The sequence below is a fragment of the Harpia harpyja genome, chromosome W, assembly GCF_026419915.1.
Source record: "Harpia harpyja isolate bHarHar1 chromosome W, bHarHar1 primary haplotype, whole genome shotgun sequence".
Taxonomy (NCBI): Eukaryota; Metazoa; Chordata; class Aves; order Accipitriformes; family Accipitridae; genus Harpia; species Harpia harpyja.
This window is the reverse complement of record NC_068968.1, coordinates 11363639-11435727: the sequence shown is the minus strand read 5'-3', so window position 1 is coordinate 11435727 and position 72089 is coordinate 11363639. Positions and strand designations below refer to the sequence as shown.

The 72089-nt window shown below is 43.6% G+C and overlaps 1 protein-coding gene across 1 annotated transcript; it reads right to left on the bottom strand.

The window, feature by feature from the left end:
* Positions 1 to 21699: 21699 nt before the first annotated feature.
* LOC128136095 (alpha/beta hydrolase domain-containing protein 17B-like) lies at positions 21700 to 51879 on the bottom strand. Its single transcript, XM_052775206.1, has 4 exons — positions 51413 to 51879; position 50996; positions 22885 to 23063; positions 21700 to 21981 (listed from the first exon to the last, which is right to left on the bottom strand). Exons 1-4 carry the CDS (start codon positions 51877 to 51879, stop codon positions 21783 to 21785), a joined length of 846 nt encoding a protein of 281 aa, XP_052631166.1. The 3' UTR covers positions 21700 to 21782.
* Between the last annotated feature and the right edge of the window lie 20210 nt (positions 51880 to 72089).

Below are 72089 nucleotides of genomic sequence, written 5' to 3'. Positions count from 1 at the left end.
GTGTACCCTCTGTTGTTTCTCATTCTTTTTGTTCTCTCCTCTCTTTCTGTGGTCTCTTCTGCCCTTTCTTAAATATGTTTTCACAGATGCGCCACAAACTTTGTTAATTGCCTCGGCTTTGGCCTGTAGCGTATTCATTGCCAAGCCAGCTGGCACAGGGCAGCCCCTTACTTCTTCCCACAGAGGCCACCTCTGCAGCCCACACCCCTGATACCAAAACCTTGCCACATATACCCAGTGTGTTACGCAAGACAGAAATGGTAGCCACACTCTTAAGCGACTGCTGTAAAATGTATAATCACACAGTAGAACTTCTGCTTATGCCTTATACGCCATCTCATAAACTGCTCTTCTGGCAGACCTGAATTGAAAAAGGATTAATGCAGCCTCACTAGGCTTTCAGAGGGTTCAATATCAGAGATTACTGTTGTTTATTAAAATGAAATCAGGCAATAAAGACCAGTGAGTGTAATATACACTTTGGGTTTTTTGAGGATAGGAATTAAAATAAATAAGTCAAAGTGGGAGCCTGGACTTAAATTTACCATTACAGTTAAGTGCTCACTTATTAAAAAATTATACAGTGAAAAATGTTATTAATGATTTTATTTTCATGTCTGTGCCCTAATACTGATTATCATTGTAGAGCTTCTGTTTGCTATTCTCAAATAGGCACTGAGGGTTTTTTGCAAAGAAAAAAGTGGTGGTTTGCCTTAAAGGTGTTTTTTTATGTTTTCAAACAAGGAAAAGGCACAAAAATTGTCATCTCACTACTTAGGAAAACATTCATACTGAAATAGCTGCCTTAAGAACGAACCAGTATTGGAACAATTATCAAATATCTCCTCATTTGGCTCCACAACTCCTTGAGAGTTGTATACCTCTCTTATTACATGAGTTACACCTCATGTCAGCAAAACTCATTGCCATACACTATTCGCAAGCTGGGAATAATCTGCATTTGGCCATATTACAGGAGGGAAGCTATTGAGTTTTGTCAGTGACGCACAGGCATTTTTATTTTATCAACTCACATGATTAAAAAAAAATCAGGAATGCAGCCTGCTTTCTTATTTATAATGAAAACCAAGAAATAATTTAAAGGCCTCTCATTCTACTGCCTCAGAAAACTCATGTCAGATTATGACTGTCAGCGGACACTTTGTCCAACTGACAACTTTGGGTACACCTACAAAAAAAAAAGGTGTGCACGTTAGTACATCCAATACATCAACATGTTATATGGTACAGACAGCAAAAGGATTAAGGCTGTATTAGTATAGTCCATAGCTGGTACAGCTACCAGAGAGCATACTCTCAAGGGACTTTGCCTACTTAACCTAGCTATTTGTATTTGCAGTAGATGCCCACTCACAAGATGTCTTCACTTAGTGTAATCCTGCAAGCTAGATTCATACATTCATTTTACCTCTTAGACATGTTCTATGGGTAAGAACTTAATAGCAGGGAAATTCATGAGCAAGAGGAAAATGATTCTTGTATTAACCAGAATTGATCACCAGCAGCAGCACACTAGATCCTTATGTGCTAAATCAGTGATGATGACTGAGGTAGTTTTGCTATACTGCTGTAAGGCTGGCAGAAATACAGTACCTACACAGCTGGAATAACATTAATGAAGATGCCATCTTTGAAATAGTGCTGCAGGGCAAGACATGGCAGTATATTTTGTGGAAAGGCTATTTATTATCTGTCCCTCTCCATGTTGATGGAACATATAAACCATCTTATTAACCCCCACAATAAAGCTTCAGCTGTCAACTCTCCAGCAGTGGGCCTGGTCTATGACCCCGTCATAATGAAATCAAAGTTTGAAATGGATTAAGTCTTACACTTTTTCTACAACATGGGATCTAGCACATATTTTGGGGGCTTCTCTGGGTGTTGCTGCTAAGAAATTTCCCTTTGTGGCAGACATCATTGGACTTTTTAACTTGTTCTACCTCTACACAGATCTTGTGGAACACCAGCTTGTTGGGGACTTTTCAGTCCAGTTACTGAGCAGTGTTCTGACCGCCAGTAATAACGACGAGGTCATTATGGTGACATGATAAATCACACTGTGCCTGTAAACTGCCAATACATTGACATGATCAGCACTGAAATAAAGGCCGACCAGAACAAGCATGTCTCATTATGCTTCGGGAAGGTGATTGTGAAGCTGCATCTTCTGTCATGGAAGTCTCTGTTATTTTAAGAAACCACACCAAAATGGTAGTAGTGTTACTGTTACCGAAATCCGGAATAAAACTCCTTAACACCAGTGTGACGTTAAGAAGCAGGCACTTTGTTTATTGCAGCTCTGGATGCACGAGGGGATAATTCCACCTAGTGTGCATGCCACAGCTTCAGCACAAACAGGTTATATGGAGTAACTAATTACATATTAATCAGATTAGTATACATATGCATAAAAGTTATTATAACTGATTATCATAGTACTGCCTACATCCGATCATGCACAATGAAGGTTCCATTTGAGTCAAAGGGCTGCTTTTACAACCACCGACCCATTTGAGATTCTGTTGGCTGTCCTTGAAGTCCTTGTTCTTGTCCTTGTTCTTTGATCTTGAAGCTTAACGCAGTTTCAATCACATGTGGTCAGTTTCAACATTGTTCTCATCTAGCGTACAGGAACATTTAGTCATAAGAGCAAAGAACTGCAAAACTTATGAGTAAATACTAGTTAATCACTTGACTACACTTTTGTAATTACCTCTATTAGCTAGTCCCCTGGCTACACTTTTGTCTGTTGTTTCAATGATAATGTTAGTTCTCAAACACAAAATTCAATAGAAAATATATGAGGTTTCTATGGTTATACCTATCATGATTCATTGTACCTAACACAATTCCCTATGGTTACAATTTTAACTTGTAAGTACAAAACTGATTTTTTTCTTTTATTGTAACAGTAGTGAAGAATCATGGGGAGCCATCCTTGTACATTAATTATCACAGACCCCAGGCTGGCAATGGGCCTTCTAGTTTTCAAGGAATTCCTGTGATGTATGGGGTGGGCGTTGGAGGTATATTCCATAATCTCTTTAGAAAGGCTGTTCTGCTTTTGAAAAGGGGCTTGAAAATTGTAAAATCACATGTTAAAAGTGCTGCTCAAGGCATTGCAAGAAATATGTTTGGACATGTTTCCATGGCTGTCCTAGACAAGCTGGAAACACTGGCAAATCAGGAAGGGGCAGGGCTTGCTTGTATTCAAAGAAAAAGTATTAAAAGAAAGAGAGCCATGTCACACCCCTGAGGGAAGGCCTGCCCCAGCCCTTTAAAAGAAAAAGGAAGGGAGGTGCCACATAACAGTCTGACCAGGACAAGAAAACAACAACCCAGGACAAATGGTGCAAAAGAAACAGAAAACCCAGAGAAAGAGGGCCCATTCTGCCACTAGAAAAAGAGATATATTTTAAAAGGGATAGCTTTTGTTCATGGCTGCTCAGAAGAATGTACCGAATCCAAGTTGGATTTCTTTGAAGTGTCTCCAATGCAGAACACCATTGCGAAAAGCCTGTTTATTGAGGTGCCTCCACTTTCTACTATTGCAGTCTGCACCTCTGGACTTTTTCATAGCTGGGAATGGGGAAGATTACATAGGTTTGAACAACACCCTGCTGTATCTTTGCTGAAAGATTGTAAAAACTGACAGGTCCAACCTTGGTGCCAGGGAGCCTGTGGGCTTCATGAATTATCCACTGGCCTCTATTTTCAGCCAGCTGGATGTTATGCTGGGGGACTGACTGATAAACCAGAGCAACAACTGCTACCCTTACTGTGCCTTCATTGAGCTGCTTCTCAATTACACCCATTACAGCCTGTCTACACATTTCTCCATGGGGCTGTTCTACAAAGACACAGCCAGGCAGCAGGAAGCAGTCATGCTGGATGGAATCAGTAATCAGGGGTTCGGACAATGCTCAGCTCTGATGGCCCAGAATAGGAAGAGTAAGCTATTGGCACCCCTCCACAGCAATCTGTTCTTTCAAGGCAAGCTTTTGCTGAACGGTGTGGATGTAAAAATTAACCTGATGCACAGTTTTTCTTGACAGCTTTTGTTTGATGAACTCCCTGGCAGCAGAGGCCTGCAAACTGGTTATTACCTATGCCTCAAAATGAGAAACAAGTGCAGGTAGCACCTGGGGTATGTTTTGGACATGCTGAAGCATTAATTAAGGCAAACACTAAATACCCAGTAGATTGGGTAGGTATGAAAGTGTTCAGCATACCAGAGGGCAGCCATGTCAGCCATCAGAAAAATTTGTTCCTGGGACAACTGCCCAAGCTTGTTGTTATTGGGTTTGTAGATTATGACGCTTTTAGCAGCAATTATGCTAAGAACCCTTTCAACTTTAGTATAAATTTTGTGGCCTTCTATATAGAGGATGAACAAATCCTGGCAAAAACCACTGCAGCTGCTCTGTGGAATAATACATGCAGCTCGTTTAGACGATTGGCAGTCATATGAAAGCCCATTCCCTGCTGATTTAACAGGGAAGAGTTCACCCATGTGTATACTCTGTTCATCTTTGACTTGTTTCCAGACCAAGAATGTACTGATCACTATTCCCTGATTAAAACAGGAAACCTGAGAGCAGAAGTATGCTCTGCAGGGGCCTTCACCACCACTCTTAATATGATTGTGTACAATGAGATTGAAGCAAACTGGAAGAGTCACGTACTCTTCAATGACATCTGAGGATGGACGCCAAACAGCTCCTGTTTTTTTTCAGCTAACCCATTACACCAGAGAAACATTTCTAGGCATTTACCTGAGCAACTGGCTCCCTAGGGCCCATGTTTCTCCAAGACCAGCAAGTGTGATTGTGAATATGCATCCACATAACCAACCTGGAGAGCACTGGTTGTGCTGGTTTTGGCTGGGATAGAGTTAATTTTCTTCATAGTAGCTAGTATGGGGCTATGTTTTGGATTTGTGATCAAAACAGTGTTGATAATACAGGGATGAGATGTTTTAGTTACTGCTGAGCAGTGCTTACACAGAGTCAAGGCCTTTTCTGCTTCTCACCACTACCCAGCCAGAGAGTAGGCTGGGGGTGCACAAAAAGTTGGGAGGAGACACAGCTGGGACAGCTGACCCAACTGACCAAAGGGGTATTCCAGACCATATGATGTCATGCTCAGCAATAAATGCCAGGGAAAAGAAGGAGGGAGGGAGGGAGGAAGGAAGGATGCTTGGAGTTATGGCATTTGTCTTCCCAAGTAACGGTTACATGTGATGAAGCCCTGCTTTCCTGGAAATGGCAAAACACCTGCCTGCTGATGGGCAGTAGTGAATGAATGCCTTATTTTGCTTTGCTTGCATGTGCAGCTTTTGCTTTATCTATATATTGGGTTTATGTGGCAGGGGTTTGGTAGTGGGGAGGGAGGCTGCAGGGGTGGCTCCTGTGAGAAGCTGCTAGAAGCTTCCCCGGCTCCAAGTCGGACCCGCCTCTGGCCAAGGCCAACCCAATCAGCGATGGTGGTAGTGCCTCTGGGATAACATATTTAAGAAGGGAAAACCTGCAGCAGAGAAAGGAGTGGGATGTGAGAGAAACACCTATGCAGATCAGTGAAGAAGGAGGGGGAGGAGGTGCGCTGGAGGAGGTGATAACCCTGCAGGCCGTGGAGGACTCCACGCCGGAGCAGATGGCTGTGTCCGAAGGCAGCTGTGATTCCATGGGAAAGCCCGCGCTGGAGCAGTATGTTCCTGAAGGACTGCACCCCACGGGAGGGACCCACGTTGGAGAAGTTTGTGAAGAACTGCAGCCCATGGGAAGGACTCAAGTTGGAGGACTGTCTCCCATGGGAGGGACCCCACACTGGAGCAGGGGAAGAGTGTGAGGAGTCCTCCCCCTGAGGAGGAAGGAGCGGCAGAGACAATGTGTGATGAACTCACCGCAACCCCCATTCCCCATCCCCTTGCACCACTGGGAGGGAGGAGGTAGAGAAAATCAGGAATAAAGTTAAGCCTGGGAAGGAGGGAGGGGTGGGGGAAGGTGTTTTAAGATTTGCTTTTATTTCTCATTATCCTGCTCTGATTTGATTGGTAACAAATTAAATTGATTTTGTTTTTTTCCCCCAAGTCGAGTCTGTTTTGCCCATGACCATAATTAGTGAGTGATCCCTCCCCGTCTTTGTGTCAGCCCACGAGCTTTTCGTTATATTTTCTCCTCCCCATCCTACCGGGGGGAGGAGTGAGCGAGTGGCCTCATGGTGCTTTGTTGCTGGCTGGGCTTAAACCACAACAACCTATTAAACTGTCTTTATCTCAACCTATGAGTTTTTGCACTTTTACCCTTCCGATTCTCTCCTCCATCTCACTGAGGGGGGAATGAGTGAGCCGCTGTGTGGTGCTTAGCTTCTGCCTGGGGTTAAACCACAACAACCATTTAGCAATTTTCCTGGCAGTTCAGAGCCATGCAGAGCTTTTTGACTCATATGGCTATCCCCCAAACAACATTCTCTTTCCCAAAAGCATTGTGTTGTTTTTAAAGCACAATGCATTGGACATTGCTTTCCAGAGGAAGCAACTGCAGCATCCTCTCTACAGCCTCTAGATGAGACAGGGAACCAAAGGAACCTTACTAGATATAGTAGATATATGAATGTAGATAGGAATTGTTTAATAATTATCTAGCTTATAATGAAATTAAAGAAGTTTCAATAGAGGTAGACATGGCCCAAGGGGATGAGAAGTGATGTTTAACGTTTCCATTGTTGAGGCTGACTGGGACAGGAGATAGTCCCTGATAAGAAGCAGCAGTGACTCCAAGAACCAGCCAAGACCGACCTTGTGATTTGGACAAATGCCAAGGGACAACTGAGTCTGCGCAGGGACAGAAGGTTAAGAGTTCACTGTGAAGAAGACATACAGCCTTCATCTTCACGACCACCAGACGACCACCATAAGGAGGCACTGCGCAAGCGCAGTTGAGAGGAGACTATGGAAATGACTTCCTAGAGCTAATTATAATATGAAGCGGGGATAGGTAATGCCTATGTATAGGCGTATTGCGAAACTCTATGTATATGTAACACTTGACTGTATAAATTTAAAGTGAACTGCCAAATCAGGCGCACACGACTTTGGTGGGACTACCCCCTGTGCTGCCCAGCGCTGAATGAACATACCTACTTTACAATCTCACCGACTGTGGAGTCTGTTTTCCGCACGTCAGTTTGGCGAGCCAGGCAGGAGGCTCTCTGCTCGGCTGCGGGAGCGACTGCGGAGCGGACGCCCCTAGGCGCGCCCCGAGCACTTTCCTCGGAGGAGCCTCCGCTGCCAGCCGCTCACCGCGGGAGCAGACAACAACCTCCTGAAGCCACGGACCAAACGGTATGTTCTACAAGGGGAGCCTGTAAAAGTACAGGCCGGGGCAGCTGCTAAATCGCGCAGAGATGTCTGGCGTGCAGCGTAGTCCCCGTATGGGAGGAGGGTACCCTGTATGGTAACAAGGGGGGATTTGCTGACCGATAGAGCGGCCGCTAGCGATCTTGAGGGTAGATCGAGCAAACCCGGGGTGACTGCTGCATCCCAGTATCGGGAGCCAGGACGGACCTGTCGATGACTGGTATATAAGAGGCAGGAGAAGGGTAAGCGCACCCCCTCGCAATTGTGCTTGGTTTATGGGGTAAGTGGACCCCCTCGCAATTGCGCTTGATATACATTTTTGCAGCTGCTGAAAAGTTATCGCCTGGAGCGATGATTGTATGGTATGAATGTTTGGAAATTTAATGTTAAAGATTTTGTGTGAGAATGTGAAAATGTTATGCTGAGATTTATATGTGAATATATGTTTGTTAATGTGTAAATATCTAAAACTGTGGATTGAATGTTAGAGTAAAAGAGACACAGCTCAGCTGCAGAGCGTGTGTGGAGTTCTGCTCCACAGTTTCGTAACTTCACAAGGGGTACGGCCGGAGACAAACGAAGTGTGACTCCCTGATGATTTGAAACTTGAATTTATATGTTAGCATTGTAATTGTAAGTTTGAGTTTGATTATCTTAATCATTTTGTGGTGTTGGTATAAGAAAGTCCCTGTATGGTGCATCGCATAAATGTGGGTATTAGAATGGTGTCTTTTACATCCAGGAAATGAGTGTATGCCCTCATATGTCCTGGAATGTGTGTGGTGTAAACAGAGGTTGCAAATAGATTGTGGCGGGGATATTGAATGCCCTGAGTGTGGGGTTTGGACTCCTTGGGATAAGAGGGAACGAGCTACGTACACAGTTGGGATTGTTTGTGGTTGGAAAGATAGCCAAAATAGTGAAATTGGTGTGTGAAAAGGAAAATTTAATCCCGGAATTCAGGACATGTGAGAGAAAAACCAGGAGAATTCTATAAAGAGGTGTAAGAAACAATTTGCATGGAATCATATTAAGAGGAGAAGTAATAAAATGGGAAACAATCAAGGGGGAATATTGAGGAAGAGTCCTCTGGGTTGTGTTATTACCCACTGGAAAGATATTGTTGGGGCCGGAGGTACGGAAAATAAAAAGAACCTTATTAAGTATTGCAATCAATGGTGGCCGTTATGTAAGTTAGAAGGTGATGCTAAGTGGCCACTTAATGGGTCAACAGATTATAATACTCTATTACAACTAATGCTGTTTTTAAGGAGAGAAAGAAAATGGGATGAAGTTTCATATGCAGACATGTTTTTCACCCTCCGAAACCACCCGGAGTGGCAAAGGGACTGTGGAATAGTACCCCCACAGGACCCCACGGTGCTCGCAGTTGAGCGAGAAAACAACAAGGAGCTTAGAGGTAAACTGAGACGGTGTTGTTCGGCATGTAGTATTGGACAAAGATGTACAAAGAAAATTCATCAGGTACCAGAACAAGATCTAACTGATTTGTTTAAGCCTCCCCCTCGACCACAGGAACAGGATGCAGACTCGGATAGAACTCCAACACCCCCCCCCGGACAGCCCTGTATCTTCCCGTACTAGGAAGAAAACTACCTTAACAACAGCTTTACAAGCACCTCTCCGAGAGGCGGTGAGGCCGGATGGTGGGACGATGTTAATCAAAGTACCCTTTTCTACTGCTGACCTAGGGGAATGGAAAAAGGTTGCTAAAGATTATAGGAGTGATCCGGTAAGTGTAACTAAACATTTCCAATTTATTGTAAAACAGCATAACCCTGATTGGAAGGATATACAGCTATTATTAGAATATATGACCGAAACAGAGAAACAGCTGATTTTAAAAACAGCAGGGAACCTTGCTGAAGATCATTATAAGATCACAGGAGGGGACGTTAAAGAATATTTCCCTCTCCAAGACCCAAAGTGGGATGTTAATAGATCTGCACATATGGAAAGATTGCAGGGGTATCAGGATTGGATTACAAAAGGAATGGAGAGGGCAATCCCCAAAACTATAAATTGGTCAGCTTTATATGCAGTCAAACAGAGTCCTTCCGAGTCTCCATCCGAATTCCTGGATCGATTGAGGGATGCAATGCGCCGCAACACACCGCTGGATCCTGGGTCAGAGGTAGGAATACAACAATTGGTCTCCCTGTTTTTGGGTCAATCTACAGGGGATATAAGGCGCAAACTTCAAAAATTACACCCTACAGAGGGTAGGAATTTAGAAATATTGTTGGATGAAGCATGGAGAGTATTTAGTAACAGAGAAGAAGGATATAGGCAAGGGCAAAGGAAATTAATGGCTGTTATCCAGGAAGAAAGAGGAAGAGGGCCTAGGCGAGGCTTGCCCCGACTGGGCAAGGATCAATGTGCTTTGTGTAAGAAATTTGGTCATTGGAAAAAGGAATGCCCAAAGAACAAGAAGGAGGATCAGGGGGCTCAAACAGGAAGAACGGTAGCCCATGTGAAGGGAAATTGACGGGAACCTGGGGAATCTACCCTAGCGGATCCACTGGTTATAATTAAGCTAGGGAAAACACAACAAGAAATAGAATTCTTGGTAGATACGGGGGCAACATGCTCGGTTCTGAACCAAGCTTTGATGCCCCTGGGAAATGATTATGTCATGGTGAAAGGAGCAACTGGTCAAAGTGAAAAGGCATATTTTTGTAAACCTTTAGAATATAAATTAGGAAAACAGTGGGGCATTCATAAATTTTTATATATGCCCAACTCCCCAAAGGCACTTTTGGGAAGGGACTTGTTGGAACAATTGGAAGCAAAAATTGTATTCAAAAAAGGGGAAATTACTCTGGAGGTAAAAGATCAGCAATATATTCAAATACTGAGCCTAACCTTAACCAGTCTCCCCCTAGAAGGAAACATTAACGAGGACATCTTAAACCAAGTGTACCCGGGGGTATGGGCTACCGATGCACCTGGAAGAGTGAAAAGTGCCCCCCCTGTTGAAGTTAGGATCAAGGAAGGCCGAAAGCCGGTAAGGATTAAACAATATCCCCTAAAGAAGGAAGACAGAGAAGGAATTCGGCCAGTGATAGAAAAATTTTTGCAGTTGGGATTACTAAAAGAGTGTGAGTCTGAATTCAATACCCCTATACTACCGGTTCAGAAGCCCGATGGGTCATATCGGGTGGTCCAAGACTTACGGGCGGTGAATAAGATAACTGAAGATCTTTACCCGGTAGTGGCGAACTCATATACCCTGTTAACTGTATTAACACCTGAATTAACTTGGTTTACTGTTTTAGATTTAAAGGATGCTTTCTTTTGCCTCCCTCTCCATGAAGCCAGCCAAAAATTATTTGCATTTGAATGGGAAAACCCCAAGAGTGGTCGAAAGACCCAGCTCACTTGGACGGTGTTGCCACAAGGATTTAAGAATAGCCCTACCATTTTTGGCAATCAGCTTGCAAAAGACTTAGAATCCTGGGAAACCCCGTCTGAGGAGGGGAAGCTGTTACAGTATGTGGATGATATCCTGATCGCCACCAAGACAGAGAGAGATTGTATGACGTGGACGGTGAGTCTGTTGAATTTCCTGGGACTTCAAGGGTACCGGGTATCCAAGAAGAAGGCACAGGTAATACAACGCAAAGTGAATTATTTGGGCTATGAAATTAGTGCAGGACAAAGAACTTTGGGACAAGCCCGTAAAGAGGCAATATGCCAAACTCAGAGACCTCAGACAGTAAAAGAGTTGCAGACTTTTCTGGGAATGACAGGGTGGTGCCGATTGTGGATCTATAATTATGGATTGCTTGTTAAACCACTGTATGCGCTAACAACCACTGAGCAGAAACACCTTGAGTGGAACAAGGAGACCGAACGAGCCTTTGAGCTACTGAAAAAGGCTTTAATGTCGGCCCCAGCCTTGGGACTCCCAGATGTAAGTAAGCCGTTTCTTCTTTACTCACACAAGCAGCAGGGCATTGCCCTGGGAATATTAGCACAAAACCTGGGTCCATATCGACGGGCTGTTGCCTACCTCTCTAAGCAGTTAGACACGACTGCAAAAGGTTGGCCTGGATGCCTGCGGGCAGTTGCGGCTGTGATACTAAACATACAGGAAGCCCAAAAGTTTACTCTGGGCCAGAAAATGACTGTTTTAGTGTCTCATACAGTATCAACAGTACTGGAAACAAAGGGTGGACACTGGCTCTCTCCGCAAAGATTCCTGAGATATCAAGCTATATTGGTAGAGCAGGATGACGTGGAGATTGTAGTCACTAACATTGTCAACCCAGCTTCTTTTCTCAGCGGGAACACAGGAGAACCAGTACATCACGACTGGAAACCATCGAAGCAACATATGCAAGTCGCCCAGACCTGAAAGAGAGCCCCATGGAAAACGGAGAAACCTGGTTCACAGACGGAAGCAGTTATGTCCTAAATGGTAATCGACATGCGGGATATGCCATCACCACCAGTCAAGAGGTAATAGAATCAGGGGCTTTGCCCATGAACACCTCCGCACAGAAGGCAGAAATAATTGCTCTGACCCGCGCCCTGGAATTGGCCCAGGGCAAAGTTGTGAACATTTATACGGACTCAAAATATGCCTTTGGAGTTGTACACGCACATGGAGCAATTTGGAAGGAGAGAGGACTATTGAATTCCCAGGGGAAAAATATCAAACACGCAGAAGAAATTCTGAAGTTACTGGAAGCTGTCCAGCTCCCTAAGAAAGTAGCGATTATGCATATTAAGGCACACCAGAAAGTGAGCTCAGATTTGGACAAAGGAAATGAACTGTCGGACAGAGAGGCAAAACAAGTGGCCAGAACAAAGGTAAAAATAGAAGGGGCTTTAATTCCTGATAGACAAATCTCCCTAAAAGGTAAGCCAGAATATACCAAGGAAGATCAGAAACTTATTACAGATTTAGAAGGGTCATATAATGAAGAAGGGTGGGCTCATACCCCACAGGGAAAACTAATCATTCCCTCTTGCTTACTGTGGCATTTGATACGGGAGGAGCATAGAAAAAGACATTGGGGGACAGAGGCTCTGTATAAACATTTAATAAGAGAAATTGTGGCTAGAAATTTATATACCACAGTGAGACAAGTGACTCAACAATGCGATCTTTGCCTTCAGACTAATCCTAAGAATACCCCCAAACTAGAAATGGGTCATATTGGGAAAGGCAATGGGCCTGGACAGCAATGGCAAATTGACTTCACAGAACTTCCAAGAAAAGGGGGGTATCGATATTTACTAGTATTAACTGATACCTTTTCAGGTTGGCCAGAAGCATTCCCAACAAGAACGGCTAAAGCCCGGGAGGTAACTAAAATATTAGTGCAAGAAATAATACCACGTTTCGGGGTTCCAGCAACCATGTCCTCTGACAGAGGACCACATTTTGTCTCAAGAATAGTACAACAAATTAGCCGCCATTTGGGTATAGATTGGCAACTTCATACTCCATATCACCCCCAGACAAGTGGTCAAGTAGAAAAAATGAACCACTTACTTAATCAAACAGCAAATTGTAAAATTGGGACAAGAAGCAAATCTAACATGGCCTCAGTCTCTCCCTTTAGCCCTTTTGCGTATACGAACAAGACCAAGGACAAGGGAAGGACTGAGTCCCTTTGAAATGTTATATGGGAGACCCTATGAAATACAGAAAGGGGTGTCTGTACAAGCTGGGGATGAAATTGTGACCTCTTACATGATAGCATTAAGTAAACAGCTCAATAAAATCAGGAAACATGTAGCTGGGACTCGAGGGAGAGGTTTAGATGGACCTGTACATAATATACAACCTGGGGATTATGTATATGTAAAGTCTCTTACAGAAAAAAACCTGGAACCGCAGTGGGAAAGACCATTCCAAGTACTACTCACCTCCTTTACTGCAATCAGAATCAAGGAACAGAACGCTTGGATTCATCACACCAGAGTGAAAAAGTCACCCAAAACTCCATGGAAAGTCACCACAAAACCCGATGGACACTTAGTTTTTACGCGGTAACATGGGCAACCTTGGTAACAAGGAGCGTAACATGGGATGGGAACACGTTTGTTCAACTCCACGAGAGTATTGCAAAAATAGTAAATCAAACTGATTGCTGGATACGTTCACGTTTTCCTAAGGGTCTCGTACGGGGCTACCCTGTAATTGCTACAGTCTTTTCTAACATCTCTGTGATAGTAGCAGCTTTTAATAACATGTCCCTCACAAGGTACACTGAAATACCCCCTGAGAACCTTCAATGGCAAACAGATTTGAGCGAATTGTGGAATGAAACCCAAAAGGTTCCATGTGTTCAAAGGTGCCATCTGAAAAACACAACTAAGAATTCTGGAGGTAATAACACAGACCCTAAATGTGGATCAGTTAAGTTGTTTGTTGGAAGTTACCCCAATTGTACTGAATATATTAAGTATGGTGGCGCAAACATGTGGAACGCCAATCAAACCCGGGTTGCAAGAACCCGGGGGCATAATTCTATTACACCCAGAGGATGACCCACTCCAGTAGGATTAGGATGGTATTGGATTTGTGGACAGACAGGATATAAAGTACTGCCTCTAGGTTGAACTGACCAATGTGCCGTAGGAACCATAGTTCCTAATATGACTCATTCCATCACTGGGAGTTAGTGAGTTAGAAAAAGCTCTGGTAAATCTTTCTGCCACTATGGAAATTATTAATAATGTCACAATCGATGCTATAAAGGCCCTCCAGGAAGAAACCACTTCCCTAGGAAAAATGGTGCTCCAGAATCGACTAGGTCTAGACATGCTCTTTGCTCAACAAGGGAGCCTGTGCACTGTGATTAATGAACGCTGCTGCACCTATGTTAACCAAAAGAAACGAATAGAAACAGATCTCTCTCAAATTTGGAAAAAAACCCAACTTTTACATTTAATGTCACAAGATGACACTTCATGGGGATTCACTGAGATATGGGAGAAATTAACCTTCTGGTTGCCAAATTTCACATGGTTGAAACAATTGTTTGTCACTGTAAAAATCATCATTCTCTTGTCTGTAGTCCTTTGCATAATGGTTCAATGTGGCATTTGGTGCTGTAAGAATACAGGGAACTCTTACAGTGAATGGAAAAAGAATCAGTTGCGACGAAAACTTGAGTCCAACAAATATTTTGAGAAAATGCTAAATAAGGAAATAATGCATTAAAATACTAGAGTTGGATATAGTAAAAGAATTTACTATTTTCTAGAAAAGGGGGGACTGAGACGGGGAACCAAAGGAACCTTAGTAGATATAGTAGATATATGAATGTAGATAGGAATTGTTTAATAATTATCTAGCTTATAATGAAATTAAAGAAGTTTCAATAGAGGTAGACATGGCCCAAGGGGATGAGAAGTGATGTTTAACGTTTCCATTGTTGAGGCTGACTGGGACAGGAGATAGTCCCTGATAAGAAGCAGCAGTGACTCCAAGAACCAGCCAAGACCGACCTTGTGATTTGGACAAATGCCAAGGGACAACTGAGTCTGCGCAGGGACAGAAGGTTAAGAGTTCACTGTGAAGAAGACATACAGCCTTCATCTTCACGACCACCAGACGACCACCATAAGGAGGCACTGCGCAAGCGCAGTTGAGAGGAGACTATGGAAATGACTTCCTAGAGCTAATTATAATATGAAGCGGGGATAGGTAATGCCTATGTATAGGCGTATTGCGAAACTCTATGTATATGTAACACTTGACTGTATAAATTTAAAGTGAACTGCCAAATCAGGCGCACACGACTTTGGTGGGACTACCCCCTGTGCTGCCCAGCGCTGAATGAACATACCTACTTTACAATCTCACCGATTGTGGAGTCTGTTTTCCGCACGTCATAGATACCACTATGTCTTTTTCCTACGTAATCATAACAAGGGGAGTACCTTTTAAACAGCTTTTAAAACTGTATTTAATGATTTAGTTCAAAACGATCAGATTGTGATGCATTTTATAAAAAATGAATATGGAGCTTTCCCTGTGACCAGGGCTACTCAAAATATTTTTCAAAAGACCCAAATGTGCATTTCTTGTAATGATTTTCATAAATGTATTCTGTAAATAAGACTTACAATGTAACTGAAGGGCTGTGTGTTTGTGTTCTTTAACTACTCCCCCCATACAGAGAACAAAGTTGAAAGTTTTTATGAATATTTATTTTCTAAAGGAAACTTTATAGGGTAAGCCACTGGGCTTTAGGTATCTTTTACTTCTTAGGTGGTGTGTGTGGTGCTTCTCGGTCTTTAATTTTAATTTAACACTTTTAATTTTTCCAGGAGACCCCAGTTTGCTGTAGTAACCATGACAGAAGATAAGACATTCACCTCAGCCATGGCTTTCATAAAAATATTCCAGCCTTTATGTGTTCTCAGGCTAGAAGGGGCACAAGTCTGAAGGATGTCTCAGACTAAATCGAGCAGGCTGGACCTCTTGATAACATTGGCGAGTGGTGAGCAATTGCATTGTGCATCACTTGTTTTGTATATTCCAATTCTTTTATTATAATTATTATTATTATTATTATTATTGTCATCCATTGAAATGACTGGAGCCTAAATCCACTCACCGACTGATGCCCAGTTAGTTCCTGAGCAGCGATCCACCCCCCCCAGGCCAGCTCCCCCCAGTTTATATACTGGGCATGATGTCACTTGGTATGGAATGTTCCTTTGGCCACTTTGGGTCAGCTGCCCTGGCTGTGTCCTGTGCCAACTTCTTGTGCCCCTCCAGCCTTCTTGCTGGCTGGGCATGAGAAGCTGAAAAATCCTTGACTTTAGCCTAAACACTACTTAGCAACAACTGAAAACATCAGTGTTATCAACATTCTTCTCATACTGAATCCAAAACATAACACTATACCAGCTACTAGAAAGAAAATTAACTCTATCCCAGCCAAAACCAGGACAGCATATTTTTTTCCCAGTTTTTCCTACATTATTTACCCACTTTTTCCCCATAACTTCACCCATGCCTGTCAGTGTTTAAGAGGCATTTGGACAATGCCCTTAACAACATGCTTTAACTTTTGGTCAGCCCTGAAGTGGTCAGGCAGTTGGACTAGATGATCATTGTAGGTCCTGAAATAGTCTGTTCCATTCTATTTGATTCTGTTCTATTCTATTCTGTTCTGTTCTATTCTAGCATAATAGGAAGGTAAATTGATGATCTAATCTTGGATAATTTCTCTTTGATGTCTTATCTTCAGTGCTGGAGATTAGAAAACTATTTGCCCTCTGCAAGCAAGAAAAATTTGGAAATGGGACACATTATAAAAATCACAATCCTTTGTATAATGCCTTTTATCAACCACAAAACCCTTTTGAGGTTTTCTAAGTATTTTGAAATAGATTATTAGGTTAAGATACTTTATTAATGCCTCTAGGGAAAAGTTGATGCTGAGATGCTTCTTTAAGACTCCTTCCTCTCTGGCAGAAAAATAAGTTTTTAAGAACTATCCTGTTTCTTAAAGGGTTTTCCTTGACACTTTTTCAGAAATATGCTAAAATGTTGCCTACTTTCACAGAATCAACAAGAGATCGTACCTGAGAAATGCAAGAAGAAAATAATTAAAGGAGGTATGGTGTAGAATTTTTTCACAGGAAAACACTGTTTCTTTCTATGGTTCTTTTACAATTAATTTTTGCTCAACACAAATTGGTTAAAAAGTTCTGTATCTGTGTGTTGGGTTAACCTTGGCCAGCAGCTGGACATCCACCTAGCTGCTCACTCAATCTGCCTCCTCAACAGGACAGGGGGAGAAAATAAGATGGGAAAGCTCATGGGTCGAGATAAAGACAGGGAGATTGGTTACCAATTACTGTTATGGGAAAAACAGACTCAACTTGGGGAATATTAATTTCTTGCCAGTTAAAATAGATTTGGGTAGTAAGAAACAAAGACAAAAATTAAAACAACACTTCCCCCCTCCCCCCTTTCTCAGGCTCAAATTCACTCCTTCACTCCTGACTCCTCTACCCACCCAACCCTCCGAGTGGCACAGGGGGGATGGGGAATGGGGGGCGTTACAGTCAGTACATAACGGTTCCTCTCTGCCGCTCCTTCTGCCTCACATTTTTACCCTGCTCCAGTGTGGGCCCTCTCCACAGGCTGCAGCCCTTCAGGAGAAATCTGCTCCAGCGTGGGCTCTTCCATGGGCTGCAGTCCTGTCAGGAAAACCTGCTCCAGTGTGGGTTCTTCACGGGCTGTAATTACTTCAGGAAATATCCACCTGCTCCTGTGTGGGGTCCTCCATGGGCTGTTGTGTGAATACCTGTTCCGGTGTTTTCTCTTCCACAGGCTTTGGGGGAATATTTGCTCTGCAACTTGGAGCACCTCCTTCTCTGACCTTGATGCTTGCACTGCTGTTTCTCACTTTTTTTTTCTCTCCTCCTCTATGTGTGGCAGTTTTGCCCTTTCTTAAGTATGTTTTACAGAGGCACCACCAACTTCACTGATTGGCTCAGGTTTGGCCTGCAGTGGGTCCGTTGTGGAGCCGGCTGGAACCAGCTGTGTCTGGCACAGGGCAACCCCTAGTCTCTTCTCACAGAGGCCACCCCTGCAGCCCCTCCTGCTACCAAAACCTTGCCATGTACACCCAATACAATCTGTGAAGAGTTCTAAACCTATTTCATGATGAAATTTCAATCTAGGGCTACTTACACTCAATTTTCATGTTAACTTTTTCAAGAATAAAAAGAGTCAGACTTTGTTATCTGAACTATTTAAGTGAAAGAGAAGCAGCCTGTCGCATGGTACATAATAGTTGTCCTAAGTGCAACATATCCATCTTTGAGATGGTTTAGGATATCTTTCAAGCATTTCTCTTTTTAGGATAGCATACCTATGCTCCATTTAGCTTTTCAATCTTCCTTTTGTAGTAGGATACCAATGTGAGCTCTGATGACACTGCCTGTGGTATAAATTTTGGTATTAGAGTCAGTCCCAGCAATAGCACATCAAGCACTGATGGTCTCAGGATTAAGATAGCCAGATGTGGGCTTTTTCTATAGTAGTCTTTTTGTTGTCTTTCTGCTGCTGAAAGATGAAGCATCCATAGTAAGGAGTACTAAATAATGATAATTTTTGTAATTCAACAGTCTCCTCCACTTTTGAGCTGGTGTACAATGATGGTGCACAAATATTCCTACAGCCAACCATTTAAAGAAGGATTTCCATATCATACTTATTCAGGATGCCTCTTCCTCTTCTGCTTCTCAAACAATTTTTTCCTCATTTTCATATTTTTGGCTGATCCAGACAAATACTCACTAACAATGTCTATTGTACACTGAGGAAAATTTGTATCATCTGCAGCACCTGTAATATTCTACAACAGGAGGCAATGACTACATCACTGCACAATGGCATTTAATTAAAAAAGCTCAAAAGTAAAGGCATGCTTTTTTTTTTCACTAAAAAAAATTGAAAAGGGAAGCAGGTTTGAAATCAGTCAGTAACAGTAGCTAATTGACCATGCACTAAATCACTTGGCCACTGCAGGCAGACAGTAAACAGAAGGGAGATGATTGCTGTGACTTTTTTGTTTGTTTTTAAATCTGTAGCTGGGAGTATGAGACAGCACAGGATCAAAACATGACCCAAAAGACCACACCTTTAGAAATTCGCCTCACATTTTACATAAATTAAGTTGCTTTTAAAGCTGATTTGCCAGCTTTCCAAAACTGAAAAGACAGTTTAGTGTCAAATATTTGGCTATTAAAGAAAAAAGGAATAAGTCTACATGGTTCACAAAATGCTCTTTTCTCTGAAATCAGACATTGTCTTATTAATGAATGGTCAATCAACTCTTATTTATCATGAGACAATTGTATTTATAACATAAAACAACAGCCCATTGTCGATTTCACCAAAATGATGGTTTAAGGACAAGTCAACCACCATGTGAAATGTTTTCCTTCTAGTTGAAATAGCTCAGAGTTGCTTTATGTCAATAAAAGATTTGTTGCCATAATATGATACAAAATACAAGGCTATGCATAAAAGCTATTTCAATTCCTTCAGTAAAGTTATCTAAAAAAATCTAGGTGTAGAATATGAATCAGAGCAAACTGGTAATAATTAACCATTCATAAGTGGTCCCTAAGAGAACAGAATCTTTACTCAGCAGTGTAATCTAGCACAGCTGCATCTACTGAAGGCAAAACACTATTAGGCCTTTTTTGTTCTGTCTCAACAAAACACAGAAACAAGAGCAGCAAAATGGCCATGCCACCTTTTTTGTCATTTCAATTACAGGGTGCCATAGCATTCCCCAGCATACAGTTCAGAAATCAGATAGTTCTAGTGGTGACGCTTGATTGTTTGCCTGCAATTTGCAATACTACCAGACAATCTATATCACTTTTCATCGCAATTCCACACTCTTTATTTGTGAATTTCTGAAGAGGGTTCTGGAAACAGATCTAATTCATTAAAAAGGCTCAGGATTTCCATATAAATCAGAGTGGCTGAAAGGTAGTAAGGAACCGAAATCAAATTGTATATAAAGTATGATGTAATAAAGCTGAGTTACATATCCACTGAAGTGTGTTTCCAATTGCAAAATCTTGGATTAAGATGAAAATTACGAGTCTAATATTACTGTGCCTCAATACTAGTCTGAAGTTCAGAACACATTGATCTGTACTTGATCAAAAAGCAAACAAAAAAGCCAGTTGTTTGAGAACAATCTTAAATTCCTCTATATTCAAATAACAAACCAGGAAGCACAAGACAAGAAGTCACTGATGATTTCAATGAAAGATAAACTCGAATTCATTACAGAAGAATGTTTATAATGCAACTCTGCAACAGAAAACCTATATTTTGAACAGCTGACTGCAGAAAGAAGTATGAATTGACACGGGGATAGGAGGGTAATCAGACCAAGAGATACCAATATAGAAATCTTCCAGTAACTAATAACAGTTTGTTACTGCATTAGCTCTTTGATTTCCTAGAGTAAATGAGGAGTTGCTTATTATTTTGATTTACAGTTAACAGTTGCTATTTCTTTTCAGAAAAAAAGAAAGAACAGCAAGTGTGTGGAATTTTGTTTACTGTTAATCAACAGATCTGAACCAAAGTCTTCACAATACTTGATAATACATTTAATTATACAATACTCTCAATCACAAAAATAAGCAGAACAATTAAGCTGCATAAGGCCTTAAAATTACAAGCACAGTGTGCACTGTTGGAATATTACTTTGTTTACAAATTAGGCTACTTATAATTAAGTTTATCTTTCATAGTTTTATTCAAGCAAAATGCATTCAAGGGAAAGGTGTCTTACAAAGTTTATTTTACTATGAGTTAATATAAAAATGTCAACATTATCTTCTCGTCCCCTCCCCGCACTGTCCCGGAGTGACTGGTGAAATTTTCACGCAATACTACAAAAACAAGCTCTTACACTAAACAGCCAAAAGTAAGCCTGAACAGACATCTGCAAACTTGCAAATTGTTTATTGCCAAGTTGGATAAACTTCTAGGTTCTTTCTATTGAAATATTGCATCTCTACAATGCTTAAAAATATGTTGCCCACAAAGTTTTTCTAAGTTCTAAAAGGCTTACTGATTTCAAAGAAGTACTTAGTGGCCTTAGTAGCAATCATGTAAATGATATTTATGTTATAAAAATGATAACTTGTGACATTATTTTGGCAAGACCAGGATCACTGAGAAGATGATTGGGTAAATTTGACTCTCATCTTTCAGGTTAAAAAAAAACCAACCAAAACCCCAAACAACTAATGCAAAACTAAGCACAGAAGACATGAAAAATATGGCAAAAGAAATTTATTTTGAGCCCCTTCCTCTATAACAGGGCATAGGTCATTTCCAGTGACTGTCTATTCTCATTATATATATGACTATTTGCTCAAATGTAGTGGCTATTGCATTTTTACAGGACAACTGTTTAAAAGTCTGTTTTTTACTTTACACCTGTGCAACAGAGTAAGTCACAGTACATTTTGAGATACTTAAAAAAAATATATAAATTTGGTTTTGATATGCTAAAGCATTTGGCAACACTTTTACAGCATTTCATTTTATATAATTAATATTTCATACAGTATTGTGATTTTTTTGTACATCTAAAAAGGAAAAAACCCTCAAAGTAATATGAACTTCCAAGCTTTACTGCATGATCATGTCATTCCGGTTTATAATACTGGCATTAAAGCCTTCATTAATTATGTCGACAAATCATTACCTGTACATTTAATGAAGGCAACCAACATTATTTCAAAGCACAACCTGCAGATTTTGTTATGTATTTATCAAGGTGTGCAATTCTGCAGTGAAATGAAAAAGCATGTAAATATACGAAGAAGATTACAAGTTCACCAGTTCCTGTTACAAGAACTGTTTTAATCTTTCAAGGTACTGTCCATAGAGTTCCACATCATTATGGCCTGCTCCTTCTACCCACAGTGGTTCTACAGGTCTCTGGCAATGCTCAAATAGTGCTAGGCCATGTGAAAAGTCAATTACTTCATCTTCAGTCCCATGGATGATTAACACAGGAGATGTTATTTTAGAGATTTTGTCAATGCTGTAAGAAAAAGATTATATCCATGAACACAGTCAGCTTTATTAAACCTCCTTGAAGGACCAGAGAGTCTTAATTTAATTTTTTGTAATGGTTAAAAGTACACTGCGTAATTAAAAGTACAATGTGTAATTAAAATTGTTTAAATCACTAGAAATTTAGATATTACCACCACCCTGGAAGCCATTAGAGTAGCATATGCAAAACTACACAGAAAGGAAAATCACTAGTGGAAACTACTAGGATTGCATAACAGAGCAATCAGTGTTAAAATGGTATTCATTACCATGTTCACTTTAAAAATCAAAGTTATTGGACTGATAAAAATACTGCTTCAGAGTTTTTCTTCAATAGAAAAAGAGCCTGTCAAAACTGGAAGAATTTTGGCTCTTAACTTTTGATCCTCTATGGGAAACTCCTTGAAGATAGATATTTAAAATGCAAGCAATTCTTCTAGCAAAGTGTGCCAGTTTGTAATAGCCAACTAATGGCATAGTTCTGAAATACATGACAGGACTCTATTTACTTCAGTTAAGATCTATTTATTTTTTCCAGTCTTTGCTACTTATAGAAATACATACAAAAGATTATTTATAGTCACCCAGAGTAACAATTCACTGCAAGAGAACTACTTGTTAGTATTTAGGGGTTATGTATAGGAAAACTAATCACTTTTACGTAGGTGCCCACTGAAATGATGCATGATATGAAAAATCTAAAAGATTTACAAAGTTTTGTAAACTCCCTCAAATGTTTCTCATTTTTTTCATTCACTCTGATTATTCTCCAATTATTGTTTTTAAACTGTTTACAGAAAATTCAGAGTATTTGCCATATTACTTGTTTCCCTATTCTACAACTTCTGTAATAGAAAAAACGCATGCACAAAAAAATCCCACAACTCACTTTGGGAATGCATCAAAGCAGTAGGTCTTCTTCATATCAGGAAAAGCTACTCGCATTCCTGAGGTCAGCAGAGAATGAAGAATTACAGCAGCACTTTCATACGTAGCAGCAAGATCCACAGATGGTACTGTTCCTATACTTTGGCCATATATAATAACATTTTCAGGGTGAATTCCATACTTAGAAAATTAAAAACGTTAATAGAAACGTCATTTAAAATGAAACAGACTGGTTTCTACAAAACTAGACAAAAAAGCCCCTCTGTAGATAAAAATTTCCTAAAGAGGATAAACTATGAAACAGGAGCTGGTAGAACAAGTAAATATGTTTTATAACATTTCTGACTTAAAATAAAAGGAAAATTATTTACTTTGTATTTGCAATACTTTTTTTGCCTTATGCCCTGAATGATACTGAAATATGGGTTTATTTTTTTAAAATATGGAGTTGTGAATGCAGTTACAACTTGTATACTAGTTGTATACCTTCCACTGATAACACTAGCGGACCTGCAACAAAAAAATGATTAGAGCCTTACTTACTACCTCGATGGTTATCAAGTGGAAAGTAGTCAAACATGCAAAAATTTGGTCAGCTTTACTATTCTGATATTTGGTAAAAGCTAAAAGCTGGTAACCCTGCTCAGCAATTTATGGGGATATCGTGGTTTAACCCCAGCCAGCAACTAAGCACCACACAGCCGCTCACTCACTCCACCCCCACCCAGTGGGATGGGGGAGAGAATCGGGAAAAAAAAAAGGTAAAACTCATGGGTTAAGATAAGAACAGTTTAATAGAACAGAAAGGAAGAAACTAATAATGATAATAACAACAATAATAAAATGACAATAATAATAATAAAAGGATTGGAATATATAAAACAAGTGATGCACAATGCAATTGCTCACCACCCGCCGACTGACGCCCAGTTAATTCCCCCCAGTTTATATACTAGACGTGATGTCACATGGTATGAAATACCCTGTTGGCCACTTTGGGTCAGCTGCCCTGGCTGTGTCCCCTCCCAACTTCTTGTGCCCCTCCAGCCTTCTTGCTGGCTGGGCATGAGAAGCTGAAAAATCCTTGACTTAGTCTAAACACTACTTAGCAACAACTGAAAACATCAGCATGTTATCAACATTCTTCTCATCCTAAATCCAAAACACAGCACTATACCAGCTACTAGGAAGAAAATTAACTCTATCCCAGTCAAAACCAGGACAGGGGATGTAAATGATCCCTATACAGACAGTAGCTAGAATATTATGGATTCTGTGTAATAGCGGTGATGCTTCTTTTTTATCACAGTTGCTTTGACACATAGGTAGGAAGAGGAATATCAAACCTAACCCACAAGTGAGACAGCCCAGTAAGCTCTAGAAAATTAAAGTCAAAGCCCCTTATACATAGATGAAACCACTCTCACTTTTTCTGTAATGTATTGGGTCTGGCTGAGATGGAGTTAATTCTCCCCATAGCAGCCCTCGTAGTGCTGTGCTCTGCATCAGTAGCTAGAAAGGTGTTGATAACACACTAGTGTTTTGGCTACTACTGAGCAGTGCTTGCACAGCATCAAGGCTGTCTCTCCAACATTTTCGCCCCCCTCAACAGCAGGCTGGGGCTGGGCAAGATCTTGGGAGGGGACATAGCCAGGACAGCTGACCCAAACTGACCAAAGGGATATTCCATACCATATGACATCAGCTCAGCTATAAAAGCTAAGTAAAGGGAGATGGAAGGGGGGGCATTCGTTATTTTACGTTTGGCTTCCGGAGCAACCATTATGAGTACTGAAGCCCTGCTTCCCAGGAAGTGGCCAGACATCACCTGCTGATGGGAAGTAGAGAATAAAATCTTTTGTTTGCCTTTGCTTTTGCGCGCAACCTTTGCTTTTGCTTTACTAAACTGGCCTTATCTCGACCCACGAGCCTTTTGTTATATTTTCTCTCCCCTGTGCAGTTGAGGAGGGGTAGTGATAGAGCAGTTTTGGTGGGCACCTGGCACCCAGCCAGGGTCAACCTACCACATGTAATTAGCTGAGGTAGACAACTGAGTTGTGAAACATGGAACTGACAGATATACAAGTCAGATCTAATATATTTTTTTGCACTAATGCGGACACAAAGTGGATCTGATTCCCAAGTAACACAGCAGTACTGAAAAAGCCTGTAAGCAGATAATTATGCTGGCAAATGCAGTATTCACAGCAGAAATGAACTACTGATAAATCAATCTATATTAGCAAAACACTCTTAGACACACTTCTACAGTCAGTACCTGTAGCACCTTTTTCTTATATATTTGGGATTGGAAGTACCTTAAATATGAAGGAATACATAGCATCAGGATAAGTTTAATGACTGCCAAATGGCTATATTCCTAGGACAGACAACAAACTGTTTTAAGCTTACAGGAATGCTGCAACCTCTCTTACAATAGATGCATGCATCCTTTCTGGAAATGCCAGGACAGCAGAATCAGACGAGAACACCCACATCCAAAGAGGACTTTTCAAATTGGTCCCTTTTGCACAGCCCCAGTAAAGCCAGTGTATTGTGTCTGCATGGCAAGGTTTTGGTAGCAGGGGGGCTACAGGGGTGGCTTCTGTAAGAAGCTGCTAGAAGCTTCCCCTATGTCCAACAGAGACAATGCCAGCTGGCTCCAAGATGGACCCGCCACTGGCCAAAGCTGAGCCAATCAGCCTCTGATAACATTTAAGAAGGGGGAAAAACTGCTGTGCAACAGCAACAGCAGCTGGAAGAGAGGAGTGAGAATATGTGAGAGAAACAACTCTCTAGACACCAAGGTCAATGAAGAAGGAGGGGGAGGAAGTGCTCTAGGTGCCGGAGCAGAGATTCCCCTGCAGCCTGTGGTGAAGACCATGGTGAGGCAGGCTGTCCCCCTGCAGCCTATGGAGGTCCACAGTGGAGCAGATATCCACCCGCAGCTGGTGGAGGACCCCACATTGGAACAGGTGGATGTGCCCCAAGGAGGCTGTGACCCTGTGGGAAGCACACCCTGGAGCAGGCTCCTGGCAGGACCTGTGGCCCCATGGAGAAAGGAGCCCACACTGCAGCAGGTTTTCTGGCAGGACTTGTGACCCCGTGGGGGACCCATGCTGGAGCAGTGTGCTCCTGAAGGACTGCACCCCGTGGAAGGGACCTGTGGTGGGTTGACCCTGGCTGGATGCCAGGTGCCCACCAAAGCCACTCTATCACTCCCTCCCTCAGTTGGACAGGGGAGAGAAAATATAACAAAGGGCTTGTTGGTCGAGATAAGGACAGGGAGAGATCACTCAACCAATTACCGTCATGGGCAAAACAGACTCAACTTGGGGAAATTAACTTAATTTATTGCCAATCAACCAGAGTAGGGTAATGAGAAATAAAACCAAATCTCAAAACACCTTCCCCCCACCCCTCCCTTCTTCCTGGGCTCAACTCCACTCCTGAATTCTCTACCTTCTCCCCCCTCAGCGGCGCAGGGAGACGGGGAATGGGCGTTGGGGTCAGTTCATCACACGTTGTCTCTGCCGCTCCTTCCTCCTCAGGGGGAGCATCCAGCCATGTGTGGTGGGTTGACCCTGGTTGGAGGTCATTTCATCATAGAAGGCGATCAAGTTGGTCAAGCATGACTTCTCCATGCTGACTACTTCTGATGACTTCCTTGTCCTCCATGTGCCTGGAAATGGTTTCCAGGATTAGCTGCTCACTTTCCCAGGGATCAAGGTGAGGCTGACCATCCTGTAATTCCCTTGGTCCTCCTTCTTGCCCTTATTGAAGATGGGGGTGACACTGCCTTTCCTCCAATCCTCAGGCACCTCTCCAAATCACCATGATCATTCAAACTTTATTGAGAGCGGCCTCGCAATGACATCTTCCAGTTCCCTCATCACTCATGCATGCATCCCATCAGGGCTCATGCACTTATATATGTACAATTTGCTTAAGTATTCCCTAATCAGGTCCTCTTCCACCAAGGGTACATCTTCCTTGCTCCAACCTTTCCCACTGGTCTCCAGGGCCTGAGATTCCTGAAGGCCAGTCTGGCTTGTAAAGACTGAGGCTAAGAAGGTATTTGGTACTGTCCTGGCTTCGGCTGGGATAGAGTTACTTTTCTTCCTAGTATTCAGCTTTATAGCTCGGTAGGCCCATGACACCTCAGGCCATCAGGGAAGAGATGCAACATATAGATGGGCTCGCGATCGAGGGGTGGACGTGACCATGGATACTATTGCACAAGTTATCCATGAATGTGAAACGTGCTGCAATTAAGCAAGCCAAGCAGTTAAAGCCCCTGTGGTATGGAGGGTGATGGCTGAAATATAAATATGGGGAGGCCTGGCAGACTGACTATATCACACTCCCACAAATTTGCCAAGGCAAGCACCATGTGCTTACAATGGTGGAAGCAACCACTGGAAACATATCCTTTGCCCCATGCCACCACCCGGAACACTATCCTGGGCCTTGAAAAGCAAGTCTTATGGCGACACAGCACCCTAGAAAGAAATGAGTCAGACAATGGGACTCATTTCCAAAACAACCTCTTAGACATCTGGGCCAAAGAGCATGGCATTGAGTGGGTATATATCGCATCCCCGAACATGCACCAGCCTCTGGGAAAACTGAACAATACAATGGACTGTTAAAGACTACACTGAGAGCAATGGGTGCTGGGACATTCAAACATTGGGACAGACATTTAGCAAAAGCCACCTGGTTAGTCAACACTAGGGGATCTGCCAATCGAGCTGGCCCTGTGTCCTGGTTTTGGCTGGGATAGAGTTAATTTTCTTTCTAGTAGCTGGTATAGTGTTATGTTTTGGGTTCAGTATGAGAAGAATGTTGATAACACACTGATGTTTTCAGTTGTTGCTAGACTAAGTCAAGGATTTTTCAGCTTCTCATGCCCAGCCAGCAAGAAGGCTGGAGGGGCACAAGAAGTTGGGAGGGGACACAGCCAGGACACCTGACCCAAAGTGGCCAAAGGAATATTCCATACCATGTGATGTCATACCTAGTATATAAACTGGGGAGAGTTGGCCCAGGGGGGCAGATCACTGCTCGGGGACTAACTGGGTATCGGTCAGTGTTGCGTTAAAGGGTAAAGAGGTTTGGCAGAAAATAAACCCCCTTGCATTCTATCTTATCCTCAGATGTCAGAGGGGCTGGGGGCGGCTAGGTTTAGTTTCTGAGTAATGTCCAATTCAGCGCTATAAGTCGGGTTGTGTTCAATATGCTGAACTATCACGATGACGGATGCACTTAATAGTGTACTGCACTCTCGGCTTAGCCGCGTTCAACGCATGAGAATTACCAGACTTAGGGAGTTTGGTTGCGTTAACAAACTATCATGACTAGATTAATGAGCAGCACAGTTTATTAAAGCAACAGTACAGGTTCTTTTGGATTGCCGGTGATAAATACACTGTCTGCAAAGCACGTGCAAATATTGAATACAGTGCGCAAAATCAAAAAAGAAAGCGACTCTATGTAGAGAGATTTCTAAGTTTCCCGGGGAAGCACTCAGTACAGCCGAGGGTTCAAATCTCAACCAATAGGCGTCCCTATGGGGGGGAAGAGAGGTTCAGCCCGTCGACTGGTCCCAGAAGTCAGCGATGTCCTCCCGACTTGTCTATGATGGTATCTTCCCTAATAGTCTTCCTCTTTTGGGGTCTTTTTATACTATTTTTCCTTTTAGGAGGAGCTTGAGTGACTCTAGTCATACATACCTTTACTTTGATTGGTATAAAGTTCTCTCGCTTTGCTTTTAAAGGTATATGCTAGAAAAAATTCAGAGTGCATGCTCACTGGGGGGTGGTCACACCTTGGAGGTGGGTAACTTTTGGGATGGAGGTGTGTTTTGGTATTATAATGAGCAAAGTTCACCCAAAGGACATGGTGTTGCAAGTCAGTACCCCAGAACTGGATACGTGTGATATAAATCAGAAGTAGGGCAGTAGGTTGACAGAACCTTCCTTTGAAGGGGGGTGTGTGTCATATCGATAAGTCACCTCCAGCAATCATTCCACAGTCAGTGAGTGGTGAGCAATTTCATTGTGCATCACTTGTTTTGTATATTCCAATTATTTTATTGTTATTATTATTGTCATATGTCCTGGTTTCAGCTGGGATAGAGTTAATTGTCTTCCTAGTAGCTGGTGCAGTGCTATGTTTTGAGTTCAGTATGAGAAGAATGTTGATAACACTGATGTTTTCAGTTGTTGCTAAGTAGTGTTTAGTCTAAAGTCAAGGATTTTTCAGCTTCTCATGCCCAGCCAGCGAGAAAGCTGGAGGGGCACAAGAAGTTGGCACAGGACACAGCCAGGGCAGCTGACCCAAAGTGGCCAACAGGGTATTCCATACCATGTGATGTCACATCTAGTTTATAAACTGGGGGGAGTGAGGGCAGGGGATCGCCACTCAGGGACTAGCTGGGTGTCGATCGGCGGGTGGTGAGCAATTGCACTGTGCATCATTTGTACATTCCAATCCTTTTATTATTGCTGTTGTCATTTTATTAGTGTTATCATTATCATTATTAGTTTCTTCTTTTCTGTTCTATTAAACCGTTCTTATCTCAACCCACGAGTTTTACTTCTTTTCCCGATTTTCTCCCCCATCCCACTGGGTGGGCAGGGAAGTGAGTGAGCGGCTGCATGGTGCTTAGTTGCTGGCTGGGGTTAAACCATGACATCATATTATTATTGTTATTATTATCTTCCTTTCTATCCTATTAAACTGTCTTTATCTCAACCCACTAGTTTTACTTTTTTTCCTGATTCTCTCCCTCATCCCACTGGGTGGGGAGGGAGTGAGCAAGCGGCTGCGTGGTGCTTAGTTGCTGGCTGGGGTTAAACCACAACACCTGCCCTGAAGGACTGTTATGACAGATGGAGCCCAAAATCATGGACTAAATTAACTCAACAGACATTTTAGAGGCATGGCCCATAGACTAAGGGAATGATATCTGTGTGTATATATCAAAAGACAGGAAAGGTGGTAGTGATTAACTGGGATATATTGGAAAGTGTGGGACCTGGGCATGACATAGATGGTATAGAATAAGGGGTGGATATTGTCCTGGTTTCAACTGGGATAGAGTTAATTTTCTTCCTAGGAGCTGGTATAGTGCTGTGTTTGGGATTTAGGATGAGAATAATGTTGATAACACACTGATGTTTTAGTTGTTGCTGAGCAGTTCTTACACTAAGTCAAGGACTTTTCAGCTTCTCACGCTGCCCTGCCAGTGAAGAGGCTGGGGGTGCACAAGAAACTGGGAGGGGACACAGCCAGGACAGCTGACCCAAACTAGCCAAAGGGATATTCCATACCATATGATGTCATGCTCAGCATATAAGCTAGGGGGAAAGCTGGCTGAGGGGCCACTGCTCGGGAACAGGCTGGGCATCAGTTGGATGGTGCTGAGCAATTGTTTTTCATTTGCATCACTTGTTTTTCTTGGGTTTCATTTCTCTCTCTTTTTGTTATTTTCCTTTTCATTACAATTTATTATTATTATTATTATTTTATGTTCTTTTATTTCAATTATTAAACTGTTCTTATCTCAACCCACGAGTTTTCTTCCTTTTACCCTTCCGATTCTCTCCCCCATCCCTCCGAGGGGGAGCGAGCGAGTGGCTGCATGGTGCTTAGTCGCCAGCTGGGGTTAAACCACAACAGGTACCTCAGTTTTTTCCATGTCCTGTGTAACCAGGTCTCCTGCCTCATTCAGCAGCAGGCCCACATGTTCCCTAGTCTTCCTTTTGTCACCAATGTACTTATAGAAGCCCTTCTTGTTGCCTTTGACATCCCTGGACAGATTCAACTCCATGTGGTCTTTGGCTTTCCTAACTGCTTCTCTGCAGGCTCGGGCAGTGTCTCTGTATTCCTCCCACATTACCTGCCCCTGCTTCCACCCTTTGTATTCTTCCTTTCTGTGTTTGAGTTTTGCCAGGAGCTCCTTGCTCATCCATGCAGGCCTCTTGACATTTTTGCTTGACTTTCTGCTCATTGGGATGGACAGCTCTTGAGCTTGGAGGTGATCCTTGAATATTAACCAGCTTTCTTGGACCCCTCTTCCCTCCAGGGCTTTATTCCATGGGACTCTTCCAAGCAAATCCCTGAAGAGGCCAAAGTCTGCTCACCTGAATCTTAGCATTGTGAGCTTGCTTTTTGACCTGCTCCCTCCCCTCAGAATCCTGAACTCCATCATCTCATGGTCACTGCAGCCAAGGCTGCCTTCAACCTTCACATCCTCAACAAACCCCTTCTTGTTGGTGAGGAGGTGTACGAGGTCCAGCAAAGCACCTGTCCTTGTTGGTTCTTTGTGCTGGTTTTGGCTGGGATAGAGTTAATTTTCTTCACAGTAGCTTGTATGGTGCTATGTTTTGGATTTGCAATGAAAACATTGTTGATAATACAAGGATGCTTTAGTGCTTACACAGAGTCAAGGCCTTTTCTGCTTCTCACCCCACCCCACCAGCAAGTAGGCTGGGGGTGCCCAAGAAGTTGGGAGGGGACACAGATGGGACAGCTGACCCCAACTGACCAAAGGGATATTCCAGACCATATGAGATCATGCTCAGCAATAAATGCCAGGGAAAAGAAGGAGGAAGGAAGGATGCTTGGAGTTATGGCATCTGTCTTCCCAAGTAACCGTTACATGTGATGAAGCCCTACTTTCCTGGAAATGGCTAAACATCTGCCTGCCAATGGGAAGTAGTGAATGAATTCCTTATTTTGTTTTGATTAAGCACACAGCTTTTGCTTTACCTATTAAACTGTCTTTATCTCAACCCATGACTTCACACTGTTACTATTCTGATTCTCTCCCCCATCCCACTGTGGGGGAAGTGAGCAAGCAGCTGTGTGGTACTTCGCTGCCTACCAGGGTTAAACCACAACAGTCGTTTTGGTGTCCAGCATGGGTCTCAAAGGATTTGAGATAACAACAGATTTTATTGGAGTGTGCTAGACTGAATTTATAGCTGTTATAATTGTTTAGGTATTAATTGGCAGGCTCATGTACTTGCCATGGGGCTTCCTTGCCTTATTGTATATTAGAGTCTAGTGCTTGTTAGTGGCTGTTTTTTGCTGCTGTACTGCTTATCATCTTACTCTACTGTGCCTGGGAACATTTTGATAACAGCAATGGCAATGTGCCTGGGCTGGCAGATTGCCAGGGCATCGCTGCTTTTTCTGTGCTGCTGTACTGGACAGGCTGGAACCCCAGTATGAACTCGAGTCAAAGAGATTATGATCTCTGGATAAGTTCATGCGGGAGCAGATACACCTCAAGGCATCTGTGGCTGTGGATAAGTCTAGGCTGCAGCAGGTATACCCCTGAAGAGACTGTGGCCCATGAATAAGTCCACACTAGAGCAGGTACACCCCTAAGGGGCTGTGGTACGTGGATAAGTCCACACTTATGGGGGAGTGAGCAAGTAGCTGTGTGGTGCTTAGCTGGATACCAGGGTTAATCCACAACACTCCTCTATCACTTGAGTCAGGAAGTTGTCATCAATGAACTCCAGGAACCTCCTGGATTGCTTATGCCCTGCTGTGTTGTCCCTCCAGCAGATATCAAGGTGGTTGAAGTCCCCCGTGAGGACCAGGGCCTGTGAAGGTGAGGCTGCTCCTAGCTGTCTGTAAAAGGATGGATCCACTTGTTCTTCCTGATCAGACAGCCTATAGCAGACACCAAATACAATGTCATCTATATGGGTCTGCTCTTTATTCCTTACCCATAAGCTCTCAAGCTGCTTATCATTCATCCCTAGACAGAGCTCCATACATTCCAGCTGTTCTCTCACATAAAGGGCAACTCCACCTCCTCATCTTCCCAGCTCATCTTTCCTAAAGAGCCTGTATCCTTCCATTGCAGCACTCCAGTCATGCAAGCCATCCTACCATGTCTTTGTGATCTCAGCAAGACTGTAGTCTTGGTAACTGCACACAGAGCTCCAATTCCTTGTGTTTATTCCCCATGCTGCATGCATTAGCATAGCAGCACTTGAGAGAGGCACCACGCATGTCGATTTCCCAGAATGTGTCTGAGGGGGTGGGGGTGGTGTGTTTCCCATAATGGTGCCTTGTAGACACTTCCTTGCTTACATGCAAATACTGGAGGTGATCCCACTTAAGCCCTGTTTTGTTGATTATGTATTCCCTTTCATTTCATCAACTCCAGCTCTTTACTTGTCAATCCTGTCCATCACTCCCACACAGGGCTGCTGGTAACTCTCTGCCCCCCCCCCCCCAGTTCCTAGTTTAAAGCCCTTCTTACCAAGTCAGCCAACTTGCTGGCAAAGAATGAAGAAGCATCAAATCAAAATATATTGGGTCTGGCCGGGATGGAATTAACTTTCCCCATAGAAGCCCTCATACCCCTGTGCTTTGTATTTGTAGCTAGAATGGTGTCAGTAACACACCAATGATTTGGCTACTGCTAAGCAGTGCTCACTGTGGTGGGTTGACCCTGGCTGGACTCCAGGTGCCCACCAAAGCCACTCTATCACACCCCCTCCTCAGTTGGACAGGAGGAAAAAAATATAGCAAAAAGCTCATGGGTCGAGATAAGGACAGGGAGAGATCACTCATCAATTACTGTCACAGGAAAAACAGACTTGACTTGGGGAAATTAATTTAATCTATTACCAGTCAAATCAGAGTAGGGTAATGAGAAATAAAACAAAATTTTAAAACACCTTCCCCCCACCCCTCCCTTCTTCCCAGGCTCAACTTCACTCCCAACTTCTCTACCTCCTCCTGCTGAGTGGCACAGGAGGATGGGGAAAGGGGGTTGTGGTCAGTACATTACACATTGTCTCTACCGCTCCTTCCTCCTCACACTCTTCCCCTGCTCCAGAGTGGGGTCCCTCCCACAAGAGACAATCCTCCACAAACTTCTCCAGCATGGGTCCCTTCCATAGGGTGCAGTCCTTTGGGAATGGACTGCTCTAGCGTGGGGGCCATATGGGGCCACAGGTCCTGCCAGAAAACCTGCTCCAGCATGGGCTCCTTTCTCCATGGGTCCACAGGTCCTGCCAGGAGCCTGCTCCAGAGCAGGCTTCCCACAGGGTCACAGCCTCCTTGGGGCACATCCACCTGCTCTGACATGGGGTCCTCCACAGGCTGCAGGTGGATATCTGCTCCACTGTGGACCTCCATAGGCTGCAGGGGGACAGCCTGCCTCACCACCGATCAGCTCAGCTTTGGCCAGCGGTGGGTCTGTCTTGGAGCCAGCTGGCATAGGTTCTACTGAACATAGGGGAAGCTTCTAGCAGCTTCTCACAGAACCCACCCGCTACCAAAACTTTGCCATGCAAACCCAATACAGTTTGCACAGCATCAAGGCTGTTCCTCCAACCCCCCCACCCCAAAGGCCAGTAGGCTGGGGGCAGGCAAGAGGTTGGGAGGTGAGGCAGCCAGGACAGCTGACCCAAAGTGACTAAGGGGGTATTCCATACCATATAGTGTCATGCTCAGCAATAAAAGCTAAGAGAAAGGAGGAGGAGGGGGCATTCGTTATTAAGGCATTTGTCTTCCGAAGCAACCAATACATGTACTGAGGCCCTTCTTTCCAGGAAGTGGCTGGACATCATCTGCTGATGGGAAGTAGAGAATAAATCTTTTTGTTTTCCTTTGCTTCCTCATGCAGCCTTTGCTTTTCTTCATTAAACTGCCTTTATCTCAACCCACGAGTTTTTCATCTTATTTTCTCCCTCCTGTCCTGCTGAGGAGGTGGAGTGAGAGAGCAGCTTGGTGGGCACCTGGCAGCCAGTCCTTCCTGGCACCCAACAAGGGGCATAAAGAATTCAATACAAGAAAAGTAATTGGGAGAGGTGGCAGACAAAACACGGACTGAACATTGCTAGAGAGCAAAATAATTGTGAGGAATTGTTGTCATCAGAATTGTGGTGAAGGGACAAGGGGTAGAGTGTGCATAAATTGTCCACCATTGTCAGTATTGTGATGATATTATTTGGATTTTAGCATGGGGAATTCTTTTTGTTGATACAAGTGAAGTTTGTGAAGATCGTGTGATGAATGTATATCATTGTTGAGGCAGTGGTAGCGCCTCTGGGATAACATATTTAAGAAAGGGGGAAAAATGCTGTGCAACAGCAGATGGGAGAGAGTGAGAATACATGAGAGAAACAACTCTGCAGACACCAAGGTCAGTGAAGAAGGAGGGGGAGGAGGTGCTCTAGGTGCTGGAGCAGAGATTCCCCTGCAGCCCATGGTGAAGACCATGGTGAGGCAGGCTGTCCCCTTGCAGCCTATGGAGGTCCACAGTGGAGCAGATATCCACTTGCAGCCCGTGGAGGACCCCACGCCGGAGCAGGTGGATGTGCCCTTAAGGAAGCTTCAGCCTGTGGAGAGCCCACACTGGAGCAGGTTTTCTGACAGAACCTGTGGCCCCATAGGGTACCCTCTCACTGGAACCATCCATTCCTGAAGGACTGCACCCTGTGGAAAGGACCCATGCTGGAGCAGTTCGTAAAGAACTGCAGCCCATGGGAAGGACCCACGTTGGAGAAGTTCGTGGAGGACTGTCTCCTGTGGGAGGGACCCCATACTGGAGCAGGGGAAGAGCATGAGGAAGATGGAGCAGCAGACATGAAGCATTATGAACTGACCCCAACCCCCATTCCCCCATCCTCCTGCATCACTTGGGGGGAGGAGTTAGTTTTGGAAGTAAAGTTGAGCCCAGGAAGAAGGGAGAAGTGGGAGGAAGGTGTTTTTAGGTTTGTTCTTATTTCTCATTATCCTACTCTGTTTAATTAGCAATGAATTTAATTTCCCCAAGTCGAATCTGTTTTGCCCATGATGGTAATCGGTGAGTGATCTCCCTGTCCTTATCTTAACCCACAAGCTTTTTGTTCTGTTTTTTCTACTCTGTCCTGTTGATGGAGAAGGAGCGATAGAACAGCTTAGTGAGCACCTGGCAACCAGCCAAGGTCAACCCACTACACAACAGAAAAAAGTGACATCAGTATTGGTTACTTAAACAGGGCCTTAGAATTACAAGGCATCCTGAAGAAAGAAACAGTGACAGTTAAGGGGCTATATTCTAAGTTGAAGTTCAGATAACAAGAGCCCAAAAGATATGCTGCAAAACCTGTTGATATCTTTGAAAACTCATTACGTCGATCATAACAATGCAAATGCAAACACTACTATCCACTCAAGTAATGTTAGGTATCTTGTTGCAGGATAGACAGACCTTCATTTTTGGGGGTGTTTTGTTGTTGGTTTTGTTTTGTTTGTTTTTAAAGCTGTGCTCACCTGAACAGACCTTAGAACAAAAAAATCTGAAAGTAGTTGTGCACAGATGTACGTTCTCAAAGAAAGCAATGCCAGGGACAAGTTACCCTAGACTGAATCTGGCATAAAATTTAGGCAGATATTTTCTGCAGTGTAAAGGATACGCACAACATTTTTCCTTCTCACAGCAACTGAGATTTCAATTCCTTTCAACACCTAATTCATTCTTTATGTTTATGCACCTAGGACTACCTTCATCAAAAACACATTGAACTTTAAGAACAGTATTTATGTAGAACTAAATGTACCTCTATTGACACAAGTCTGCCAGCATCTACATAGAGCATCTGAGAGCTCACAAACTTCTGACCTATCAGCACACTAAAGATGCAGGTTAATGTTCCTGTTAAGCCAATATATTGTCAAGGAGAACAAAACCACTTTCCTATTTGCATCTTCCACCACCTGTTCCCCTTCACTGGGGCTTACCAACTACCTTAGTGAACTGAACTAATCTCTTTGGGAAACAGGGTAGCAACTAGTTTTCTGTTCCTTTGTCCTGGCCATCTTCAGGATCAGACAAGAAAGGACATGCCACTGGTAGGGTGAAGGAAGTAGCAAGCCAATATACCATTTTAACTGTACCATCAGACCACTCCCTAGTATCAGCACCCAAGCTAACACAGTGCCACTGATAAAACTAGTATCCTCTTCTATGAGCCTATATACATTGATTAGATATAGATGGTTTCTTGTAATGGAGGCAACCCTGAATGTTCCTGCCTGATTTTTTCAGCTTCTGGCAGGGGAAGAAAAAAAAAAAAAAAAAAGCTCATAGTCCATGCATGTACTAATCAACAAACTGCATCTCAGCCTCTCACGCTAGTTTGGCCTTTTCTAAACTTTACAAAGTTACTGGTACATTTGGTTTATTGGCAAGATTTCTCTTCATGATAAATTTAGACTGCTTTTCCTTGTAAGGGTATGTGGAAGGTGAGAGCCTCTGCTTCATTGAGGCTATCTAATCAAGGACCTTTTCAGTGCAAAAGGGTAAAATAAGTAAAGTGGGAAGGCATAAACAAGAACACAAAGACACAAAGCTGGCAGACAAGGGATAATGGAGACAATGCCAAAGACCAAAAGTCTCCAGTTACTAATTAATGGGCCATTAAACTCCAGGCACAGCTTTGGAGAAGGACATTTGGATTTTGTAACTGATAAGTGGGAAACAAGAGGATTTGGAATGTGGACACATATTTAGCTAACGGTCGCAAGAGCATTCCAGATGCCTTTAGAAGACCTTGAACAGAATAAACAAGACGACAAAAAAAGAAAGATGCCAATTAGAAGAACACAGGTGCACTTTCCAAGATAAAGGGAACTTGGCACAAAGAACCGCAATTCGGCAGTTTATCTTAACCAATTAGACTGAGACAAGTTTCGCGTGTTTTAGTTAATATAACCAATTGTGTCCTATGTTTATGCGCGTGTACAGTGTTAGTATAACCAATTATATCTTATGTTTATGCGCGTGTACAGCGTTGATATAACCAATCATATTTTATGCTTGTGCGCGTGTACAGTGACTTTGCAGAATATGTGACTATAAGTATGTGTGTGTTTTAACAATAAAGGGTCGTCTGCTGTCTGCTCTCAAGATTACAGGCATCCGTCTACTTCAATCTCCTCAAATGGTGACCCCGACGTGATTGCGGGCCGAGAAAACGCTGGAATTGCTGGAAGTGCGTCCGGAGAAGACTCTAGCTGAACGATCGTCTAGCCAGCTGGACTGAGCAGACAACCTTCTCCCGGGAGATCAATCACCCTGCTCGTTTGGAAGTAAGGTGAGCGGCTAAGAGGATTAAAATGGGTGCCCAGATGTCTGTGGAAGAAGGGGCAATTGTACGAATGCTTTCGCATATCCTCTCGGTGAGAGGGATTAAGTATGATTCAAATACTTTACGTATGATGCTGAAGTGGCTTAAGGACCATGGTGCCCCCACTTCGAATGTAGAAGTCTTTGAAGTTAAAAATTGGGAAGAAATGGGAAAAGTAATTTGGGACTTTGTATCGCGTGGCGACGTGAAAGCTCAGAAAATCTCTGCTACGTGGAGATTGGTGCTGGAAACGTTGAAAGCCCTTAAGTGATTCAAAGAAACTAACTCAATAGTTTGATTAACTATTAAGTAGGTATTCTTTATTGGCAGCGCTGGATGCACGGGGGATCGTTCCACCTATCGTGCACACCGTCGGGTTTAATTGTGCAGGTTAAGTACACGTTCTACATACATATTCACTAGATTTCCGAGAAATGTTATACATATTCATTAGTTTTCCGGGAAACTATTAGCATATGTAAATGTCCTTTACGCAGGCGCATTGAAGGTCTCTGGTGGTCTTCAGGAGTCCTCTGGTGGTCTTCCATAGTCTTCCTCACTTGTCCGCTATTTGACCCTCCTCAGGTGATTCTGCGCAGTATGGTCCTTTACGTGTTTTGATACATCAGTGCTTGTTAGTGTTCTTATTATCTAAGTTTTCATTAGTAGTATAGAACCATTTGGCTAGTTTAAGCTAAATTATCTACAAGGACGAGAACAAAGGCAGGAGTTGTTATCTTTTCCGGCCCTATCTATTCAGGCAAGGCCTCTACTTGTGCCTTCTTAACAAGATCGTAAATTCATCAAACATTTAATTAAGTTTTGTGATCACTCATGGTTCCTTCTTGCTCATCACTCCCAAGTACCAGTCTCTGGCAGGCTTAATCCTTGACAAACACCAGTCCTTGGTATGTAAAGTTACAGAGAGACAATCATTAAGCAATAAGCAGTTCGTTCTCTATATCATAAGACAGAAAAGGAGGTGGCTGCTGCTGTAAAAATTTCAATTGAAGATACCCCGGAAAAAAAGAGAAGTGTGTGTGGTGAGGTGGTAAATAATTCGGACAGTGATGAGGAATTAAACACCAAGAGAGATGTCATTAATGGAGGCAACGATCAACCTTTAAGTAACCTGCCTCTCAAGCAGAGACCTATCCCCTCTACACCTCCCTATGAGACAGATACATCCCCAGGAGAAGCTATAAAAAAGCGATGGAAGGACATAAATGATAAAATGTTAACCAAAGGTCTAAATCCTGTGGCTTTTCCAGTTACAATCAGGAAGAATGCTCCAAACGTGTGGCAACCTTTCAATTGAGATTTAATAAAAGAAGTATGGAAAACAGTAATGGCTAATGGACTGTCTGCTCTGTTTAGTCAGGCGTTATTGGAGAATATATTTTCTAGTCAAATTTTAACGGGCTTTGACTGTACACAATTGGCTACAATGATTTTAACCCCGACTCAGCGTCTATTATGGAAGGTGAAATGGGCACAATTATGTGATTTAGCGGCACTAAGAAATTTGGACCACCCAGAAGGAGATCCGAGGTATATGATCACTTCTACACAAATGATGGGGACTAGTGACTTTGCAGATGTTAATAGGCAAGTGAGGCTACCCGTGGAAGTATTACAAGAATCAGCTTCCTTTTAGCTCTGAAGGCAATGGTAACCTTGCCTGAAGCTGGAAAGCCAGAACAATCATTTACAAGTATAAGGCAGGGTAATACGGAACCTTGTATGTCCTTTATTGATCATCTGCGAGATGCTATTAAAAAGCAAATAGATAATGCTGATGCCAAAGAAGCATTGATAATAACGTGGGGCCGAGGTTATGCTTGTGTCATTACAGAAAATGGGCCGAAGTGGATTCCAACTAAATGTACGAAACCTTATGCTGAGATTGATATGGAACACGATGACTGTATGTCCTGGGTTCAGCTGGGATAGAGTTAATTTTTACAGGAACCTGGGAGGTGGGGGGGGTATAGCCGGGGCAGCCGACCTGAACTAGCCAAGGAGCTATTCCATACCATGTGACATCATGCTCAGTATATAAATCGGGAGCGGGCCGGGGGGAGGGCTCTCGACTTTCGGTGGCGGAGCGTCGGGTTCCGGGTGGTGAGCAGTTGCACTGTACATCACTCTTTTTGTATATTCTTTCATTAGTACCGTTGTTGTTGTTGTAACTTTTTTTTTGTGTTGTCCCAGTAAACTGCCCTTATCTCAACCCTCGAGGTTCCAGGTTTTTTTTTTTTTCTCTCCTCCGTCTCCTCCCTATCCCACCGGAGGGGGGCGGGAGGAGTGAGCGAGCGGCTGCGTGGTCCTTTGTTACCGGCTGGGCTGAAACCACGACAGTCCTTTTTGGCGCCCAACGTGGGGCACGAAGGGTTGAGATAACGACAGATCTGGCCAGAGCGTCTTGAAACAAATTTGTTATATGCATTTCTTATATTAGATAAATAGATGTTAGTCACAATGTTGATTCATTTGTTTACATGGTGGCGTTTTGTAAGTTCTTATGTGCTGTATGTATTGCCTGTAGTCACGTTTCTCACCTCTGGGAGAGTGATTGGGATTATCATTTTGCTGTACTGGGCAATGTCGACTTGTGAAATGATTACATCACTGGTCATGAGGTTAAGCTGGTATCTGTATGAGGCAGTGATATCATTTCCATACCTCGGGCACCTTCTATCGGATTTTATTGGTAATTACACTCAATCCATGGGGAAGTTAGGGGGGGATACTTCCCCCCATCCGTTCGCCTCCCTTCTCTCCTTCTGACTAATTACAACAGCTTTTGAGAATTTTGAATATCCTTGGGATGTGCAAGCCAGTGTGCTGTTAGTGCTATGCCTCCTGAATATGTTTCAGGTCTTGTTTAGGGCTACAAAAAGGCTCTTTAAGAGTACCACCCAGAGATCTGCCCCAAAGCTGGATATTCATGGGTGGCACGGCATGTGGGAGGATATGGGCAGGTATCTAGAGAACTTCTCACCTCCAGTGGCTTGGAAGTTCACTCCCGAACAACTACAGAACCCTCATGAAGTGGTAGAATATTTGAAAGAAAAATGCTGTGGCTATTCCAAAGACGTACAAGTCACTGCACTGTGCTGGGCCCTGGCCAGTATCTACCAAACACTGCTTGATATTAGGCAGCACCCTCAGGGGGAAAAGGGGGAAAAGATGGAAAACAGGGCAACAGGCACCGTGGCTACCCCAACCCCGACAACTGGCACCGTGGCTACCCAAACCCCGACAACAGGCACCGTGGCTACCTCAACCCCGGCAACAGGCAGTGTGGCTACCCCTATCCCCGGCAACAGGCAGTGTGGCTACCCCAACCCCGGTGACGGATACTGCAGCTAAACCAGAGAACCAACCTGTGCCAGTATCAGTCGCCCCTGTACAGAAGAAGAAACACACAAAGAAATCAGTTCGCTTAGTGAGAGATGAAGATGAACCAGGGTCATCGCGAGAACAGGAGGAAGAGGCAGAACCTGAAATAATTACCTGATCTCTATCCCTGAGTGAGTTGCGTGACATGCGAAAAGATTTTAGCCACCACCCAGGTGAGCACATTGTTATCTGGCTGCTCCGATGCTGGGATAATGGGGCTAGTAGTGTGGAATTAGAGGGTAAGGAAGCCAAGCAGTTGGGATCTCTGTCTAGGGAAGGGGGCATCAACAAGGCGATTGGGAGAAAAACACAAGTCCTCAGCCTCTGGAGGCGACTTCTGTTAGGTGTAAAGGAAAGATACCCCTTCAAGGATGAAGTTACATGTCACCAAGGCAAGTGGACCACCATGGAGAGAGGTATCCAGTACCTGAGGGAATTAGCCGTGCTGGAGGTGATTTATAATGATCCAGAAAATGCGCAGTCACCCACAGATCCAGATGAAGTCCAATGCACACAACCCATGTGGCGGAAGTTTCTACGAAGTGCACCACCAACCTATGCCAACTCATTGGCAGTAATGTCCTGGAAAGAAGGCAATGGACAAACGGTGGATGAATTGGCTGTCCAACTCCGGCAATACGAAGGAAGTCTCTCTTCCTCCCTACGGGCCTGTGTCTCGGCTGTAGAGGAATTGTCCTGGGAGTTCCAGCAATTCAAAGTGGATATGTCCTCCTCCCCACCTGTACAGGCCCGCATCGCAGCTATTGGGAGTAAGCACTCCTCTGCCCAAGAGAGAGAAGAGAGAAAGTACACACGACGGGCTAACCTGTGGTTTTACCTGTGTGACCATGGAGAGGACATGAGGAAGTGGGATGGAAAACCTACCTCAGTCCTGGATGCACGGGTACAGGAGTTGCGAGAAAAAGCAACCAGAAAAGAGGATTCTTCTTGGAAAGCTGCTGCTCCAGTTTCCCGTGAGCAGTCCCCCAGACGCAGTAGATGGGCTGATGCCATTTCTGATCCTCTTGAAGGGACTTCTGATTCACGTGTGCGAAAAGTGAGTAACGGACATTCTAACCAGGATTAGAGGGGCCCTGCCTCCAGCCAGGTGGAGGAGAGGGACAACCGAGTCTACTGGACAGTGTGGATTCGATGGCCTGGCACATCAGACCCACAGGAATATAAGGGTCTAGTAGACACTGGTGCACAATGCACCCTAATGCCATCAAGTTATAAAGGGGCAGAACCCATCTGTATCTCTGGTGTGACAGGGGGATCCCAAGAGCTAACCGTGTTGGAAGCTGAAATGAGTCTAACCGGGAATGAGTGGCATAAACACCCCATTGCAACTGGCCCAGAGGCCCCGTGCATCCTTGGTATAGATTATCTCAGGAGGGGGTATTTTAAGGACCCAAAAGGGTACCGTTGGGCCTTTGGTATAGCTGCCTTGGAGACGGAGGAGATTGAACAGCTGTCTACCCTGCCTGGTCTCTCTCAAGACCCTTCGGTTGTGGGGTTGATGAAGGTTGAAGAACAACACGTGCCAACTGCTACCACAACGGTGCACCGGCGGCAATATCGCACCAACCGAGACTCCCTGATTCCCATCCATAAGCTGATTTGCCAATTGGAGAGCCAAGGAGTGATCAGCAAGACTCACTCACCTTTTAATAGTCCCATATGGCCCGTGCGGAAATCTAATGGGGAATGGAGACTAACAGTAGATTATCGTGGGCTCAATGAAGTCACGCCACCGCTGAGCGCTGCTGTGCCAGATATGTTAGAGCTTCAATATGAACTGGAATCAAAGGCAGCCAAGTGGTATGCCACAATTGACATTGCTAATGCATTTTTCTCCATTCCTTTGGCAGCGGAGTGCAGGCCACAGTTTGCTTTCACTTGGAGGGGCGTCCAGTACACCTGGAATCGACTGCCCCAGGGGTGGAAACACAGCCCCACTATTTGCCATGGACTGATCCAGGCTGCACTGGAAAAAGGTGAAGCTCCAGAACACCTGCAATACATTGATGACATCATTGTATGGGGCAACACGGCAGAAGAAGTTTTTGAGAAAGGGAAGAAAATAATCCAAATCCTTTTGAAGGCTGGTTTTGCCATAAAAGAAAGTAAGGTCAAGGGACCTGCACAGGAGATCCAGTTCTTAGGAGTAAAATGGCAAGATGGACGTCGTCACATCCCTATGGATGTGATCAACAAAATAGCAGCTATGTCCCCACCGACTAATAAAAAGGAAACACAGGCTTTCTTAGGTGTTGTGGGCTTTTGGAGAATGCATATTCCAAATTACAGTCTGATTGTAAGCCCTCTCTACCAAGTTACCCGGAAGAAGAACGATTTTAAATGGGGGCCTGAGCAACGACAAGCCTTTGAACAAATTAAGCGGGAGATTGTTCATGCAGTAGCTCTTGGGCCAGTCTGGGCAGGACAAGATGTTAAAAATGTGCTCTATACTGCAGCTGGGGAGAATGGCCCTACCTGGAGCCTCTGGCAGAAAGCACCTGGGGAGACCCGAGGCCAACCCCTGGGGTTTTGGAGTCGGGGATACAGAGGATCCGAGGCTCGCTATACTCCAACTGAAAAAGAGATATTGGCAGCATATGAAGGAGTTCGAGCCGCCTCAGAAGTGGTTGGTACTGAAGCACAGCTCCTCTTAGCACCCCAACTGCCAGTGCTGGGCTGGATGTTCAAAGGGAAAGTCTCCTCTACACATCATGCAACTGATGCCACGTGGAGTAAGTGGGCCGCACTGATCACACAACGAGCTCGCATAGGAAACCCCAGTCGCCCAGGAATTGTGGAAGTGATCACGGACTGGCCAGAAGGCAAAGATTTTGGAATGTCGCCAGAGGAGGAGGTGACACGTGCTGAAGAGGCCCCACTGTATAATAAACTGCCAGACAATGAGAGGCAATATGCCCTGTTCACTGATGGGTCCTGTCGCATTGTGGGAAAGCATCGGAGGTGGAAGGCTGCTGTATGGAGTCCTACACGACTAGTCGCAGAAACTGCTGAAGGAGAAGGTGAATCGAGTCAGTTTGCAGAAGTGAAAGCCATCCAGCTAGCGTTAGACATTGCTGAAAGAGAGAAGTGGCCAGTGCTGTATCTCTATACTGACTCATGGATGGTGGCAAATGCCCTATGGGGGTGGCTACAGCAATGGAAGAAGAGCAACTGGCAGCGCAGAGGTAAACCCATCTGGGCGGCTGCACTGTGGCAAGATATTGCTGTTCGGATAGAGAAGCTGGTGGTAAAAGTATGTCACGTAGATGCTCATGTACCCAAGAGTCGGGCCACTGAAGAACATCAAAACAACCAGCAGGCAGATCAGGCTGCCAAGATTGAAGTGTCTCAGGTGGACCTGGACTGGCAACATAGGGGTGAGCTATTTATGGCTCAGTGGGCCCATGATACCTCAGGCCATCAGGGAAGAGATGCAACATATAGATGGGCTCGTGATCGAGGGGTGGACTTGACCATGGACACTATTGCACAGGTTATCCATGAATGTGAAACATGTGCTGCAATTAAGCAAGCCAAGCGGCTAAAACCCCTGTCGCATGGAGGGCGATGGCTGAAATATAAACAGTGGGAGGCCTGGCAGATTGACTATATCACACTCCCACGAACCCGCCAAGGCAAGTGCCATGTGCTTACAATGGTGGAAGCAACCACTGGATGGCTGGAAACATATCCTGTGTCCCACACCACTGGCCAGAACACTATCCTGGGCCTTGAAGAGAAAGTTTTATGGCAACACGGCACCCCAGAAAGAATAGAGTCGGACAACGGGACTCACTTCCGAAACAACCTCATAGACGCCTGGGCCAAAGAGCATGGCATTGAGTGGGTATATCACATCCCTTATCACGTACCAGCCTCCGGAAAAATCGAACGATACAATGGACTGCTGAAAACTACATTGAGAGCAATGGGGGGTGGAACTTTCAAACATTGGGATACACATTTAACAAAAGCCACCTGGTTAGTTAATACTAGAGGATCTGCCAGTCGGGCTGGCCCCGCCCAACCAAGACTTCCACATACTGTAGAAGGGGATAAAGTCCCTGTAGTGCGCATGAGGAGTATGTTAGGAAAGACAGTCTGGGTTAGTCCCCCCTCAAGCAGAGACAAACCCATCCAAGGGGTTGTTTTTTGCTCAGGGACCTGGGTACACCTGGTGGGTGATGCAGAAGGATGGGGAAGTTCGATGTGTACCTCAGGGAGATTTGATTTTGGGAGAGAATAGCCAGTGAATTAGGCTGTATGATATTTAACTGCTAAATAACCTGCCAATGTGTGTCATTATATCTATAGTGTCTATATGCCATATCAAGGGTATTACTGTAAGAATTACCCAAATGACTGAAGGATGGACTTTGAAACCGAGCCAAGTGCAACAGTGATAGAACTTGAACTGGCGCCCAGCAATTTCCTCAAGATCAGCCTCTTCGACCTGCAGGCCAAGGGTGTGGGTTGCACCAAATGTACCGGCCACAAGTTCCAGAGGCAGCATACAACAACCTAACACCTCACACCATCTCTCTTATCCTGAAGAACTATTACAACAGATGGAGCCCCAAAGTCATGGACTAAATAAAATTGATGGACAAATTGGAGGGATAGCCCATCGACTAAGGGAATACTATTTGGGTGGGGGCGGTGTCCATATCCATATATACATATATATATATAAGACAAGGAAAGTCATAGTAGTTGATTGGAAAATGTAAGATCTGGGCATGATGTAGATGGTATAGAATAAGGGGTGGATAATGTCCTGGGTTCAGCTGGGATAGAGTTAATTTTTACAGGAACCTGGGAGGTGGGGGGGCATAGCCGGGGCAGCCGACCTGAACTAGCCAAGGAGCTATTCCATACCATGTGACATCATGCTCAGTATATAAATGGGGAGCGGGCCGGGGGGAGGGCTCTCTCGATTTTCGGTGGCGGAGCGTCGGGTTCCGGGTGGTGAGCAGTTGCACTGTGCATTACTCTTTTTGTATATTCTTTCATTAGTACCGTTGTTGTTGTAACTTTTTTTTTGTGTTGTCCCAGTAAACTGCCCTTATCTCAACCCTCGAGGTTCCAGGTTTTTTTTTCTTTTCGTTTCTCTCCTCCGTCTCCTCCCTATCCCACCGGAGGGGGGCGGGAGGAGTGAGCGAGCGGCTGCGTGGTCCTTTGTTACCGGCTGGGCTGAAACCACGACACTGTAGTAAGCAGTATGACAGTGGCACCAGTGATTGATCCACATCATTTAACACCGTGGGACAGTAAGAATGTTTGGGTGACACTGACTAAAGCTATTAATCAAACCTCTTTTTGTGTGTCATTGGCATTACCTGAACAGTCTTTTATTCTTATGTATTTTATTAGGTATAATGTTGCTTTTGCCGTGTTTAATTAGCTGTGTTCATAGGTTTTTGCAAAGGGCAATACAGCATGTTGTTACTTGTCGAAAAACAAAAAAGGGGGAATTGTGGACACATATTTAGCATTCCAGATGCCTTTAGAAGACCTTGAACAGAATAAACAAGACAACAAAAAAAGAAAGATGCCAATTAGAAGAACACAGGTGCACTTTCCAAGATAAAGGGAACTTGGCACAAAGAACCGCAATTCGGCAGTTTATCTTAACCAATTAGACTGAGACAAGTTTCGCGTGTTTTAGTTAATATAACCAATTGTGTCCTATGTTTATGCGCGTGTACAGTGTTAGTATAACCAATTATATCTTATGTTTATGCGCGTGTACAGCGTTGATATAACCAATCATATTTTATGCTTGTGCGCGTGTACAGTGACTTTGCAGAATATGTGACTATAAGTATGTGTGTGTTTTAACAATAAAGGGTCGTCTGCTGTCTGCTCTCAAGATTACAGGCATCCATCTACTTCAATCTCCTCATTGGAATATTTGAGGGGGGGCAGTGGAACTATGCCAACTGATGAGAGAACGTGCAGGGGAAGGGAATCTGGGAGGAACGGACAGAAAAGGGTATAAAAGAGGCCAGTTGGGTGTAAAATGGGGCTGGTCAGTATGCTTGTCTGACTGAGCCCTGCATCTGATCACTGCAGTCTGTCCTATCTTCTTAAAACTTTTCTTAACTGCAAGGACTAAGTGTCAGCTACTGGTGAGACCAGTGTGAGCAGATATGGGGTCAGGAACTTGTGTCAGACCAGGGGTGTAAGTATCCCTGGGCCTGCAGTGTCAGCAACTGGAGCAAGTAGAAGTCTTAGTGCCAGCCACTGGAATGAGTAAGAGTCTTGGCCACCAGCCACTGGGGTGGGAATGGCATGTGTCCTGAGAACCAGCTGCTACTGGGAGGGAACAGGGTGAATGAAGCAAGTATAGGGCTCAGCATCAGCAACTGGAGCAGAGCTTTAGGTCACAAGCCCATGTACCTGGGCAGGGGGGAAGTGATTGCATCTTCCCTCAAGCTGGTGCCCATCTGCAATTCACTAGAGAACTTCAAGCTGGACTAGCCTGCAAGTAGTAAGCCCCGGGTCCAGGTAGGGATATCAGACAGGCAGAGGGTCCATGCTGGTATTCAAGGGGATCTGCAAGTGCATGAATTCATGCATCTGTTGGCTAGCAAGCATCAAGCTGGACTATCTGGCAAATAGGAGACCTGTGAAGCAAGTAAGAGGGCCCAGGATCCAGGCAGGGTCCACAGTAAGCAACAGTGACAAGGTTGTTTGGCTTCCTAAAGTTAGATCTAGGTCATAAGGCAACTCTGGCAAGCTTTCAGGTATCTGTTTGAGCACCCCTCACCCTGCATTTGCCTGGGGCTGATTAAACATCATCTTCCTTGCTAGGATATCAAAGGCCTTCACAGACTAGGGCAGCAGAAGACAGGTATGTCCCAGAACGACTACTGGCATTTCAGCATTTCATAGCTGTGACAGTCAAAAAGAATGTCCTCACTTGCAGCTTTTATATAGTCCCACATCCATGAATATGGGAACACTGTGCACCTTTCCCAAACATGACGACAATGAATTATCTTGTCATCTTCCAGAGTCAGCATCCACATAGCTAAGTACTGCTTCCTATTAAAATACTTGAAGCAGGTAAAATATGGGGATAATTCAGAAGCTGCATCTGTTTTTTTTCCTTTTCTGATCTGCTGCCTCACAAATTAAAGCAGCCTCCAGCACAAGGGCTACAATTTAACTTGCAAGAATCACATGGGGGGGGGATATTTATACTCACATGCCCTTTGCACTCAAGGCTGTGAAAAGAAGAGATATTAATGTTTTGCCTGTATATGTTCAGGAAGCATTTGGCCACCAAATTAGCTTTCTATATACATCTACATGAATGACAATATTCACATACTGTTACTATAGCCACTTTTAAGAAAACAGTGTTGTACTAACCTCACCATCCCCCTGAATATTAGTTCACAGACTATTTCATCTCAGGTCTTCAGTCCCCACTGGAAAGTTGTGCCAATTTACAAAAGGCCATCAGGATTGTCCTTCCAAAATACCACATAAAACAGTAACACATCTCCACCACAAGCAGCTGTGTTGACTGTAAAATGAAATCCACATCAGTATTTCAATTGCCCAGAAACACCTTTTAATGCTTGGTCCTATGATCCCATTTCTCACAAAAGGGAATGTAGAGAGCTGTGGATGGCTGTGATCAACCTCCCACAGTAATAATTTCTCTGTCCCTTTCTTTGTCCCATCACATAACCTGGGAGACATGATTTGAAAGCCTAGGAGCCCTCCTCTTCTCTCATCCCATTAACATGAATTTCAAAGGAGTTACAGCTATATTTATGTCCATCCAGCAAACAATCCACAGATTTGTTTTTGTAGAACACTGACATCATAAATGTTGATTATGTAATCATTGTAATACTGACAAAACAGGCTATGCTAGAAAAAGGAATCAATATCGCAGCAAATGCTCAAAGGCTGTATTTTGGTCCACATATTAATCAAGTATTTAAACACAGCTGAGCACTGTGTTTCAGGGCTCAAGAGAATACCATGGACTGGTAACCAAACTATAGGAGCCAGTATACCTAAAGTCATGTGCTAGATTTGTCCCCTCTCCATTCAATATTCAGATACAAAGACAAGACCAGGTCTACCAGTTGGAAAGTTGCTGAAAGTAGCACAGGGGAAACTAGTAGTACCAAACACTTTTTAATTAATGAAAAAAACCTTAAGTTTGTGTTTGCAAAATCCACAAACTGGGCAGAACAATCCAAGCTTTATACACCCTATTACATATTTCTAAAGATGTTTTTGACACAAAAACAAATGCAGGCAACAGATGTGCTTGAGGTGAAATCATTCCTGAATTGGAAAGGGAAAAGCAAATATACGGAGCACGTATTTAGAATCCGTCTCCCCCAAAGGCTCTTCAGAAAAGGGTATATTCCAATGGAATGTATTAAGAGCATATTCAGATGAGATATTATTCTGATCAATAATCTTATTTGATTGGGGAAGATATAGTATGGGTTGTTGAAATAGAGAGGAGAGAATTCAACTTGCAATCACATTTCCTTTAATGTTTTCAATCAGACGTTATTTGTGGGGGGATATGATAATTACTAATTAGTTCATGTAACAGAGCCTGTAAACTGATATAAACAAGCAATTAAGCTTCATCATCTACTTTGCTTCTGTTTTGCTGATACGTATAAACAATTGATTGTTTTCCACATTGACCAAAAACATAACATTGTTTGTGGCCAATGTTACTGGGTCTTTCATCAGGTAGCTATCTTCCAGATAACCTGTCAACTACAGACCACAGTCACCAATGCACCTGTTGTAGCTCTTTGTTTACAGAACAGATGTCTAGTTATATCCCGACTTTCTACTATCATCAAGAGAAATGCCAAAACTAGCCTAACTACACAGAACAAGTGTTTTAGAATAATATCTGAGGTTGAATACCTGCCCCCTCTGGTTGCATGAGGTTTAATATATGATTAAAATATATGCTGCTTTAAAAAGGAAGTATCAAGCCCTTGTTATAATGTAATAAAAATTCAAGACAATGTGTGCACTTAAAACCCAGAAAAGGGATAGACCCCTCCAAAGTAACAGAGAAATGGTTAAAATTACATGGAACAAGTCCAAAATTCACTGTGACAACCAGGCCCCAAGATTTGCACAATCTCTACACATACCCCTACGTTAAGTCACATCCCTGATATTAATAAACAGCATACTCAAGTTGTGATGATCCAACCATAATAAGCTGTACAATATTAAAATTCAGTTTTTCCACAGCTTTTCTATTGCTAAATATGCAATATGATGGTAATTTTGTGAACATCTATTGTTATGGTCACATAGTATTTTCAAAAATAATCTTTTCATAGTTTGGGCATTTGTAGAACAATTTTGTTTTTAAATGGAATAAGCCATGGTGAAAAAAATGCTCTCAAATTTAAGAAGTCTGTGTTCAACGCTATATTTATTTGGTGCTGATAACACACCAATGTTTTGGCTATAGCTGAACAGTGCTTGTGCAATGTCAAGGCCTTCTCAGTTTCTCACTCTGCTGCTGCCCTCCCCCCCAGTGAATAGATTGGGGGGGTGAGCAAGAGGTTGAGAGGGGACAAACCCAGAACAGCTGACCCAAATTGACCAAAAGATCAGTCAATGGCATATGACATCACACTCAGCAATAAAACTGGAGATTAGCCTTTCCGAGGTAGCTGTTGCTTGGAGACTGGCTGGGCATCAGTCTGCCTGTGGGAGGTGGTGATTGCCTTTGCATCACTTGCGTTCCCCCTCCCTTCACTTATTAAACTTTTATCTCAACCCATGAGTTTTTCTTCACTTTTGCTCTTCCAATTCTCTCCCCCATCCTGCTGGGGAATGGGAGCGAGCAAGCAGCTCGCACTGGTGGGTGCTTAGCTGCTGGCCAGGGTCAACCTACCACAAAAATAAGAACAGCCACAGATGTCTTACCTTATTCTAAGAGCCACCCAAGCAGCATCAATGTCAGCATACAGATTCTTCTCTGTTGGCTTCCCAGAACTTGCACCATATCCAGAATAATCATGAGAGAATATGTTGCAATTAATCCGTGAACCCAGTCCTATATAAAAGCTGCTCATCTGACCTAGGTCAACAGCATTTCCATGTGAGAAGAGCAAAGTATATTTGGCATTAAGCGAGCAACGCACAAACATACAGGCAATCCTGTTACCTTTGCTTGTTCTAGTCATGAAACACTCGATGGCATCTTTTTCTCTAGAAGAATACTGCCAGTCTGCTCGCTCTGAGAGATGTAGAGTCCAGCAACTACCACTCTCATCACAAATCAGTGTGTACGTAGGATCAGGAGGTAAGAATGCCAGTTTGGAAGCAATTTTCCCTGGGCATGGTGGACAACAGAACAGGCAACACAGTTCACTAAAGGAAAGATTATTCATCTTCTAGTCTGAAATAGGAAGAGAGAATGGTATCAGTTTCTAGTTAAAATCTGATATTAAAAACCCTCATGAAAAATACAAACTTCATCTCTCCAGTAAATAAGCAATTTCCATGAAAACATTTAACAAAATGTATTTAAACATATAAGCAAATTTCTATATAATAGTTTATTTGATATTAACTGCTTTAAAATAAGCATGCTATAAAAACAGTGATAACTACAGCCCTGCCAGATGTTAAAGCTAAAAACCCAAACCACACCACAAACCAAAACAAAAAAATTTTACCCAGAACAATAACAAGCATGAGTTTTGGAGTTTCTTTTGAGGAAATAAAGTCCCTCCCCTTAAGGCAATAACAGAAGCGTTCACCTCCTTGACAAATATACATGTCAAAGAACAATTAGAATATGTTATAGCATTTGCAGGGTAATAAGGCAATGAAGAGCTCTGCAGCAAAAAACAAAACAAACAAACAAAAAAACCTGCTACAATGTTTCCCAACTATAGAGAAAGTATGGCAAGCATAAGTTATGGGCCCCTGCAAGCACTATGAGCAGTAGGAAAGGTGCATGAAGGTCAAGACTTTTAAGAAGCAAAATGAGATGATTTACTGGCCTACAGAGCACTATAGGCCTTCAGTGCACTGAAATCCAGACGTAAACTCTTCCCACACTGGCTGACATGAGTGTTTTCAAGCCCTCCAGAAATTAACCAAGGTTTCCTGTCTTGCAAGTAGGAATTGGGATTATGTTGATATTATCCTTTTTAATGATAAAACTATTTTTATGCTATGCTTTAACAAAAACATCCCAAACCCAAATGCTCTAACGCAGATATTCTGCAAATCAATATAAGCCACGCTACCTATTCAAACCATTGGTTAATAGAGTGGGGAAGAAAAAACAAAACAATAACTGCACATACACCCAAAGCAAGCTAGGTAAAGATACAGCTGCCTTGACAAACAGGTACTTTGTCCTCTTAATTTACAACAGGGGTGGGGTGCAGGGCGATCTCCTTTGATCTCCTTTGTCAACAATATTCCCCCCCCCCCCAGAGAGGAGGGGTGATGAAATCTGCCAAGAGCCATGCTGGCCACACCAGTGCAGCTAAAATAAGCATTTACACTACTTTCATGATGCTAAGGTGTGTCAACTTAAACATTTCCATCCCAACTCTATTCACAGGTCTCAAGTTCAGTTCTTATCAGATCATGGAAACAGAAACACTCTTATAGTTTCACACACCACCTTCAATGCTAGATTCAAGTTTACAGTCAGGAACAAAACAAGCTAACTTCTGATGTCCACAGTCCCATGCTGTTTTAGAAATACCTATGTGATCCAACAACAACAAAAATCTTATTTCTAACTATATGTGGTGGGTTAACCTGGAGCACCTCCTCCCCCTCCTTCACCGATCTTGGTATCTGCAGAATTGTTTTTCTCACATTTTTTCCCCCTTGCTCTTCTCTCTCACAACTGCTGCACAGTGGGTTTGGTTTTGTTTGTTGGGGTTTTTTTTACCCTTTCTTAAATGCATTATCACAGAGGCACCACCAGTTTCGCTGATCAGCTTTGGCCAGCAGTGGGTCTGTTTTGGAGCTGTCTGGAACGGGCTCTGTCCAACCTGGGGGCAGCCCCTTACCTCTTTTTACAGGGGCCACCCCTGCAGCCTCCCCATTATCAAAGCTTTGCCACATAAACCCAATACACTGTAACTGTAACACTTGACAATACTGAGAACTGATCTCAAAGTCAATCCTCTAACTTGTAGAGAAGCATAATTTTCATGCCTGCATGCATTTCTTTCTCTCTCTCTCTTTTTTTTTTTTTAAAAAGCTCCATTGGGCACTGCTGCAGGAACTGTTGAATACAGATCACAGAACAGTTAACCTTATTTTGGATGTATGAGTAGTCTCCTATGGTAGGGTATGGACATATACAGAATAAAATGTCACATTAATAAAGTATCTTGTAGAGCAGTAAACACAAGCAACACAAGACAGCCTGATAAACATGAGGATTTTTAGAATACTACTGCTCTTCATAGTTCACAGAGTATTTTTGCTGAGACTGCTACAGCCAAGTACTTTCATCCAAGGTCTCTAGCTTTCTTCAAAACAGAGGGAAGCCACAGATTCTTAGATATGGGTAGCCAACACTACCAATTTAGAGGAGATGGCAGTAAAAGAGTAAATTCTCTCTTGAATGATAGATCCTGAATAAAAATGACTATATTTCTGCTAGCTAAAGAAACAACAGCCTCCGCACAAGTAGTCACTCAAATTTGTAATGGCTCATCTTTTCCCTATCAGGTGAGATTATCTGACATTAAACTTGACCTTAATTTGCAGTGGAAGAGGTCTATTGAAAAGGACCAGGGATTTGCAAAAGGCTTAGACTGTCTTATGCACAAGAAAAGCTACACCTCAAAAAGCGAGGTACAAATAGCCCGTTATGCCCAGGAACAACAGGCTGCCTTCCATGCCAGCAATAGGACAGTAGCTACAGAATTTCTTAGTTCTTTCTGACAAGTGCATTGAGAAGCAAATAACAGTTTTCACTATAACTATCAACAACCCAACAGCACTGCAAATATGATTTCACACAAAAAAAAAATATTTGTCATAATAGTTTCAGAAGACTGGAATCTGGCCTATGGAATTCACACACAGGGTAGTACTACAGTGAACATTTCAAGCAACACTAGGCTGTTAACTAAAATCAGCTGCAGTGGGCACAGTACCCCAAGACAGCTTAAATCTGCTAAAAATGGGGGTTTGCCACATACGGCAAATAACTTCCTATGCTGATGAATATAGCTAAAGTACTATTTCTCTCCTATACTAGACTGTAATGCAGATTTAATGTAACATCCATTTAATCCAATAGAAACTATCTCTATTGAATCTAAAGATTCTGATCCCAGAGGTATTCTCCATCTATTAAGATACAAAGAGGGAAAAAAAAAAATGGGGGGGAGGGGGGAGAGAGAGAGAGGAGAAAAACTACACAGAAAAAACACAGTCACAAGTACACCTTCATTTAGCATTGCCCAGCCTTGGCAAAAGCAGTTCAAATATTCTCATTTTGAGATCAGTCTTAAAAGACCAATAATTTCATTAAGTCTAAAATATAGTTTATGGAACACGAACAAAGTATCATAAATGAACTTGTGTTAAAAATCACTCTAATAACAAACAGGCTCAATGAATGCTTTACCTGAACTGTTACTAAAACTGGGAGGAAAAGAACACCCACCACAAATTACCTCAAGGAGACAGTTCCACAGGTACAGATGAACGGTTTTAACTCATCTATTCAAAATGTATGTTAGAGAAAGACTCCTATTATCATCTAAAACCTTTTCAGCATTTACGATGCAAATCTCTGCCCTCATTACAGTAACATCTTCAGATATAGAGATCAACACATCCCAAAAACATACCTATTTCACTACTTCTGTTTGTTAATTCAGTACTAATCAAGAAGTCAGTTCTGTTCTGCAAATACAGTTCTGGAAGTTGGTAAAGTTACTAACAGCAAAAATAAAAAAGTATACTAAGAAATGTATATAACCTTTAAAAATGATACACAGCTTTGCACACACACACATATATATATAAAATAAATAAAATTCTGTTCAAGAAACTTAAATGCATAAAACTTACTATTGTACCAAGACAGGCAAAGAAACAAAACAGACCCAAGTGGCATTACCCAGCCTTTGTGACTGTTGTGATTTAACCCCAGCCAGCAGCTAAGCACCACACAGCTACTCACTCATTTCCCCCACAGTGGGATGGGGAGAGAATTGGAAGGGTAAAAGGGGGAAAACTCATGGGTTGAGATAAAGACAGCTTAATAGGGAAAGCAAAAGCCACGTGCATAAGCAAAGCAAAATAAGGAATTCATTCACTACTTCCCACCAGCAAGCAGGTGTTTAGACATCTTTAGGAAAGCAGGGCTTCATCAAGCATAACAGTTACTCAGGAAGACAAATGCCATAACTCCAAATGTCCTCCCTTCTTCCCTGTAGCATGCATTGCTGAGCATGATGTCATATAGTACGGAATATCCATTTGGTCAGTTGGGGTCAGCTGTCCCAGTTGTGTCCCCTCCCAACTTCTTGGGCACCCCCAGCCTACTCACTGATCAGGCAGTCTGAGAAGCAAAAGAGGCCTTGACTCTGTATAAGCACTGTTCAGCAATAACTGACGCATCCCTGTGTTATCAACACTGTTTTCAGCACAAATCCAAAACATAGCACCATACAAGCTACTATGAAGAAAGTTAACTCTATCCCAGCCAAAACCAGTACAGCAGGATAAGTTTTTAAAAGGAAAGCAATCACTTTATCAAACTTATGTCTAACTCTCATATGAATAAAAAAAGTAACATACAGAATGACAAAATTAAAAGTGCCTACAGGCAGTAGTTTTAGTCCACTCTTTAGCAATTAACCTTTTCATTAAAGCTGATAGAAGAGGGAGGGAAAAAAACAAACAAACAAAAACTGTCTAGTCAGAAACACCTCAAATAGTTATCTTGGGATTCCTATAACACAAATGTTGTTCTTTCATGTAAGAAATCATTTCTGTCCTCTTTCCTCTGCAAGCCATAACAAGAGTGGCTCTCATTATTTATGTCACCAAGTACTTCACTCCGTATTAGCAGCTTAGCCTCAGAAGCCTAACCCTTGCAAGCACTTATCTAGAACAAAGTTAAACTTGAAAACACAGCTGCCAATTTGTAAATCTTTGGTGTTGCTCTAACTGTGCAACAGGCAAGATATTCACATTGTTGAGGGTTTTTTTTTTGGATAATCATTTTTCATTATATACTGCTGAAGTAAGAAACTGTAACAGTTTCCCCTGACCCTTTCATTGAGCACAATTCAATGAAGGCTTGAGTTCACTACTGAAACACTCGTAGTCATTTCAACATCTGCATTATATTATCACGGAACAGTAAGGTATAAACGTTTTCCAACTAGTTTAACAGTTAAAGAACTAAAACATGCAGAACAAACAAAAAAATAAAAGTGTCCGACCAAATATTATATAAAAGGATTCAACTAAGAATTTAAAAAGAACACACAGTAGATATGGAAAAGAACACAGATGAAGTGTATTTAATAACAAAAAAACATACCCAGAAATACTGTGAAGTAACTCTAACCTTTCAAGTATGTCTCAAAGAGCAAAACAACCCACAAAGACTGACTAGCCTGATATGACCAAAATTTCATTTTGGAATCATCAGATTTTAAAAGAAAAGCTATACATATATATATATATTTACTAGTCTCACAAATTCTAACAATATTAGAAAACCTAACTTGGTTTTATGCTAATACAGAAACATTCTTAATTGTACCACGAACTCTTTTGCTGGTTACTTTGTATATTTCAAAACAGACCTAATGGCACACTTGAAAGTGGAAAGGGAACACAGAAAATAGATTGCAAAAATCTAGCCATTCCTTCTCACAAAAAAAAAAAAATCAACCCACCAAACCCCCCAAAAACCTACCCCCCAAACCCCCACTCCCCCAAAAAAACAAACTCCCCAAAACCAAAGAAAAACCTTCATAAAAATCCCAGATTGACAAGTGTGGGATTATGTTCAATTACATAATGTTCTGTATGTTCCAGGAAAAACACTGCACTACAGAACTGCCCTGCTAAAACAATCTGTACATTGACAGACACTTAAGCCCCTTATTGTATTTCAGAGGCATCAGCCTGGTGCTTCACTGCACCAGTGTATCAATAATGAAAAGCTATGCTTTTAAAACTAGTCTGTGTTCAAGCAGTTCTATTTTAGCTTCTGCAGTCATGCTTCGATAATCACCTTTTGGCCAAATACTTTTAAACTATGCATTCCAATGCAATTTTAAGGCACACATCACCCCCACCATCAATAGCCAAAGTTGAAGAAATTAATTTAAGTCAGGCTGGACAAACTGAAAGCTCTTCAAGTGTCTGTATTTAATAAGGACCTCATGGAAGTCGATGACACACACAGAACCACTATTCAAATCTGGTAAAAGACAGAATTTAACAAGCATTTAAGTCAGCGTGCCAGTTTCCTAAACAAAGACATCCACAGCCAGACCACGGAAACGGAAGCCCCAGGACAGATCGCACACAGCACCCCAGGCCCTCTAAAGCACCTCGGCAGACGACACCCCGACTCCCTGGGCGCAGAGAGCCCCTCATCCCTTTCCGTGGCGCAAGAAGCGGCGAGCTGCTCCCCCCACAGGGTACAGGGCACAAACCCCCAAGGGTCTGCAGCCAGGACATCGGCGAAGATCACCACAACCCACCTACCCTGCCCGAATGCTCCAGGATCAGAGCGCTGAACCGCCGCCTCCCTCACCGAGGCTCAGCACCTACCCCGGCCTTTCCTCCTGGGCCTGCTCAACAGTTATCGGGGGTGGGTATCTCCCCTCACCTGCCCTGTGATGGAGAAGGTGCAGGAAGGGGGCACATAAAAAAGTGAGAAAAGAAATAAATGGTCAGAGCTGCCAAGAAACTAACTCGCCTCCACAACTTGAAAGCGGATCCACGAACCGCAACCGGCGGCGTTGCTGCTCCCACAACCTCCACCGCGCTAAGGCCCCGCTGAAAGAGCCTCGCAACCACCTCCAGCAGGTGGCGGGGGGGGGGGGAAGAAAGGGAAAGGGGAGCTCACCAGCGCGCGTACACCACGAGAGCGGTAGAAGAACCCGTACCTACACTTGATGCTCGTTCGATACCGCGCGACCGCCTCCGTCTCCCTCGCTGAGGGACAGGCAGAGCGCACACGGCCCCGCACTTTCCCCAGCAGCCACCGCTTGAACACCTAGACCGACGGAGGAATCGGTTGTGCTGAGTAATGGCACGACCCCAACCAACACCTGCAGTTCCCCAGCCACACTCTTTAGAAGAGAAAACAAAGCCCAAGGAGAGCTATTCTAGCCCCACCAAAAGAATGCATCTAATTGTGTAACTGCTTCAGCAGCTAAAAGAACAGTGAAGGAAGAAGAGACCTGCAGAAACTAGCAACCGACTGCAGCACGCCAATAAGAACACAGCCCTTAGCTCAGCTCTGGCCACTGAAGCTCCGCCTGAGCGGGGATAGGCGGGGGCAGCCAGGAAGCAGCAAATCGGTGTGCGTGGAGGGATTATACAGACGCTGGCTCTAGTCAATGGGTAGGTTGGTTTGGGCTCTTCTTCTGGCAGCCAAGGGGAAGGTGGTGGAGTTAGAGTAAACTTGAAGGTAGAGCAGTAGTGCTGGTTACATTGAAGAGACCACATCAGAGCAGATATTTATACTGTAGCCTGTGGGGAACCCCGTACTGGAGTAGTTGGATGTTTCTTGAAGGAACTGCAGCCAGTAGAGAACTTATGCTGGAGCAGATTGTCCCTGAAGGGCTACAGCTTGTGGAGAGGACCTATGCTGAAGCAGAGGAAAAGTGTGTCATGTGGTATGGAATATCCATTTGGTCATTTGGGGTCAGCTGTCCCAGCTGTGTCCCCTCCCAACTTCTTGAGCACCCCCAGCCTACTTGTTGATCAGGCAGTCTAAGAAGCAAAAGAGGCCTTGACACTATGCAAGCACTGTTCAGCAATAACTGACACATCCCTGTGTTATCAACACTGTTTTCAGCACAAATCCAAAGCATAGCACCATACAAGCTACTATGAAGAAAATTAACTCTGTCCCAGCCAAAACCAGTACAGCAAGCTGCACCTGCTAGGAGTCCTGTCTGTGCTCATGTCCCTGGTGTGGGAGCTATCTGTCCTGCCTGGCCACTGCCCTCTTGCTGGCCTTCCTCCACCCTGGCTGCAGAGCTGCCATGCCCAGCTGCATGAGGACCCACACAGGAAGGCTCCTCTCCATGGGGTGAGCTTCTGCCCAGCATGCTCCTGGCTGCTGGGTAGGCCTGCCACAGGAAGGCTGTGCCCCCCACCCAAGGCCAACAGCAGCAGTTCAGAGGGGCACCCACTGGCAGCGTGGCACTGCCACATTACTTGCTGCTGGGTAACAGCTCTATTTTTGTCCTAGAGTCTTCCTTCAGCCCACAAGAGGGAAACCCAGGAGAGGGAGAAGATGACACATGGAGGAGTCACCACTGCTCTTCACTCCTCCTCCTCCTGCCGCTGCATGCTCTCAAGCTGGGTACTGGTTCAGGATCTGCCAGCTGCTGTGGAGCCTCACACCAAAGTTACTACCCACCAGCCCAATGCCACCCTCTGTGGTAGTGGAAGTGGGGGGAGTGAGGCAGGCTCAACCTTCATAGCCTTGCAAATCAGCTTTGCCAGTGGACAGAGCCTTGATCAACCATTTTCTGCTGGGGCCTATGCTCCTGCCTCCCTGTCACCCCACCCCTCACAGCCGTGGCCACTGCTTCAACACAGACTCACCTCACGCAGGCCTGCCTCCCACCCTGGAGAGGCCTGGGCCACCACTCACACCTCCTTGTGAAGGTCCCCTCTGCTTGTCTGGGTGACTTGAAATGTGTCAACCTAATGCTGGTCCCTGCAGCAGCCGCTGCCATACAGCCACCCTGACACTGCACAGCTGGAATTACCTGTATTGCAGCCGTGGCCCTGGCAAGACGCCACTGCAGCTTTGCAGGCCTACCTGTGGCTCTAAGGGTGCACCAGCCGGCCCCACATGGGTCTAGCATTGATGGAAATGCGCACAATGCCTCTCACCATAGTGTTCCACTCTTTGCAATATTCCATAATTTTTTTATCCTACTTATTTCCTTCTCACCCCCTACACTTTCTGAAATCATGTAATCGATAAATTATCTTTTTTTTTTTTAACTGTCGTGGTTTAACCCCAGCCAGCAACTAAGCACCACGCAACCGCTCACTCACTCCCCCCCCACCCAGTGGGATGGGGGAGAAAATCGGGAAAAGAAGTAAAACTCGTGGGTTGAGATAAGAACGGTTTAATAGAATATAAAAAGAAGAAACTAATAATGATAACGATAACACTAATAAAGTGACAGCAGTAATGATAAAAGGACTGGAATATACAAATGATGCACAAGGCAATTGCTAACCACCTGCCGATCGACGCCCAGTTAGTCCCCGAGCAGCGATCCCCCCACCCCCACTCCCCCAGTTTATACACTAGATGTGACGTCACATGGCATGGAATACCCTGTTGGCCACTTTGGGTCAGCTGCCCTGGCTGTGTCCTGTGCCAACTTCTTGTGCCCCTCCAGCTTTCTCACTGGCTGGGCATGAGAAGCTGAAAAATCCTTGACTTTAGACTAAACATTACTTTTAGCAACAACTGAAAACATCAGTGTTATCAACATTCTTCTCATCCCTAACTCAAAACATAGCACTGTACCAACTATTAGGAAGAGAATTAACTCTATCCCAGCTGAAACCAGGACAGTATCCACCCCTTATTCTATACCATTGACGTCATGCTCAGTTCCCATACCTTCAGTAACATCCCAGTCAATCATCATCACCTTTTCCGTCCCTTTGAGACATATAAAAAATGAGAGAGAGAGATATATATATATGTATATATGTATACACACACAGAGATATCATTCCTTTAGTTTATGGGTCGTGTTCATAAAATGTTCGTTGAGTTCATTTAGTTCCCAACTCTGGGGTCCATCTGTCATACCAGTCTTTCTGGGCAGGAGGGATGGTGCAAAGTCCTCTCAGTCGGTAGAGCAGGATTGGGCTTCAGTGCAGTGTGACGAGCAGGTGACAGTGGAGGCAGCAGGAGGATGGTGTGCACCGTTGGATTGTTGCATGCTGGAGTCAGTTCTGGTTCCATCACTACTGCGCTTTGCTCAGTTTTATCACAGTTCATTCTTGCTTGATCTAAGTGATACTTACTATAGTACTATGGATATAGCATATAACAATTATAGTAAGGATAACATACAGTAGCAGGGTTATATAGCAACTAACATCATACAGTTAATTCTGGCTATTCTCACCTAAAATCAAATCCCCTTGAGGCACACATCGGACTTCCCCATCTTTTCGCATCACCCACCAAGTGCACCCAGGCCCTTGAGCAAAAGCAATCCCACGAATGGGTTTACCTTTGCCTGAGGCAGGAGTAACCCAGACTGTCTTCCCTAACATATTTTTATGTGCACTACAGGGACTTTATCCCCTTCTACAGTACGTAAAAGTTCTGACTGGGCAGGGCCACCCCGATTGGCAGATCCTCTGGTGTTGACTAACCAGGTAGCTTTTGCTAAATGTGTATCCCAATGTTTGAAGGTTCCACCACCCATTGCTCTCAATGTAGTCTTCAACAGTCCATTGTATTGTTCAATTTTCCCAGAGGCTGGTGCATGATAAGGGATGTGATATACCCACTCAATGCCATGCTCTTTGGCCCAGGTGTCTATGAGGTTGTTTTGGAAATGAGTCCTGTTGTCTGACTCAATTCTTTCTGGGGTGCCATGTCACCACAAGACCTGTTCTTCAAGGCCCAGGATAGTGTTCCGGGCAGTGGCATGGGGTACAGAATATGTTTCCAGCCATCCAGTGGTTGCTTCCACCATTGTAAGCACATAGCGCTTGCCTTGGCGAGTTTGTGGGAGTGTGATATAGTCAATCTGCCAGGCTTCCCCATATTTATATTTCAGCCATCACCCTCCATACCACAGGGGCTTTAACCTCTTGGCTTGCTTAATTGCAGCACATGTTTCACATTCATGGATAACCTGCGCAATAGTGTCCATGGTCAAGTCCACCCCTCGATCACGAGCCCATCTATATGTTGCATCTCTTCCCTGATGGCCTGAGGTATCATGGGCCCACTGAGTCATAAATAGCTCACCCTTATGTTGCCAGTCCAGGTCCACCTGACCACTTCAATCTTGGCAGCCTGATCCACCTGTTGGTTGTTTTGATGTTCTTCAGTGGCCCAACTCTTGGGTACGTGAGCATCTACATGATGTACTTTTACAACCAGATTCTCTAGCCGGGACGCAATATCTTGCCACAGTGCGGCAGCCCAAATGGGTTTACCTCTGTGCTGACAGTTGCTCTTCTTCCATTGCTGTAGCCACCCCCACAGGGCATTTGCCACCATCCATGAGTCAGTATAGAGATAGAGCACTGGCCACTTTTCTCTTTCAGCAATGTCTAACGCTAGCTGGATGGCTTTCACTTCTGCAAACTGACTCGATTCACCTTCTCCTTCAGCAGTTTCTGCGACTAGTCGTGTAGGACTCCATACAGCAGCCTTCCACCTCCGATGCTTTCCCACAATGCGACAGGACCCATCAGTGAACAGGGCATATTGCCTCTCATTGTCTGGCAGTTTATTATACAGTGGGGCCTCTTCAGCACGTGTCACCTCCTCCTCTGGTGACATTCCAAAATCTTTGCCTTCTGGCCAGTCCATGATCACTTCTAAAATACCTGGGCGACTGGGGTTTCCTATGCGAGCCCGTTGTGTGATCAGTGCAATCCACTTATTCCACGTGGCATCAGTTGCATGATGTGTAGAGGAGATTTTCCCTTTGAACATCCAGCCCAGCACTGGCAGTCGGGGTGCTAAGAGGAGCTGTGTTTCAGTACCAACCACTTCTGAGGCAGCTCGAACTCCTTCATATGCTGCCAATATCTCTTTTTCAGTTGGAGTATAGTGAGCCTCGGATCCTCGATATCCCTGACTCCAAAACCCCAGGGGTTGGCCTCAGGTCTCCCCAGGTGCTTTCTGCTAGAGTCTCCAGGTAGGGGCATTCTCCCTGGCTGCAGTATAGAGCACATTTTTAACATCTTGTCCTGCCTGGACTGGCCCAAGGGCTACTGCATGAACAATCTCCCGTTTAATTTGTTCAAAGGCTTGTTGTTGCTCAGGGCCCCATTTAAAATCATTCTTCTTCCGGGTAACTTGATAGAGAGGGCTTACAAGCAGACTAATTTGGAATATGCATTCTCCAAAAACCCACGACACCTAAGAAGGCCTGTGTTTCCTTTTTATTAGTCGGTGGAGACATAGCTGCTATTTTGTTGATCACGTCCATTGGGATCTGACGATGTCCATCTTGCCATTTTATTCCTAAAAACTGGATCAGTTCATACTGAACTCAAAACATAGCACTATCCCAGCTACTAGGAAGATAATTAACTCTATCCCAGCTGAAACCACGACATTAACAGATGAAATTTTTAACTCCTGATTGGGGGAAAAAAGAAAATGTGACTTGATTGTTCCCTAACAGTTTAGAAAACATTTTAATGGCCCTATGTTTATTATTTAAAAATAAATAAATAAATAATCCTATATTCTTTTCTGTCCTTTAGGGGAGGGAGGGGAAAGGTAGAGGCAAACCAGAATTTAGGCCCTAATCCTAGACCTGAAGCTACTCTTCTTGCTATTCCGTGAAAGTAAAAAAAAAAAAGCTTTTCATAACTAAAACTGATGTGGTTACACTGACAATCCTGCAGCATGAACTAGCCCATAATTAAGTTTAACACTGAGTGCTTGGAGTTTAATACTAGCCCTAATCTTAGGCACAGAGTTATAAGTTTTTTAATGACCATTTACTCACCAAGGTATTATTACAGCTCAAAAATGACACTCCTTAAAATAAGACATTAATACAGCCCATCCTAGAAACAGAGAATTATGTTATCAGATTATTATATCAGGAAATAATTTCTTTTTTCCCTCACTCTCTTCCTTCTCCCCTCCCTCCCTTCTTTCCTCCCTCCCTTCCTCCCTACTTCCTTCCTTCCCTCCCTCCTTCTTTCCCCTTCCTTCCCTCCCTCCCTCCTTCTCTCCCCCTGCTTCCTTCCCTCCCTCCTTCCCTCATTCCTTCAATCCTTCCCTCTCTCCCTTTCCTCTTTATCCTTCCCTCCTTCCTTCCTAAAATCCTTCCCTCCTACTGTACTTCCATCCCCCCTTCCTTCCCTTCATCCTTCCTACCCTCCCTCATTCCCTCCCACTTTCCTTCTTTACTTTGTCCCTTCTTAATTTCTTCCCTCATTCCCTCTATCCTTCCTTCCTTTCCTCCCTTCCCTGATGCCTTCCTTCCCTCCATCTCTTTCCCCGTTTTCTCCTCACTCCCTCCTTTTCTTTCACCTTCCTTAATTCTTTCCCTTTCTTCCTGCATTTTTTTCATTCTTTCCTTCTTTATTTCTGTATTGGGCAAGGTTTATGTGGCAAGGTTCTGGTAGCAGGGGGGTTGCAGGAGTGGCTTTGTGAGAAGATGCCAGAAGCTGCCCACATGTTGGACAGAGCCAGTTTCAGCCAGCTCCAAGATGGACCCGCCACTGGCCAAAGCTGAGCCAATCAGCAACAGTGGAAGCACCTCTGTAATAACATATTTAAGAAAGGGAAAAAAGTTGTTGCACAACAGCAGCTGGAAGAGAGAGGAGTGAGAATATGTGAGAAACAACTCTGCGGGCCCCAAGGTCAGTGAAGGAGAGGGAGGAGGTGCTCCAGGCACCAGAGCAGAGATTCCCCTGCAGCCCATGGGGGTCCATGATGGAGCAGGTATCCACCCTGCAGCCCATGGAGGACCCCAGGCTGGAGCAGGGGAAGAGCATGAGGAGGAAGGAACAGCAGAGACAAAACATTATGAACTGACTGCATCCCCCATTCCCCTGTGCCATTCAGGGGAAGGAGTTAGAAGTTTTGGGAGTTAAGTTGAGCCTGGGAAGAAGGGAGGGGTGGGGGGAAGGTGTTTTAGATTTGTTCTTATTTCTCATTATCCTACTCTGTTTAATTTGCAATAAATTAAAAAGACAGGTGCAGAACTCAGATGAGTGTTACTAGGATTTTCATACTTGCACTGAATGAGAATAGGCCTCAAAATCAGAAGGTGGATTCAACATTCATATTTGAAAGATCTAATGTGTGCTTCCTCTTCCTTTCAGTAAGATTAGCAGAAAAAGATGCCCAAAAAAAGAAACAAGGAAAGAAAAAAGTCTTCCATTTCTACAGGGTCATCTGCAGGTGGTTTAATTGTCAGTTGTTTAATTGTTAATTACATCTTCCACCTCAGAAAACAAATCTTATCACAATAAATTGAGAAAGAAAACCTGTATTTGAAAGCATTTAAATGGTTGAAATGTATCTTCCTTTCAGTGGTCCTAGCTATATAAAATTCCTTTAACCATGCTTTTCACTACTGCAAATAAACTAAAACTGAGGATAAACAGAACTAAACTCTGCTTTCAGAGACAAGTGTAAATTCAGAGTGAAATGTATTGATAATGGCATTGCTGTAGATTTATTTCTACTCACTGCAAGTGGAATATAGCTATCTGTTATGGTCAGATCCTGTTTCAGTTTTAATAGTGGGAAAGCTCCTTTGACATCAACTGCAACAGGTTGTGATTTTAAATGCATGGGCAGTACGATACAGCTGTTTCTGTTTAGTCCTCTGTGCTAATACAGCATCAGAAAGGACATGGTGAAAGGACAAGCTTACTAGAGAATTGGTGCCAAAGACAAATGACTCCCTGACATAATCTGAAAATGCATGAACTTCTCAATAGCTTTTAAATTGGTACAGAGAGTATGAAACTTCTGTTATCTCGCTTCCATTTTCTTTGTTTCCTAGACTTTTTGAGCCACTGAGTGAAAGGCATGGATAAGAGGTATGTTGTTATTCTGTGGAGCATTTCTTAAACCAGTTCTTTTAAGGTACCGTAAAATTAGACTCATTAGTAACTGTGTAGTCTGTAATACTTGTGTAGATTCTTATACCACACTCTTAATATATCTGTGTACTGAATTAAACAGGTAACATCTGTCTTGTGTTTGCCCTCTTGTCTTCCCCTTGGGGGAAAATGAGCAGAGTGGTGTGTTTTAGTTTGAAAGATATCCAGAGGAATAATAGGTTTGGGCTAGCACAGTCAAGGAAGCAGAGCACAGCGTGCATTTTGAGGGGAAGGTAGTGAGGTATCTGATGGTCCTTAATTTCCCTGGGAGACCATTCTGCAATATTAGACCAAGCTCACAGAAGTCTGCACTGATAACTTTTTAATACAGACAACTTAGTGTGAAAGGAACAAAGTGATTTTGTGTTGTCTTTCTCACAGTACTTTAATCAGTGTTTTGGTCCCCTAAATATGGGGATCAACTGAGATCTTGAAGATAAGGGTTATGGCACTGAACCCGATCCTCGGGTGCGCTGGGTCAGGAACTGGGGTTTGTTCACAGGGCCATGGTCAGTGAAGACACATGCTGCTAATTTGGCACTGGATGGAGTCTTGTATGCGCCAAAGACCACAAGCCCAGGTGGGCAGCTTAGCTCTAGTTCAGCTGAACAATGATAAAACTGAAGTGATGAACACTAGATCACTGCTTCCTGGTGGAAACAACAGGACTTGGGAGTGTTGAAAAAATTGCTCAGGGATGATCCCCCAGACTTTACCATCAATGAGAAATTGAGTAACTATCATGGAGTATAGACTGACTTGACAATTTGAAGATGTATACTTCCCACTGAAAATGATGATAAGCATGGTTTCCAACTCAAGCTATTTTCTCTGTCATCAACATAATTCAAGCCTTGCTTTTGTTCAACTTCAATTGGTATCCTTAGTCAGATGATCCTCTCCAAGTGATTTGCTGATAACAACAGTCATCTATGGTGAAAGATAAGAAGTGGAACATGTCCATCCTATCTCTGTGTTGTCTTTTTACAGTAATAAACAAGGGTAACATCAATAAAATCTGTTCTATGACCTAAGTTTTGAACAATGAAAAACTATCTGATGCTCACTGTTTTATGGCAGAATGGCATATATGACAACAATGAGAATGTATGGAGATGTTCTTCTGTTACTTGGAGAATAAGCTATTCTTTCTGCTGTATTACAGCAGGATTAACTACATTGATTTCACTCTTTCATTTCAATTTATTTTTATCAGAAGTTCATCAAACTACTTGACTATCTGAAGAGTCACATCTAAACAGGTGTCTGATTCTGTAAAGTGAATTTAAACACATGCAAACTCTCCATGTAGCTACTCAATATTAATTATTATAAACTTTGTATAGATAATTCCATTAGACATAAACTGTTGTCCAAATCTGAGACCAAGATTGGACCTAGCCGCACCTAGGCTCCATAAGGAGTTTAGAAAGCAAGGGGGGTCCATTCTGAACCTCGTGACTCAATGGAAGGGTCTTCCTTACCCTTTTGCATCTCTGGTCTCTGTGCGAATCATTCTAACTAGTTTCTAACTCAATTTTCCTTTGTTTCTTCCATGCAGTAATTAATAAGGTGAACCTTGCCATCAAACTTATTGAACCTTGGTTCAACTGTTAAACTTTGTTAAATTCCATTGAATTTATTGAACTCTGTCAAATTATTATTTTACCTCAATAAAACATATTGCCACTTCTCTCTTTTGAGTGAGGTGTATTCCACTCATCAGTGACAAATTGGCGTAGTCAGCAGGATACTAAATCAGAATTTGCGACAGGCTGCTGTTGCACAGCAGTTTTTCCCCCTTCTTAAATATGTTATCAGAGGCTGATTGGCTCAGCTTTGGCCAGCGGCAGGTCCATCTTGGAGCCGGCTGGCACTGGCTCTGTCAGACACAAGGGAAGCTTCTGGCATCTTCTCACAGAAGCCACCCCTGTAGCCCCCCACTACCAAAACCTTGCCACGCAAACCCAATACAAGATGCTGTGAAGATACCTTTAGTGTTGTGGGTTGACATAGAAAATAACTGTCTTGCTCTATACTGCACTGGTAAGGCTTCATCCAGACTACTCTGTTCAGTTTGTGATGCCACTGCCTTTTCCCTGGACAGAGTCCAAAGGATGAGTGACAAGAATGATCAGAGGCTTAAAAGGGAACTGGTTTGTGTCATCTAGTGAGGATTAAGTTGGGGAGATACGTTAAAAGTTCTGAAATATGCTAGATGAAGGGAATAACTTCCCTATACATCTGCTAGGGAGAGAATGAGAAATCACAGGTTGAAATTGTAACAAGGTTAAGTTATATTAGATGTTAGGGAAAGTGATGTAAGATAGTTATATCTAGGTATATGTTTTCTAGAATGCTGTGGAATTTGTCAGCATAGTTCACATATATTTGAACTTGCCTAGGAGCAGTGAGTCGAATTTAGATGTTCTCTATAGTTCTCTTCCAGCCTGTATTCTGTATTCTAGAGAAACACCTTGTTTACATGTTCCTATATACTATAGAGAGAGAAAAAGGACGATAGATATGTAGTTATATGTATATACATATATAGATACATATTTGTCATGGTTTAACCCCAGCCGGCAATTAAGCACGACACAGCTGCTCGCTCACTTTCCTGAAGCAGGATGGGGGAGAGAATCAGAAAGGTAAAAGTGGGAAAATGTGTGGGTTGAGATAAAGACAGTTTAATTGGTAAAGCAAAAGCCATGCATACAAGCAAAGCAAAATAAGGAATTCATTCACTACTTCCCATCAGCAGGCAGGTGTTCAGCCATCTCCGGGAAAGCAGGGCTCCATCACGCGTAATGGTTACTTGGGAAGACAAACACCATCACTCCAAATGTCGCCCCCCTTCCTTCTTCTTCCCCCAGCTTTTATTGCTGAGCATGATGTCACATGATATGGAATATCCCTTTGGTCAGTTGGGGTCAGCTGTCCTTGCTGTGTCAACTCCCAACTTCTTGTGCACCCCCAGCCTACTCACTGGCGGGACAGCGTGAGAAACAGAGAAGGCCTTGATGCTGTGCAAACACTGTTCAGCAATAGCTAAAACATGGGTGTGTTATCAACACTGTTTTGGTCACAAATTCAAAACATAGCACTTTACAAGCTGCTATGAAGAAAATTAACTCCATCCTAGCCAAAACCAATACACTTCCAAAGAAATTTAAGGCATTCAGATATCCATCTTTCTCTGAAAGGGCTGTTCAATACAGATTAAAACTGAGTAATTAGGCACAGTCTTTAAAAGTTGTGAAGGAACACCAATCCCATTAGCTCAGTTGAGAGTGAGAGACTGCTGAGGATTAACTTCTTACACAGAAGTAATAATTAATGCTTTACAATTTATATAAAACTTATCTTCTTGTGAAATATAGGAAGGCTGTAAGCATATCAGGATTTAATATTTTACATTTGCATTTCCATAAACTTTATGTAGCTTACATTGTAAGAGCCACTGACATTTGAAGTGTGGCCACTTCTGAAGTGACACATTGCATCTGAGATGACTGCATATCAACATAAATCCCCCCAAATTTCCCACATGTTGTCCACCCCCCAAGATCAGGAAAATAGAGAATTTTGGCCAAATCCTCAGCTGACATAGCTGAAAATTTGTTTCCATGTTCTTCAGGATCATGATTCTCCCATTTCCTTTACTTGACTTATTTTGATGCTATAACAGTATGTATGTAAAGTAGTGTCGTGGTTTCAGCCCAGCTGGTAACAAAGGACCACGCAGCCGCTCACTCACTCCTCCCGCCCCCCTCTGGTGGGATGGGGAGGAGAATCAGAAAGGAGAAAGGAAAAAAAAAAATGGAACCTCGTGGGTTGAGATAAGGACAGTTTACTGGGAGAACACAAGAAGAGAAGTTACAACAACAATAGTACTAATAAAAGAATATACAAAACAAGTGATGCACAGTGCAACAGCTCACCACCCAGAACCCGATGCTCTGCTACTTCCCACACTGAGAGAGAGACCCTCCCCCTAGCCCGCTCCCCATTTATATACTGAGCATGAGGTCACATGGTATGGAATAGCTCCTTGGCTAGTTCAGGTCAGCTGTCCTGGCTGTGCCCCCTCCCAGCTTCCTGTGAAAATTAACTCGATCCCAACCGAACCCAGGACAAGGAGTTATCACTGTCTTGGGAGATGTGGTGAGTTGACCCTGGCTAGATGCCAAGTGCCCACCAAAGCCGCTCTATCACACCCCCTCCTCAGCTGGACAGGGGAGAGAAAATATAACGAAAGGCTTGTGGGTCGAGATAAGGACAGGGAGAGATCACTCAACCAATTACTGTCACGGGCAAAACAGACTCAACTTGGGGAAAATTAACTCAATTTATTACCAATCAACCAGAGTAGGGTAATGAGAACTAAAACCAAATCTCAAAACACCTTCCCTCCACCCCTCCCTTCTTCCTGGGCACAGCTTCACTCCCGGTTTTCTCTACCTCCTCCACCTGAGCAGCACAGGGGGATGGGGAATGGAGGTTGTGGTCAGTTCATCACATGTTGTCTCTGCCACTCCTTCCTCCTCAGGGGCAGGACTCCTCACACTCTTCCCCTGCTCCAGCATGGGGTCCCTCCCACGGGAGACAGTCCTTCACAAACTGCTCCAGCATGGGTCCCTTCCACGGCATGCAGTCCTTCAGGCACAGACTGCTCCAGCGTGGGTCCCCCATGGGGTCACAAGTCCTGCCAGAAAACCTGCTCCTGTGTGGGCTCCTCTCTCCACAGATCCGCAGGTCCTGCCAGGAGCCTGCTCCAGCGTGGGCTCTCCATCGGGTCACAGCCTCCTTTGGGCATCCACCTGCTCCGGCGTGGGGTCCTCCACGGGCTGCAAGTGGATATCTGCTCCACTGTGGACCTCCATGGGCTGCAGGGGGACAGCCTGCCTCACCATGGTCTTCACCACGGGCTGCAGGGGAATCTCTGCTCCGGCACCTGGAGCACCTCCTCCCCCTCCTTCTTCACTGACCTTGGTGTCTGCAGGGTTGTTTCTCTCACATATTCTCACTCCTCTCTTCTGGCTGCTGTTGCACAGGTTTTTTCCCCCTTTCTTAAATATGTTATCATAGAGGCGCTACCACTGTAGAATAAGTCAATAGATTTAATAATAGAATGAGTTACCTGGAAAATATGAGATGCAACAGAGCTGCTCAACAGGCCATGAACAGTGTTTCCAGCCTGCCCCCCTGTATAGCCCCAACCCAGGATTGGTTTAAAACCTAGTCAAGCTAATCAGTAGAGGCAGGTTGAACAAAAGATGAAAAATCAGCAAGAAGCAGGTGCTTTGCTGGCAAAAGATTAAAACATGCAGAGCTTGTAGAGATAGATGTGTAATAGTTAATGGAACAACTTGAGGGTTTCTCAGAATTGTGCAGATATGGGACTTCAAGGTAAACTGAACAGGAGACGACTGACCCGAGGCGGACCTTGAAATCTCAAAGATGAGAACTGGGACCAGACAAGATGAGAGAGCTGAGACAAGAACTAATTAAAGGACTTTGATGAACAATA

Bases quoted from the DNA above. Each gene is read 5' to 3' on its own strand.
- LOC128136095 (XM_052775206.1), bottom strand. From the start codon at position 51,879: ATGAATAATCTTTCCTTTAGTGAACTGTGTTGCCTGTTCTGTTGTCCA. The intron at 21,982-22,884 runs GTGAGTTGTGGG...TTTTTCTTACAG, and splicing joins TGCTTTGATGCATTCCCAAA to CATTGACAAAATCTCTAAAA.